The 62,881-nt window shown below is 57.8% G+C and overlaps 5 protein-coding genes across 19 annotated transcripts; all 5 read right to left on the reverse strand.

Moving 5' to 3' along the window:
• Positions 1-13,240: 13,240 nt before the first annotated feature.
• Positions 13,241-26,837, reverse strand: EPN1 (epsin 1). Of its 3 annotated transcripts, none has more exons than XM_060083735.1 (11): positions 26,578-26,837; positions 23,422-23,749; positions 19,287-19,536; positions 17,930-18,054; positions 17,487-17,561; positions 16,858-16,941; positions 15,926-16,226; positions 15,455-15,565; positions 15,270-15,356; positions 13,928-14,185; positions 13,241-13,844 (listed from the first exon to the last, which is right to left on the reverse strand). In XM_060083735.1, the coding sequence occupies exons 2-11, from the start codon at positions 23,647-23,649 to the stop codon at positions 13,636-13,638; spliced, it is 1,728 nt and encodes a 575-aa protein (XP_059939718.1). In that variant the 5' UTR covers positions 23,650-23,749; positions 26,578-26,837; the 3' UTR covers positions 13,241-13,635. The 3 variants fall into 3 exon arrangements, with proteins under 3 accessions (XP_059939718.1, XP_059939720.1, XP_059939717.1); XM_060083737.1 differs by lacking the exon at positions 26,578-26,837 and adding an exon at positions 24,997-25,050; XM_060083734.1 differs by lacking the exon at positions 26,578-26,837 and having other exon boundaries at positions 15,270-15,335; positions 23,422-23,689.
• Positions 26,838-27,431: 594 nt separating this feature from the next.
• U2AF2 (U2 small nuclear RNA auxiliary factor 2) lies at positions 27,432-43,842 on the reverse strand. 5 transcript variants are annotated; one of them, XM_060083803.1, is made up of 12 exons: positions 43,634-43,841; positions 39,711-39,846; positions 39,048-39,092; positions 38,653-38,756; positions 38,174-38,325; positions 36,735-36,851; positions 36,424-36,562; positions 32,096-32,175; positions 31,895-32,017; positions 31,499-31,597; positions 30,994-31,242; positions 27,432-28,177 (listed from the first exon to the last, which is right to left on the reverse strand). In XM_060083803.1, the coding sequence occupies exons 1-12, from the start codon at positions 43,680-43,682 to the stop codon at positions 28,043-28,045; spliced, it is 1,428 nt and encodes a 475-aa protein (XP_059939786.1). In that variant the 5' UTR covers positions 43,683-43,841; the 3' UTR covers positions 27,432-28,042. The 5 variants fall into 5 exon arrangements, with proteins under 5 accessions (XP_059939786.1, XP_059939787.1, XP_059939784.1 ...); XM_060083804.1 differs by having other exon boundaries at positions 31,511-31,597; positions 43,634-43,840; XM_060083801.1 differs by having other exon boundaries at positions 31,511-31,597; positions 31,895-32,175; positions 43,634-43,842.
• Positions 43,843-45,295: 1,453 nt separating this feature from the next.
• On the reverse strand, positions 45,296-49,508 carry CCDC106 (coiled-coil domain containing 106). Of its 3 annotated transcripts, XM_060083808.1 has the most exons (6): positions 49,246-49,508; positions 48,526-48,604; positions 48,274-48,381; positions 48,011-48,187; positions 46,691-46,903; positions 45,296-46,176 (listed from the first exon to the last, which is right to left on the reverse strand). In XM_060083808.1, the coding sequence occupies exons 2-6, from the start codon at positions 48,557-48,559 to the stop codon at positions 45,860-45,862; spliced, it is 849 nt and encodes a 282-aa protein (XP_059939791.1). In that variant the 5' UTR covers positions 48,560-48,604; positions 49,246-49,508; the 3' UTR covers positions 45,296-45,859. The 3 variants fall into 3 exon arrangements, with proteins under 3 accessions (XP_059939791.1, XP_059939789.1, XP_059939790.1); XM_060083806.1 differs by having other exon boundaries at positions 48,274-48,604; XM_060083807.1 differs by having other exon boundaries at positions 48,274-48,604; positions 49,242-49,508.
• A 753-nt stretch (positions 49,509-50,261) lies between these two features.
• On the reverse strand, positions 50,262-59,278 carry ZNF581 (zinc finger protein 581). 5 transcript variants are annotated; one of them, XM_060083815.1, is made up of 2 exons: positions 59,203-59,278; positions 50,262-51,962 (listed from the first exon to the last, which is right to left on the reverse strand). In XM_060083815.1, exon 2 carries the CDS (start codon positions 51,941-51,943, stop codon positions 51,350-51,352), a length of 594 nt encoding a protein of 197 aa, XP_059939798.1. In that variant the 5' UTR covers positions 51,944-51,962; positions 59,203-59,278; the 3' UTR covers positions 50,262-51,349. The 5 variants fall into 5 exon arrangements, with proteins under 5 accessions (XP_059939798.1, XP_059939797.1, XP_059939796.1 ...); XM_060083814.1 differs by lacking the exon at positions 59,203-59,278 and adding an exon at positions 58,887-58,941; XM_060083813.1 differs by lacking the exon at positions 59,203-59,278 and adding an exon at positions 52,671-52,752.
• Positions 53,004-59,268, reverse strand: ZNF580 (zinc finger protein 580). 3 transcript variants are annotated; one of them, XM_060083811.1, is made up of 2 exons: positions 59,203-59,268; positions 53,004-53,962 (listed from the first exon to the last, which is right to left on the reverse strand). In XM_060083811.1, the coding sequence occupies exons 1-2, from the start codon at positions 59,218-59,220 to the stop codon at positions 53,432-53,434; spliced, it is 549 nt and encodes a 182-aa protein (XP_059939794.1). In that variant the 5' UTR covers positions 59,221-59,268; the 3' UTR covers positions 53,004-53,431. The 3 variants fall into 3 exon arrangements, with proteins under 3 accessions (XP_059939794.1, XP_059939792.1, XP_059939795.1); XM_060083809.1 differs by lacking the exon at positions 59,203-59,268 and adding an exon at positions 58,887-59,045; XM_060083812.1 differs by lacking the exon at positions 59,203-59,268 and adding an exon at positions 55,182-55,430.
• Positions 59,279-62,881: the final 3,603 nt, after the last annotated feature.

Consider the following 62,881-nt stretch of genomic DNA (forward strand, 5'->3'; position numbering starts at 1 on the left):
CTTTTGATGGTATTGTAAATGGAATTCTTTTTTTTTTTAATTTTATTTATTTATGGCTGTGTGGGGTCTTCATTTCTGTGTGAGGGCTTTCTCTAGTTGTGGCAAGCAGGGGCCACTCTTCATTGCAGTGTGTGGGCCTCTCACTATCGCGGCCTCTCTTGTTGCGGAGCACAGGCTCCAGACGCACAGGCTCAGTAATTGTGGCTCATGGGCCTAGTTGCTCTGCGGCACGTGGGATCTTCCCAGACCAGGGCTCGAACCCGTGTCCCTTGCATTGGCAGGCAGATTCTTAACCACTGTGCCACCAGGGAATTCCCCCTGACTCTTTTTGAATTATGGTTTTCTCAGGGTATTTGCTCAGTAGTGGGATTGCTGGGTCGTATGGTAGTTCTACTTTTAGTTTTTTGAGGAACCTCCATACTGTTCTCCATAGTGGCTGTATCAGTTTACATTCCCACCAACAGTGCAAGAGGGTTCCCTTTTCTCCACACCCTCTCCAGCATTTATTGTTTGTAGATTTTTTGATGATGGCCATTCTGACTGGTGTGAGGTGATTCCTCATTGTAGTTTTGACTTGCATTTCTCTAATGATGAGTGATGTTGAGCGTCCTTTCACGTGTTTGTTGGCAACCTGTATATCTTCTTTGGAGAAAGGTCTATTTAGGTTTTCTGTCCATTTTTGGATTGGGTGGTTTGTTTTTTTGATATTGAGCTGCTTGTGCTACTTGTATATTTTGGAGATTAATCCTTTGTCAGTTGCTTCATTTGCAAGTATTTTCTCCCATTCTGAGGCTTGTCTTTTCATCCTGTTTATGGTTTCCTTTGCTGTGCAAAAGCTTTTAAGTTTCATTAGGTCCCATTTGTTTATTTTTGTTTTTATTTCCATTTCTCTAGGAGGTGGATCAAAAAGGATCTTGCTGTGATTTATGTCATAGAATGTTCTGCCTATGTTTTCCTCTAAGAGTTTTATAATGTCTGGCTTTACATTTAGGTCTTTTAACCATTTTGAGTTTATTTTTGTGTATGGCGTTAGGGAGTGTTCTCATTTCATTCTTTTACATGTAGTTGTCCAGTTTTCCCAGCACCACTTACTGAAGAGGCTGTCTTTTCTCCATTGTATATTCTTGCTTCCTTTATCAAAGATAAGGTGATCATATGTGTGGGGGTTTATCTCTGGGCGTTCTATCCTGTTCCATTGATCTATATTTCTGTTTTTGTGCCAGTACCATACTTTCTTTTCTTCCATTTTTCTTTCTCAAGACTGCTTTGGCTGTTTTGGGTCTTTTGTGTTTCCATACAAATTGTGAAATTTTTTGTCCTAGTTCTGTGAAAAAAGGCCATCGGTAGTTTGATAGGGATTGCATTGAATCTGTAGATTGCTTTGGGTAGTATAGTCGTTTTCACAATGTCGATTCTTCCAGTCCAAGAACATGGTATATCTCTCCATCTGTTTGTATTGTCTTTAATTTCTTTCATCAGTGTCTTATAGTTTTCTGCATACAGATCTTCTGTCTCCTTAGGTAGGTTTATTCCTAGGGTATTTTATTCTTTTTGTTGCAGTGGTAAATGGGAGTGTTTCCTTAATTTCTCTTTCAGATTTTTCATCATTAGTGTATAGGAATGCAAGAGATTTCTGTGCATTAATTTTGTATCCTGCTACTCTACCAAATTCATTGATTAGCTCTAGTAGTTTTCTGGTAGCATCCTTAGGATTCTCTATGTATAGTATCATGTCATCTGCAAACAGTGACAGTTTTACTACTTCTTTTCCAATTTGGATTCCTTTTATTTCTTGTTCTTCTCTGATTGCTGTGGCTAAAACTTCCAAAACTATGTTGAATAATAGTGGTGAGAATGGGCAACCTCGTCTTCTTCCTGGTCTTAGTTGAAATGGTTTCAGTTTTCACCATTCAGAATGATGTCGGCTGTGGGTTTGTCATATATGTCCTTTATTATGTTGAGGTAAGTTCCCTCTATGCCTACTTTCTGGAGGGTTTTTATCATAAATGGGTGTTGAATTTTGTCGAAAGCTTTTTCTGCATCTATTGAGATGATCATATGGTTTTTCTCCTTCAATTTGTTAACATGGTTTATCACATTGATTTGCATATATTGAAGAATCTTTGCATTCCTGTGATAAACCCCACTTGATCATGGTATATGATCCTTTAATGTGCTGTTGGATTCTGTTTGCTAGTATTTCGTTGAGGATTTTTGCATCTATGTTCATCAGTGATATTGGCCTGTAGTTTTCTTTTTTTGTGATATCTTTTTCTGCTTTTGGTGTCAGGGTGATGGTGGCCTCATAGAATGAGTTTGGGAGTGTTCCTCCCTCTGCTATATTTTGGAAGAGTTTGAGAAGGATAGGTGTTAGCTCTTCTCTAAATGTTTGATAGAATTCGCCTGTGAAGCCATCTGGTCCTGGGCTTTTGTTTGTTGGAAGATTTTTGATCACATTTTCAATTTCAGTGCTTGTGATTGATCTGTTTATATTTTCTATTTCTTCCAGCTTCAGTCTGGGAAGGTTGTGCTTTTCTAAGAATTTGTCCATTTCTTCCAGATTGTCTATTTTATTGGCATACAGTTGCTTGTTGTAATCTCTCATGATCCTTTGTATTTCTGCAGTGTCAGTTGTTACTTCTCCTTTTTCATTTCTAATTCTATTGACTTGAGTCTTCTCCCTTTTTTTTTTTTTTTGCAGTACGCGGGCCTCTCACTGCTGTGGCCTCTCCCGCCGCAGAGCACAGGCTCTGGACGCGCAGGCTCAGCGGCCATGGCTCACGGGCCCAGCCGCTCCGCGGCATGCAGGATCCTCCCGGACCGGGGCACGAACCCGTGTCCCCTGCATCGGCAGGCGGACTCACAACCACTGCGCCACCAGGGAAGCCCCCTTTTTTTCTTTTTGAGTCTGGCTAATGGTTTATCAATTTTGTTTATCTTCTCAAAGAACCAGCTTTTAGTTTTATTGATCTTTGTTATTGTTTCTTTCATTTCTTTTTCATTTATTTCTGATCTGATCTTTGTGATTTCTTTCCTTCTGTTAACTTTGGGGGTTTTTTGTTCTTCTTTCTCTAATTGCTTTAGGTGTAAGGTTAGGTTGTTTATTTGAGATGTTTCTTGTTTCCTGAGGTAGGATTGTATTGCTATAACTTCCCTCTTAGAACTGCTCTTGCTGCATCCCATAGGTTTTGGGTTGTCGTGTTTTCATTGTCATTTGTTTCTAGGTATTTTTTAATTTCCTCTTTGATTTCTTCAGTGATCTCTTGGTTATTTAGTAGTGTATTGTTTAGCCTCCATGTGTTTGTATTTTTTACAGACTTTTTCCTGTAATTGATATCTAGTCTCATAGCATTGTGGTCAGAAAAGACACTTGATACGATTTCAGTTTTCTTAAATTGACCAAGGCTTGATTTGTGACCCAAGTTATGATTTATCCTGGAGAATGTTCCATGAGCACTTGAGAAGAAAGTGTAATCTGCTGTTTCTGGATGGAATGTCCTATAAGTGTGAATTAAGTCCATGTTGTTTAATGTATCATCTAAAGCTTGTTTCCTTATTTATTTTCATTTTGGATGATCTGTCCATTGGTGAAAGTGGGGTGTTAAAGTCCCCTACTATGATTGTGTTACTGTCGATTTCCCCTTTTATGGCTGTTAGCATTTGCCTTATGTATTGAGGTGCTCCTATGTTGGGTGCATAAATATTTAAAATTGTTATATCTTCTTCTTGGATTGATACCTTGATCATTATGTAGTGTCCTTCTTTGTCTCTTGTAATAGTCTTTGTTTTAAAGTCTATTTTGTCTGATATGAGAATTTCTACTCCAGCTTTTTTTGATTTCCATTTGCATGGAATATCTTTTTCCATCCTCTCACTTTTAGTCTGTATGTGTCCCTAGGTCTGAAGTGGGTCTCTTGTAGACAGCATATGTACGGGTCTTGTTTTTGTATCCATTCAGCCAGTCTATGTCTTTTGGTTGGAGCATTTAATCCATTTACATTTAAGGTGGTTATCAATATGTATGTTCCTATTACCATTTTTTTATTGTTTTGGGTTTGTTATTGTAAGTCTTTTCCTTCTCTTGTGTTTTCTGCCTAGAGAAGTTCCTTTAGCCTTTGTTGTAGAGCTGGTTTGGTGGTACTGAATTCTCTTAGCTTTTGCTTGTCTGTAAGGTTTTTAATTTCTCCATTGAATCTGAATGAGATCCTTGCTGGCTAGAGTAATCTTGGTTGTAGGTTTTTCCCTTTCATCACTTTAAATATGTCCTGCCACTCCCTTCTGGCTTTCAGAGTTTCTGCTGAAATATTAGCTCTTAACCTTATGGGGATTCCCTTGTATATCATTTGTTGCTTTTCCCTTGCTGCTTTTAATATTTTTTCTTTGTAGTTAATTTTTGGTAGGTTGATTAATATGTATCTTGGCATGTTTCTCCTTGGATTTATCCTGTATGGTACTCTCTGTGCTTCCTGGAGTTGATTGACTATTCCCTTACCCATATTGGGGAAGTTTTCAACTGTAATCTCTTCAAATATTTTCTCAGTCCTTTTTTTTTTTTTTTCTCTTCTTCTTCTGGGACCTCTATAATTTGAATATTGGTGCATTTAATGTTGTCCCAGAGGTCTCTGAGATTGTCCTCAATTCTTTTCATTCTTTTTTCTTTATTCTGCTCTGTGGTAGTTATTTCCACTATTTTATCTTCCAGGTCACTTATCCATTCTTCTGCCTCAGTTTTTCTGCTATTGATTCCTTCTGGAGAATTTTTAATTTCATTTATTGTGTTGTTTATCATTGTTTGTTTGCTCTTTAGTTCTTCTAGGTCCTTGTTAAACATTTCTTGTATTTTCTCCACTCTAGTTTCAAGATTTTGGATCATCTTTACTATCATTACTCTGAATTCTTTTTCAGGTAGACTGCCTATTTCCTCTTCATTTCTTTGGTCTGGTGGGTTTTTACCTTGCTCCTTCATCTGCTGTGTATTTCTCTGGCTTCTCATTTTGCTTAACTTACTGTGTTTGGGGTCTCCATTTCACAGGCTGCAGGTTCGTAGTTCCCATTGTTTGTGGTGTCTGCCTCCAGTGGGTAAGCTTGGTTCAGTGGGTTGTGTAGGCTTCCTGGTGGAGGGGACTGGTGCCTGTGTTCTGGTGGATGAGGCTGGATCTTGTCTTGTGGGCAGGACCGTGTCTGGTGGTGTGTTTTGGGGTGTCTGTGACCTTATTATGATTTTAGGCAGCCTCTCTGCTAGTGGGTGGGGTTGTGTTCCTGTCTTGCTAGTTGTTCGGCATAGGGTTTCCAGCTCTGGAGCTTGCTGGTCGATGAGTGGAGCTGGGTCTTATCGCTGAGATGGAGATCTCTGGGAGCGCTCTCGCCAATTGATATTACGTGGGGCCAGGAGGTCTCAGGTGGACCAGTGTCTGGAAGTCGGCTCTCCCACCTCAGAGGCTCAGGCCTGACACCCAGCCAGAGCACCAAGACCTGTTCTTTAGGAATTCTGGGGAATTTTGTTCTTTGTTTTCTTTCTTTCAGGTATGTTTTTTTTTCTTACTTAGTTGCAGTGAAGTTTCCAGGAATGAAGCAATAGGCAGGTGAATGGTCTCCAATTGGAAGCCAGGCATTTTTTTTTTCTGTTTTTTACAACTTTATTGGAGTATAATTGCTTCACAATGGTGTGTTAGTTTCTGCTTTATAACACAGTGAATCAGTTACACATATACATCTGTTCCCATATCCCTTCCCTCTTGCATCTCCCTCCCTCCCACCCTCCCTATCCCATCCCTCCAGGGGGTCACAAAGCACGATCTGATCTCCCTGTGCTATGCGGCTGCTTCAACAAAGCGAGAGAGAGGCATGGACATATATACACTACCAAAGGTAAGGTAGATAGCTAGTGGGAAGCAGAAGCCAGGCGTTTGTCAAGCTCATGCTAGTTCTTGTTTTCCTGGTTTCCCTGGAGGGAGAAGCAGGAGGTGGTGCTGGGCTCTGTCCCTACTGCTTTCCCCATGCAGACTGGTGCGCACACGTCCTCTCGCTGCCTCTGCTCTTGGAGGGGCAGCCTGTGCACACACGTCCCAGTCCGGGGGCACAGAGGGCCACGGTACGGACCGTCTATGTAATTCTCACTCTGTCCCGTCTGCCATAGATCGGCCGCTCCACCCTCTTCTGACAGCCTCAAGTGCTTCCCTGCCAGTTATGAAGGGATCTTTATAGTCCTTTCTGGAGTCCAGGGTCTTCTGCTAGTTTTCAGCCAGTGTTCTCTGAGAACTGTTGCATCTATAGATGTATTCCTGCTGCACGTGTAGAGAGAGATGAATTCCATGTCCACCTACTCCTCTTGCATCTTGAATCCCGATACATTCTTGAAGTATTCAGGATGATCATGAATTCTAAAAGGGGTAGAGTACGTTCTCTGTCTCCTGTCAATTATTCATGGACTCAGTACATTTTATTTAACACCTATTATGTGTCAACAGTGTTGTTGAACAAGACAGACATGGTTCCTAAGTTCATGGACCTTACATGAAGGTGGAGAACAGGACATAGTGATACAGGTGAAGAGAAGTAAGTACAAAATAATAATGGTGAAAGTTATAACTGATGTCAGGTGTACGTTCTCCAGGCAAAGCCATTTCTCTGGAGTATGATGGTGTCTTTTTTCCTCAGGAGAAGTAAAGAGTGAGAATCCCTTCCCAATGTTGGTTAGGTAAGAAGGCTGCTGATGTCAACGCCAGCACACCCTCCTTTCTGCTTCAGGCCACTTTGAAGCCCTCTCCATGTCTTTTCAGAAAGATGTCCTAAGAACTGCAAACCAGGCAGCTCTGAAAAACCACGTATCTTATACAGATAGCAGTTGGGTCTCTGGCCAATGTCATCCTTTTCTTCCACAGCATCTCTCCAGTCTTGCTTGGCCCCAAGCAGAGGCCCACCCACATGGCTGTGGCTAATTTCCTGGTTCTTCTCTCCTCTGGGATTCCCCCACAAAGTGGCAGCTTTTGTTTCAAGGAACTCCCTGTCCAGTCTTGGGTGTAAATTTGTATATTATATAAAGAGAGTGGCTCGCAGCACCCCCCTGTGCTCCACCTGTGTCCTGAGCACCTATCAGTCCTTCACCCTCATCCCCTGGGGAGGGGAGTGGAGTGGAGTGGATGATGCTCAGAAGTAGAGCCCCCAAGGTCATTGGTCCTTCCTGTTGCACCTGCTGGATGCTTAGGGTCTTAATGAATATCTCTGTTTCTGTGACAGTCACTGGTCCACAGTACATGGGAAATGAAACTGACAACCAAGGCAAGTGGTTCTGTTCATCCTCAAGTCCCTTTGCAGACATTGTCATCCTGTGGTCCATCTCTCATGCCATGTTTACTGGCCTCATGATCTGGTCCAGTGGCTACATGGTACTTCTCCTGCACAGACACCACAAGAGAGTGCAGTATATTCACACCCCCACGGGCTACCACAAATGTCCCCCGGAGACCAGAGCTACCCACACCATCCTAATGCTGGTGGTCACCTTTGTCAACTTTTACATACTAAATTGCATTTTTGCTTTTTATACCACTACTTTTATAGATTCTCGTCTGTGGTTAATGCAGGCCACTCATATTTTGGCTTTATGTTTCCCCACTTTTACCCCCTTCCTGTTGATCCTTAAGGATCCTAGAACTCCTAGGGTCTGCTTGGGAGTTGTTGAAATCACGGTTGAAATGCTAAATGTATTATGTCAGCTTCTATAACATCACAATTACTACATTGAGTCATCATTTACCAGTTACCCATTGTTATAAACTTTGTTATAAAACATGAATAACTTCATACTTACGATTTTAACCATTCTTAAGTGTATAATGCAGTGACATTAACCACATTTACAGTGTGTACAGCCATCACCACTTCCTATACCCAAGACTTGGTATCATTAAAAGAATCACTCTCCCTTCTCTCAGCCCAAAGCGCCCTCTATTCTACTCAGTCTCTATGGATTGCCTGTTCCAGGTACTTCATATAAGTGAAGTCATATAGTATTTGTCCCTCTGCATCTGCCTTGTCTCTCTAACTGAAATGTTTTCAAGGTTGTCCCACCTTGTAGCAGATATCAAACTTTCGCTTTTATGGCTGAAATCTAGTCCATTCTATGTACATACAAGATTTCATTTATTCATTCAGTCGCTGATGGACACATTGTTTTCATCTTTTGGCTATTGTGAATAGTGCTGGTATGAACATGGGTGTACAAGTATCTGTCTAGTCCCTGCTTTCAGGTTTGTTGGATATATACCTAGGAGAAATTGCTGTGTCATATGGTATCTCTCTGTTTAACCTTTTGAGAAATCACCAAACTTTTCCACAGCTGCTGCAATATTTTATATTCCCACCAGCAATGCACAAGCATTCCAGTTTCTCCACATCTTCTGCAACACTTGTTATTTTCCATTTCTTGACTATATCCATCCTAGCAGGTGTGAGGTGGTACCTCACTGTTGTTTTTTTTAACATCTTTACTGGAGTATAATTGCTTTACATTGTTGTGTTAGTTTCTGCTGTATAACAAAGTGAATCAGCTATACATATACATATATCCCCATATCCCCGCCCTCTTGAGCCTCCCTCCCACCCTCCCTATCCCACCCCTCTAGGTGGTCACAAAGCACCGAGCTGATCTCCCTGTGCTATGCGGCTGCTTCCCACTAGCTATCTATTTTACAGTTGGTAGTGTAGATATGTCCGTGCTACTCTCACTTCATCCCAGCTTACCCTTCCCCCTCCCCATGTCCTCAAGTCCATTCTCTACGTCTGCGTCTTTATTCCTGTCCTGCCCCTAGGTTCAGAACCTTTTTTTTTTTTAGATTCCGTATATATGTGTTAGCACATAGTATTTTTTCTGACTTCCTTCACTCTATGACAGACTCTAGGTCCATCCACCTCACTACGAATAACTCAATTTTGGTTTTTTTATGGCTGAGTAATATTCCATTGTATATGTGTGCCACATCTTCTTTATCCATCATCTGTTGATGGACACTTGGGTTGCTTCCATGTCCTGGCTATTGTAAATAGTGGTGCAATGAACATTGTCTCACTGTGTTTTGATTTGCATTTCCCCAATGGCTAATGATGTTGAGAATCTTTTCAAGTATTTACTGGCAGTTTATCTTTGGAGAAATGTCTATTCAAGTCCTTGCACGTTTTTGTATGGGGTTGGTTTTTTTTTTTTTTTTTGCAGTACGCAGGCCTCTCACTGCTGTGGCCTCTCCCGTTGAGGAGCACAGGCTCTAGACATGCAGGCTCAGCAGCCATGGCTCATGGGCCCAGCCGCTCCGCGGCATGTGGGATCTTCCCGGACCGGGGCACGAACCCGTGTCCCCTGCATCGGCAGGCAGACTCGCAACCACTGCGCCACCAGGGAAGCCCGGGGTTGGTTTTTTAAATTTATTTATATTTTATTTTTGGCTGCGGTGGGTCTTTGCTACTGTGCGTGGGCTTTCTCTAGTTGCGGCGAGTGGGGGCTACTCTTTGTTGCAGTACGCAGACTTGTCATTGCGGTGGCTTCTCTTGTTGTGGAGCATGGGCTCTAAGCACCTGGGCTTCAGTAGTTGTGGCACGGGCTTAGTTGCTCCACGGTGTGTGGGATCTTCCCAGACCAGGGCTCAAACCTGTGTCCCCTACATTGGCAGGTGGATTCTTAACCACTGCACCACCAGGGAAGTCCCACCCCTGGAGTTGGTTTTGTTGTTAGTTTTTCAGAGTATTTTATATATTTTGGATATTGAATCCTTTTCAGTATAAGATTCACAAATATTTTCTACCAGTCTGTAGTTTGCTGCTATGGGCGGGATGGGGGCGGGGAGGCAGTTCTTTAGAGACTGGTGAGTCTGTCGCTGCAGGTGTGCCATCCAGGGAAAGGGGCTGTGAGTGGAGATTAAACCACATCCATCATGGTACCATTTTTAGTATTTGTCTTCTATTTAATTCACATTCTCAAATAATCGTTATTTGCCTTTATAATGATTGAAGTTAATGAGGCTTAATCAGGTTTGCCTGCATGATTGAAGTGAGGCGAGTTGAAGTCATCAGTTGGAACATTCCGAAAGGCAACACGAAAGCAATTCTGCCATAGTCCTATCGTGAACCTCTCCCCCATTGTTTATTCCCCTTTGAATGTGTCGGGTTAACTGCTACAGGGTCCCCCCCCCCCATATATACACTAACACCAAACTGTTCCTAGCCAGGGTACAATTACCATTTTAAAATTCTCCAGGGGAAGGGGATGCAAGGGGGCAGCTGAAATGAAACTAGATCTGTAGATGAAACTAGATTTCTTGGATGTAAACGATGGTTGAGGGTAGACAGGAGTTCCCCAGCTGTGTGTGTGTGGGGGGGGAGTGATGACCCTGTTATCTACAGTTTTGTGTGCTTGAAAACGTCCATTAAAATCGTATTTTAAGGAGCAAATGTTAAATAGTACTCTTGGAAATTATAAGTGTTCGAACAGAAGTAAACTGACGTGGATGAAACAAAGAATTCGCCCTAGAAGTAGAATAAGAGCAGGAAGACACACTCAGTAGGAAACGAAAGACAGCAAAAAGAACTTGCTGAAAAGCTCTCGGGAAACCTATGGTTGTCCCGGGGGTTGGGGACCCTGCGGGCTTTCAGCTGGTATGGTTGGCGGGCACTAAAATTCCCGCAAAGTACAAGGAGTTGCTGGGAGCAAGCTTTTTCTGAGTCAGGTAGTAAATACTTTAGGCCGGAGGGTCTCTATGACGCCTATTTAACGCTGCCTTTGTATGCAGAAGCTGCCCTAGACCACGGGTGTGGCTTCATGCCAGTAAAACTTTACTTACAGTGCGCGTCCCTTCCCACCCTCGACCACAGGGCGGTGACCCCTGAATTGGGGCATCAGCTGACGTGTGTGGGTTTCACTCCCGCACGGTAAAGGGCTGGTTACACCGACTGAAAGCAGGAATGAGGGCGTTGGTTCCAGTGTGGCAGGAGACTGACGGGCGTTCTGCAGAGAGCAGACCGTTCTGAAGAAAAGTATTTCTGCTTTAAAGGAAACATGGGGCAAAGGCAGAGTCTGGCTGAGGCCGAGTCTGGGCCTGGATTGGAGTTTCCGTGTGAGAAACATTAAGACGGGGTGAGACTGAAACCCTGTGAGCTGGTGCTGCGCAGGGCGGTCGGTCCGGACGTGCGCATGCGCGAGAAGGGGGCATCTGCAGGGGCAGGTGAGAGGGAGGGTGCAGGTGAGTGTGGGGACGTACTGAGGACGTACATGCAGGTGGACCAGGGGGCCTGGGAGAGAAAGCGTGTCCAGCGCTGGCGCCCAGCTGCCCAGCGTCGCCCCCGCCCCCGCGCCCGCCGCCCTCGGTCTCTGGCGCCACCTGCTGGCCACAGGCCCACAAGCCGCTCCCTGACCCTAAGCCAGAACAGCCCTGGGCGGGGGCTTGTCCCTTCAACCCCCTGGACAGAGACGCCCGGTCGGAGGCGCACGCACAACGGCCCGGGCAGCGGGCGTGAACCACCAGGAAGGGACGGGCCACTACAGACCAAGCGCTCGGGCCTTCGGGGCGGGCGCCCTCAGGCAGCAGCTCCCCCTGAGAGATGGTGGCCGGGACACTCTGGAAAGCGTGATACACGAGGAGACCCAAGGTTCTGGAGCTCCTGTGAGCTTCACGCTGTAAGGAATGGAAAGGACGTCCGGGAGGTGGTGATGCCTCACGGGCACGTGGCTGACGGGGTTGTGGTGGTTTCTCCTCTTGTTTTGACAAATAAGGAAACGGCCAGAAAGATTGCAGTCTCTAACCTTTAACCCTTCCACTAGCGTAAACTGAAGTCCCACATTCCCGTCATCGCCTTCCTCTGCATTTTTTAAGAGGTGGCGGGCAGGCTCTGCGGCAACACGTCCAGTGAAACAGAGGGTCTGGCTCGTGTCTGGAGGGGGAAGGTCCTCGGGGACCCCAGGGGCTGGAACAGGAGGGCTCAAGAGCCCGAGAGTCAGGAGCAGGGATCAGCCCCCAAGGATGGTACCCCTGCCCTTGGCAACTGCCCCACCGCCCCCCCAGGCCACCTCCCCACTCCCACAGTCCAGGTGGCCAGGAGCCCGCCCCCCACACCCCGTAAGCCCAGGAGACACAGCACCTTGAGTCCTGAACCAACCGACTGGACCGAGTTCCCTGGGCCCCGTCCTCCTTGGGGAAGGGTGGTGGTCCCCTCTTCCATCTATCTGGACCCCACAAAACTCCAATCGCCGCAAGTGTGCAGGAGGGAGCCTGGCCTGACCAGTCCAGGGCCACTGATCCTAACGCCCGCCTCTGCCCTGTACACTCGCTCCTGTTCTAGGACCCATCGGGGCCACCGTGCCACAGCCGTGTCTGAGGCTCCCCAGTCCCCCCCCACACCGTGGGAAGTGGGCACCACTAGAGGCAGGTCAGTGCAGGCCGGCCTGGGCGCACCCCCCGGCCACTGGTGGTCTGCATGCACCTGTGCCCTCGCACACCCCAGGCCAGAACACCTCCTGGGGAAGAACAAAGGCCAGTTGATCTCGGGGTGCCCAGCCCATGGGATGGAGCCCCCGCCCCGTGCCCCTGAGCCAGCTGTTAAAAGGAATCACTTTGGGAACAAACCGGGGCGGGGACCTGACCCCACGAGCGTGGAGGGAGCCCACGTGGAGCCCCCATCACCCAGCGGGGACTGCGGGGCTGCGGGGCCTGGAGCAGGCGACGCTCGCTGTTCCTGGGGGCGACAGTGGCTTCACCTTGCGGGCTGGCCTGCAGACCCCCTGGGGCCCAGCCTAGAGAACAGCAGGCAGGAAGCACCTGTGGTCTCCGAGCTCAGCCAGCAGCAGCCGATGCGCGTCTCCAGCGGAGCCACGCTGGGCACAGGACGGCTGGAGCGTGTCTGAGGTGTGTCAAGCGTGTGCCACCTCAGTAAGAACTCCCCGTCCTCACCGACAACTCATGAGCCCTGGACCCCAACCTCAACGTGCTGTCCGCTGGCACAGCCCAGGGCCCCGTCAGCTCTCCAGAGGGACTCCTGACCCTCTTAAGGGTGACTGGCCCTGAGTGGGCCACAGCTCCACCAGGACTCAGTGCCCCCTCCTACCCCCAGCATAGAACCCAGCGGCACCCAGAGGGTCAGGGAAATCAAGGCTTCCACGAGGCGCCGGCTCCCAACTGCCCCCAGGAGGCCAATGGGTTCGGAGCCCTGGGTGCCCCAGGTGAAGGGGTCAGAGGAGGCATGAATGAGAATGTGGGGGCACCGTGCCCATAAGAATTGCCGTTTATTCCCGGAGTTGCCAAAATCATCACCAAGGATTCACCGAGGGGTGCATGAGGGGACGAGGAGGCTCAAACACTGATTGAGGGGCCAGTCAGGAGTTGGGAGGGAGATGGGTGGGGGGACCCCCCCCGCTGTCCCTCCCCCTTCTAATGCCGTGGGCAGGGGTCCCCCTCTGGCCGCACCCCTCCCCATCCCCAGGTCCAGTTTCTCTCCGGGGAGGCAGGGTCGGGGATGGGGGGGATGGTGTAGTGTGAGTGGGCCCCAGGAGGGGGAAGGACACTGGGGTGGGGGCAGGGGTCCCCCGCTTCACATGCACTCAAAACACTGGTTGCCCAGGGAGCAGGAATGGGGGAAGCCCCCTCCCGCCCTGGATTATAGGAGGAAGGGATTAGTGTTGGGGGCCGGGGGTCCCTGGGGCATCATGGGGGGCAGGCCAGGGCCCCCGCCAAGGGGAGAGATGTACGTCGGTGGTGCTCCAGCGACCGGGGGCACGGGGCTGAGCCGGAGCTGGTTCAGGGTGAGTGTCGCGGGGGGCGCGGGCTGGAAGGGGTTGGTGATGGAGGGGCCGGTGGCCGGGCCTCCTGCAGGGGGAGAGGACAGGGAGCGGAGTTGAGTCAGGGGTCTGCCGGGTGGGCCAGCACCCCTGCTCCCGGGCCACACTCACCGCTCGGCAGGAAGGGGTTGGAGGCCTTGGCTCCTGGCGGCGTGGGGCCTGGCCGGCTCACCAGCGAGTCCAGGTCCACGAGGGCGGCATTGGGCCCCAGGAACGACTCAGGGGTCTTCCGCGTGGGCGGCGTGGGCGTCGGGGCGGCTGCAGGCGGGGGGCTCCCCACAGCCTCGGCCAGAGAGCCCCCGACCCCGCTCATGTCAAAGGCACCGGGACTGCGAGCGGGCACCTCTCCGGCGAGCAGCTCCAGCTCCCCTAAAAGGGGCCGCAGAGTGGGGCTCAGGGGGGAGGCCGCCATGGGGACCCTGAGGAGGCGGCCCCAGAGCCAAACCACGCGGGTGTGAGGCCAAGAGGCCAGGCAGGGAGGACCACCCTCTGACAGCCTCCAGGTCAGGGACCGACCCCGGCGGGCGACAGCAGAACAGCACCGCTTTCGGGAAGCTCACACGACGGGTCACGACCGCCCGGAGGGGACGCGTGGGGGGGCCGTGGCAGGCGCCCACCATCCCAAGAGACTGGGTAATGCGCCGTTAGCGTGAGGCCTGATTTGTTTGTTTCTTTAAGATTTAAGAACCCCGTCTGATACTGAAAGACATGCACACATGTCGCTGAAGAGAAGCCTGGAAGAGTGAGAGCTGCAGACTGGACGGCAACCTGCGGTCAGCCTGGGCGGGGAGAGGCCCTGGTGCCGGGCCGGCTCCCTCCAGAAAGCCTGCTGCCCTCAAAGACGCAGAGAAACCAGGGACCAGACAGAATGTTACCCAGGGCGGGGAGGCGGCCACCATGAAGAGAGCCCCCAACACCATACAGACTCGGGGTCTCACCTCAAGGACAAGCCCAGGGATAACCTGCAGACACAGGGCCAGCCCGGACTCTGGCCGGAAGACAGGCGCTCGGATCTCCAGGAAGAGGGGTGCACGAACGGCCGTGCCCCGGGCCCCAGGACACCAGTGGGCAGGTGAGGAAAGGCGTGCGGTCCCCAGAGTGAGGGGCGGCCATCAGGCCAGTCCAGGCGCCACGCCGCCCGGTAGCCCCCAGAGGCTGCACCGCACTCCAAGAAACATTCCAGGGGGCCAGAGGGCAGCGCTGGGGGAAACTGGAGAAAGGGAATTCTCTGTACGATTTCTGCACCTCTTCTCTAAGTCTGAAGTTATTTGAAAACAAAGTAAGAAGTTCCTCTTTACAGTGGGTGGACGACCAGCTCCACCTCAGTCACGCTGTTACAAGAGCCCTGGGGGCCGGGCCCACCTGGGGGCTGCAGCCATCCTGCTGCGTCTCAACGCTCAAGCGGCCGCCCAGCCTGGAGGACAGGCCTCCTGGGCTTGGGGGGAACACTCACCCGTGCTGCTCCCAGAGGCCGGCAGGGCTGTGCGCAGTCGCTCGAAGTCGGAGAACTCGTCGGGCTCCGTGTCAAACCCCCCGACCGCTGTGGGGTCAGGGTGTGCCCTCAGCTTCCCCAGGGGCCCAGGCGACGTGACTCCTCCCACACTCGAGGCCCAGCCCCCCCGGGCCACCCCCCAGTACCTGCGGTGCCATTGGCGCTGGGCTTGGTACGGGAACCCCCCCAGGGGTCTGAGAAGGCCGGGGCCGGGGCCCAGGGATCGGAGCCTGGGGGTCCGCCGACCGAGGCCCCGCCTGCGTGAGGAAGAAAGGTGAGGGGCTGGCAGCCTACCCCGCCCCCCAAAGCCAGGCAGCCCCGAGGCTTCAGGCCCCTCCCCAGCTGGCCCCTCCCCACGTCCCCACCCTCCAGCCCAGCGACTCACACTGCCAGACGCCCCTTTCTGGCAAAGCCCTCCTCAGCCTTGAGGCCTCCAGAAAACCCCCAGAGGCCCCTGGCCAGGGTGGGGTGAGGGGCCTCGTGCATGCCTCACCCAGCCTCCCACCCCGCCTCCTGCAGCCCCCGCAGCCGCTGGGCACCCACCCCCCAGGGCACCCCAGGACTGCATGCCACGACTGCACGCCACACCCAGGGCCAGGGAGGCAGTGGGCACTCACCGTCTGAGCTCCCCCACGGGTCGGGGGTAGGTCCTTCTCCAGCCGCAGGCGCCGCGGTCCCACCCCAAGGGTCAACCGGGGGCCCCGCGGGGGCAGGCCTCCAGGGGTCCCCGGAGGAGGGTGTAGGAGCCGGCCCACCCCAGGGGTCAGCAGCGGGAGGCACAGCGGGGCCCCCCCAAGGGTCCGAGGTGGGGGCCGCCGCGGGGAGGGCAGCAGCCATGGGCCCTGGGCCCCCCCAGGGATCCGCGGCCTGTGGAGCAGCCGGAGCCGTGAAAACGTCAGCAAGGTCCATGAGGGACGACTGCAGGGAAGAAAGAGACAGAGAGAAAAGGGGGAGTGGGGCCGACCCCGACCCAGAGCGAGGACGCCGGGGAGACAGGACAGCCACGCAGCAAGGAGGGGCAGTGGGAGCCGGGCGTCGAGGTGAGGCGGACCTACCGCCAGGGGACCTCCGAGTGCCCAGAGGACGGGAGCGGGGGCAGACGCCCAGCTGCTTGTTCATCTGCAACGCTCCACCCCGTCCACCTCCCCACCCACCCCGGCCCTCCTCACACCCTAGCCCCTCCGTCCACTCTCCGCACAGCAGTCGGCTGGCCCTGCAACACCACACACCCGCTTCCCACCCAGCCCAGGCCGCTGACCAGTCCACGACGGAGTGAGGACAAGGGCCGCCGCCGCCGCCCTGGGCCCCGCACCCACAGCTCCCCACGCGCGTCCCGGGGGTAGCCCAGCTCGCTCTGGATGGGAGGTGCCCCCACAGACCCTGCACACCCCTTCCCAGGGGCAGAGCAGGCAGGGCAAGGCCGAGACCCTCCTGGGCTGCATCGGACACTGATGAGGCCTCTGGCCAAGGCCGGCCTGGACACGCTCTCCCGCCAGCCCGCCCGTCCCCCCAGGCCCGGCGCCCCCCCAGGCCCGGCGTCCACACTCACCTCCTCCTGGCCCACGGTCTCCCTCTTGCTCTCCTCTATGGCCATCTGCAGCCGCAGGTCGTCCCCACGGCGGATCCGTTCCTCCTATTCCGGCCGGAAGCAGCAGGCAGGCGAGGGGTCAGACTCCGAGCAATGGGGCTGACACTGCACTTCCCACCCCCCCCACCCCCAAACGGACAGCCCCGAACCCTCCCACCCAGACAATGGCGACTGAAAATTAAAATGGGATGCGGACGATGTGTGGGATGGGGTGGGACACGGGGGTCTCAGGCTGGGGCGGGGGGCACGATGACGGGAGGGTGCCGTGCAGGGGACAGGACGGGCCGGGCCGGGCTGCTCTAACAGGCTGGGGAAGCACGGGGCGCCTGACTCCGGGTGTTTTCTGCAAGGAGTGAAGGTGGTGGAGCCCTGGGCTGTGACGGAGAGAGAGATGGGCACCCTCACCACCCCGAGCAGCCACAAGGCATCTGCTTCACGTGCCGGGTATCCTTCCGGGGACCCATTAGACACAAGGTCCCACCGAAAACGCTGCAGCACCAACGTGTGGGGGTGGGGCCCTTCAAGGTGAGAGGAGGCGGGGACCTGGGGAGGGTCTCGGGGGAGCCTCGGGGTGGGGAGGCTGCTCTGACCTTATCGTGCTCCTCGCGGCTCAAACTAAGGGCCAGCTGGAGCTGGACGTCATCCTCGGGGCCGCAGGACGGGGGCTGGGGGAGAGAGAGTGTGAGGGGCCGGGGGAGACGGGGGGGGGGGCCCAGAGGCGGGGAGGGAGAGACGTGCACACACAAGGATGGAGACAGAGAGCCAGGCTCGGACACAGCAAGAGACACACAGACACAGTCCCCGAACTGGTGAAGAACAGCAAAGAGACAAGCCTGGGGTGTTGGGGGGAGCCGGGCTGGGCAGGGCCAGGAAGGCCAAGCACCCGGAGAGGGAAGGGAGCGGGGAAAGACAGGGCCGACGGTGAGCAGAGCAGAGAGACCGGGAGAGGAGGGGCGGGCAGGGGCTGAGGGCGAGGCGTGGAGATGGACGGCAGGACGGAAGCCGGCCCCGCGCCCCCGCCGCCCGGCTGTACCTGGTCGGCCTCCTCCTTGCTCATGGCCAGCGCCAGCTGGAGCTGCAGCTCCTCCTCCCCGCTGCTCTGCGGCCAGGCCTGCTCCGCCTCGGGCGGGGGCCCAGGGCCCACGGCTGCGGAGGAGGCTGAGGGGACACAGGCGCTGAGACCCGGACGCAAGAGGGGACCCCACGGCCCAGGCAGCCAGGCTGGCAGAGTCTGAAACCCCCCAACTCCCCTCGGGCCTGGCCTCCCTCCCCCAAGATCCCTAGTGGGACCCAGACCCCAGGCTCCACGGTCCGGGACGGGGTGTGGTGTGCACGCAAACCCACGGAGGGGTGCGGCGGCCCCACCTGCAGGAAGGACGGGGTCAAGGAAGGACAGCCCTGGTGGCGCAGGACAAAAGCCTGCTGATAAAGAGGGCAGGCCCTGGGGAACCTCGGAGCACCGGGTCAGAGGTGCCTTGTGGCCTGTCTCGGGGCCCCATCTCAGGCCCCAGGGGGACGGAGGGCCTTCCTCCCTGGTCCCCAGGCGGGAAAGCTCCCAACAGCCCCCAGTGGGGAGCCTGGAGCCTCGGTCTCCAGGGCTGGGGCCCTCGGCTGGATGCTGGGGGAGGAGCGGCCTGCACACCTGGCCCCGGCCCCATCCCGAGACAAGGGGCGGATGAGGAAAGGAGGGAGAGAAGACATGGGCCCAGACGGGAGGGAGCGCCCAGCCTTCCCCAACGGGCCAGGGAGCGCTCACCAGCGCACATTGCCTCTCCATCCTGACCACCTACCAAGACGCCACCTCCATCACCTGGAAACTGCTCTGGCCTCCTACAAGGTCCCGCCTCCCCAGCCCCCCAGCCCCACCCCACCCCCGTCTGAGAGCTGCCGGGCCCACCTCTCGGCATTACTCCCATCTCTACCCTTCCCGCTTCAAACGCACAGACGGCTTCCACCTGCGCTCACGACACCACTTGGGGAATGTCTCTACCTTTGACACCCACCCGGTCCCAGCATAAAAGGTCTTTCCCAGGAGCACTCAGGATCTGCCCACCCATGTATAAAACTGAAAGCTTCCCGACACAGCTGGACCTCCCATCGTGGAGGACGCCCTTTCACCTCGTGCTCCTCGTCGCTGGTCGCCACCCAGCACCTACACTTCCTCCAACTCCAGCTGAGTCCCCCTCGCCACCGCTCTGGCCCTCCTCCGTCCTGTGCAGCCACCTAGGGCCTCAGCCCCCTGCCCTCTGCCTGAGCACAGCTCCCGTGGTGGCTGCAACCTCCTGCAGACCGCGCGCTCCCTCTCGGGCACGGGCTGCCCCCAGACAGACTGGAGGGAGCACGCAGGTGAAGGGCGCAGGCAGCGGACGGGCCCGGACACCCTGGCTCACCCGTGGCAGTCTGCGCCAGCTTCTCCTTGGTCTTGAGCGCGTGGGCACGCTCCTCCCGCAGCCGGTCCTCGTCGCGCAGCAGGGCCACCAGCTGCTTGGCCTTCTCGCGCACGTTCACACCCTGGTCCTTGCCGTCGCGGTCCACGTACTGGAAGTCCTTCAGCGTCTGCACGGCGTACATGTTCTCCTTGCACTGCTGCGACACGCGCTCCGAGCCCGTCTTGATGAGGTACTCCATCAGCGTCATGGCCTGCAGGGGGGACGACGCACCGTCACCCGAGGCCCAGCCCACCCACGCCCTCCGCGGCACGAGCTGCCACCGGGATGGGCCTTGAAAACACCACGTGGGGTGGCCGAAGCCAGGCCCCAAAGAGCAGAGTGTGTGAGGGTCCACTCACAGGAGATGTACGGGCGGGCAAACCCACAAACTGGGCCCGGGGACTTGGGGGGGACTCTCAGTGGGATCGGGAGATCCCCCCTTCTGTCTGGGGGCACGAAAACATTCTGGAACTAGGTGGGGTGATGGCTGCACAACATCGTGAATGTGCTTAACGCCACCAAGCTGTGCACTTTAAAAGGGTGAACTGTGTGTCACGTGACCTACGCATATCTCAATAAACACCCGGAAAGGGGAGACGGCCAGTGCATCACCGCAGCCCGCGTGGGGATCACCAAGCGAGCGGTGCAGACGCTGCTCTGTTCATTAAAACGAAGATCTAAGGTCCCATGGCTGGAAGGCAGCTTGTTAGGTCCCGCTCAGGATGCCCAGTGCACGACGCACCCACCCGCTTTCTCTAGCACCCTGTGAGTCTGCAAAGTGTCATCCCAAGCATAAAGTTTCACAACGCCCCGGCCAATCTGAAGACAATGGCGGAGGAGGGAGACCCCGTGCCATGCCGGCAGGGCCCGTCCAGGCCTGGGCGCTCTGAGGGAGGGCCACGCCGGCAGGGAGGAAGGAACACCCTTTGGGATCTTCTGCATTTTATGACATGGGAACAAATTCCCTTTTCAGCAAGGTTTAATGGAAAATACCCCCCTACTCCCCACCCCAGGCAAGGCCTTTGTGGTCTGCAGAGCCTGGACTCCAGGCGGTCTGGGGAGTGAGGCGAGGGGTCCTGGCCCGTTTCAGGCTCTGTGGGAGGCCATGGCCACTGTCCTCAGGAAAGGGGCACACCTTAGATTTTGCAGGTGACACCAGGGGCCTCCCAGGATTCCCAGACCCACCCAGGGCTCCTAGGTCTAGAGCAGAACAAAACAGAGAGGGAGGGGCAGGCCACCCCGGGAAGCTGTCTGAACCGCAGCGGAATCCGCCAGGGTCACATCTCCTCAGCCTCCCCAGGGAGCTTGACCTGTATCTGGCATGGGTCCTGAAGGTGTGTTGACACTATTCACCTCTGTAATTAGAGATTAGTCTTTAACTGACCGAGAGATGTTTACGCCTTAGAGGAGAATGGAAAGAAGTAAAACCACCTCCGCGTGTGGAAGGCTCCAGAACTCCTGGGCCAACGGTGCTTGGGAATTCAGAATTTTCCCGGGTTCACGCCATAAAGACTGCACCCACCACTTGTAACAGAAGTCCCCCAGAGGAGGGTGACCCCAACGGCTGCACTCTGGGGGACCCTCAAATGCCGGATAAACAACCTCACCCCAGTCCAGACGGGGCCTTGGTGCCAAATGACTTGAAAACTTTCGTTTTCAGAGCTCTGGGGACTTCGGAACTGCAGTTTAAAGACTATGAACATGGAAATAACCCAAACACCCCACAGGGGGGAAAAGCACACGTACGAGCCGGGGCGTGTTCATATGACAGGAGCCCCCCCCCACAGCCACGTACACGAACGAGTGACTGCTCCACACGTCAACCCCCCAGACGTGACGGCGAACAAAGACAAAAGACAGCAGGCACCAAGGATCACAGGCCACAGGACTCCACGCCTGGAACAATCTCGGCAGACGGAAGGCCGGGCACGGTGCCTCCTGGGGACACATACTCTATCTCCACCTGGGCAGTGGCTACAAAGGGGTGCACAAACCTAAGAGCCAGCTGGGCTGTGAACTCAGAACATGCGCCTCGATGGAAGACATCACAGGTTTCCAAAACGGCCTGGTCCAGGATGTCCCGGGCCACCAGAACACGAGCATCAGCTTAAACAGGGGTCAGCAAGCTTTCTCTGTAAAGGGCTGGGTGATAAACCCGCCAGCATTTCAGGCATGCACTCCCGGTCCTGAGAGCTCAGCCCTGCACCAGGCCACGTGTGAGAAAGCTTTACTTACAAACATAGGCGGAGGACCAGGTGTGACACGTGGGCTGTAGTTTACTGAGCCCTATTTTCAAAAATAAAGACTGAGACCCTGCACTCCTCAGCGAAGTCAGGTGACACAACCCGGAGTCAGGAGGGTGGGCTCGGGGACGCCCCTCTCAGCCCCACCACGGCGAGGGCGGCCCTGAACCTCTGCGCCTCAGTTCCCTCACTTGGAAGAATTACCACTGCTGCTCTCTGCCCACAGGCACCGGTCACAAAAAACCTGCCACCTGTGGCCTCTCAGGACTCAACTCCCCTCACACACCGGCCCGGCCCCCTCCCCCCGACCTCACACAAAGGCTCCCCAGCTCCCCCACCCTTTCCCTTCACAAGAAATGACTCAATTGAATCCAAGACCCAAGCGTGGCTTGTAGGGAGGAGCGTGGAAAGGAGCCAGAGCAAACGGGCCTCAGATCCCGGCTGGAACGTAAGCGGCGCCACCTCTCCAGGCCTCAGGCTCCTCGTCCTGGAACCCCCGGGGACCCACCCCAGACTCCAGAGGACAGACATGCTCCAGTCTGCATCCACGAGGCCAGGGGCCTCACCCATCTTGCCCACCGCCACATACAGAGCAGGCCCTCAACTGCCATTTTACCGAAGGAACAGCGACAAATGGACTCACCAACACCCCTGGACCCCAAGAGTCGGACTCTCCCACAGAGGGAGGTCCCGGGACTGGCCTGAGGCCGCAGTGCTGGGGGTGGGTCCTCGCCACCTGCCCTAGCCCAGGCCCTTTACCACTTCTTCTTTTTTTTTTTTTTTTTTTGCGATACGCGGGCCTCCCACTGTTGTGGCCTCTCCCGTTGTGGAGCACAGGCTCCGGACGCGCAGGCTCCGCGGCATGTGGGATCTTCCTGGACCGGGGCACGAACCCGTGTCCCCTGCATCGGCAGGCAGACTCTCAACCACTGCGCCACCAGGGAAGCTCCCTTTACCACTTCTTGACCTACCTTGGGACGCCAGGCCCCAGGTCCCCAGAACAGCAGTCAAACGAGAAACCCACCCACTGAGCGCTGCCTGCAGCTGAGTTCCCTTTACCCAAAGCCTGTGGGCTGTCCTTCCGTCTGTTCACTGGATCAGGGCGTGTGCGTGTATCACTGGGGGCACTTTAGCCACATTTATCAAAATAGCACAGGCACATGCCCAGAAATTCCAGTTCTGGAAAATGGCAAACGCACACGGACATTCATGGCTGTCTTGTTTGTAAAAGCAGAACATTGCAAACAACTTAAAAATCCAGCACCAGGTAGCTGACTACATTAATTATGACCAACCCAGACAGGAGACAGGAAATTGTTTAAAAAAAAAGAAAGAGTGACAAATCTTTGTTGTCCTGATGAGAAATGATCCCTGACACGTATGCTTGTTTTCCTTTTTAAAAGTAGGGTGTGACTTACACACGGTAAAATTCACTGTTCCTTACACGTTGCTTTGCGTTCTGGTAACTGCATACGGCCACGGGACCACCGCTGCAACAAGGATACAGAGCCAGTCCGTGGCCCCCAAAACTCCCCGGAGCTGCCCACCTGCCTGGACCTCCACGCACAGATTACCACAGAGGACAGAAGCTGGGGACACGGCCGCCTCTAAGGGAGGGGCGGACACTGGGCACCCACTTAGGCCTTCTAAGCGGATCAGTCTTGAGAATGTGCCGCTTTTTCAAAAACCACAAGGCCCAAAATTCTTTGCTGCCTTCACTGAACAAGAAAAAGATTTACATAACTTACGTAAAGACACAGAACTCCAGCTCCTCATGGAAACCAGGAAGGCGGCGCGACTCTGGGCGCCCCTTGGTGGGCACGCCCCCACCCAGCTCTGCGCCCCGCACTGACCTTGTAGACGTGCCGCCAGTTCTTGCCGTGGTCGTTGAGCCGCTTCCAGATCATGCTCATGATCTCCGAGAAGGCGACGACGTTGTAGGTGAGGTCGGCAATCTCAGACATGAGGGAGCTGGACGGGCCCCAGGGGTCGTTGCTCGTGGCCTCTCGAACCTTGATCTCGGCCTCCGAGTAGTTGTGGACGATGTTCTTCATCTGGCGCCGCAGTGAGGAGGTCGACATGGTGGCTGGCGGTGGGGAGGGGGGCGGGCCCCCCCGGAGCGTGCAGAGACGGGGCGGCGGGAGGAGGGAGGCCGCGGCAGGCACTGGCAGGTCACCGCATCTGGGGAAAGGAGAGGACCTTTGGGAACACAAGCGGGATCTGCGGCCACCCGGCTCCCCGCTGCCCGCGGGGTGAGGCCCAGGTCCCCACTGCGGCCTGCGAGGCCCTGGCCCTGGTTCACCTCTGCCTTCGTCAGCCCAGCCACCTTTCAGCTCCTCAGTCGAGCCCAGCTCCTTCCTGCCAGGCTCAGCGACGCAGAGCGTGCCGTGGCAGGCCACAGGCCTGAAGGAGGCACGCCCCAGTCCACACTTGCCCGCCTGGCACTTCCCGCACCGCAGTTCTCTCCTCTGTGAGATGGGGCTTCATTCGGAGTCCAGAAAACTGGAATGAGGCTGCGGCGCAGGAAGCGCGCTATCCACGTGGGTGGTGTCACGAGACAGTCACCCTGCTCTTCCTCCCCTCACGAGGTCCTCGCAGTCAGCCGCGGGCGCCGCTGGAACACCCCACCCCAACACCACAGCCACCATTCCCCAAGGGGCCTCGTCGGTAGGCTCACTCGCCCTGGTGATTTTCTACTCGTTTGTCTGACTCTGTGGCTGAGGCCGCCCTGAGAGCCCCATGGGGGCAGAGACCACGTTTGTCTGGACGTGGCTTTTCCCATCAGAGGAGCTGACCCGGAAGAGCCATTCAATAAGCCGTGCAGGAAGGAAGGGAAGGAGGGAGGGCAGGAAAGACCTCTGGAGCCGGGGTGAGGGGGGCAGAACCCCCTGCAGGAACAAGGACACACAGGGAGGAGGCCGACAGAGGGAGCAGAGACAGACAGGAGGGGGTATGCCAGGGGGGGCGAGGTGTCCCAACGGGGAGGCTCGGGAGGAGAGATAAGGAACAAGCCCGCTGGCTAGGCCCCAGCTTCGTGCCAGGCACTCCTGGAGCACGAGACATCCATTATCTCACTTAACACTGCGGGCGGGGTTCTAACAGCTGAGGAAGCAGGGGCTCACAGTAGGTGAAACAACCCAGCCAAGGTCACACGCTACGCATGGCGGCGCAGACTCCACCCCAGGCCACCTTGGGCTCCAGAACATTCTCTTTTAAGTTAACCTGTGCCCAGAGGAGAGTGATGGGAAAGAAACAGAAAAGAGGAGAAGGGGATCAGGCCAGTGAGGCCCGTCACAGCAAGCACTCACACAGCCCTTGCCCGGTGCCAGGCGTGCTCGAGTGCCTTACACACGGTAACTCCGTTCATCCCCATGGCGCCGTGATTCACAAACACCTCACAGGGGAGGAACCCAAGGCACAGGCCTCACCTCCGGAGCAGCCCGGCTGCAGAGCAGGCTCTGACCACACCGTCCACAACCTTTCCAGCATGCTAGCCACAGGCAGAGACCTACGGAGATCGCCTACAACCTGAGTCCCAGGGGAGGCGGCTGGCCCCTGCCTTGAACACAGGAGAGCAGGCACTTGGAGACAGATGTGAACAGCTGAAAAGGGATGGCCAGGGTGCCAAGACAGACCCAGCCAGACACACTAAGACGAAGAGCTGATCTGATACCTAACAGCAGGAGACTGAAAGGAAAGGGAAAGAGAGAGAAGAAAAAGAGGCACAAAGAAAGCTCGGCAGACAAAGACGCGAGAAACAGATAAAGAAACGTGGGAAGAGGGTGAGGCAGGCTGGCAACGAGAAAAGACGGAGACCCTGAAATGAAACGCGGCAGTAACCTGGGGCAGGGAAGTAAGCGACAAGAAAAATGGAGAAGAACACGAACTCTGGGTCCAAAGTCTGGCCTCCCTGAGATTCAGTTTGCTCAACTCTGAAATGAAGGAAAAGATTCCACCCGGCAGAACCGTTGATTAAATACAATGGATACATAAAGTTTTTGGCACTGCGCCCCGTGGGTAGTAGTTCAATAACGCTGGCTACTATTATTGTCAGAGAAAGAAACAGATCTATTTCCAAAAGGGTGGCCATCAGAAAATGTGCTATCTTAACATCGTGTGTTTATATTAACGGGCATTAGAAAATATATTCAATCTTCACAGCAAAACTAAAACTTCACAGATACTGCTTAAAACAAGCCTACATTTTTCAAAATTGCTTAGCCCAAAGAGAATTACTAGATCGAATAAAAGACAAATCATACGGCAAAATTCTCCAAAGGGTAATCAGATATCAAACGATATCAAACGTCACCTGTGTGGAACAAAAAAATCTACAAATAATAATGGAAATCAGAGCTCCCAGCAGTTAACTACACACTTACTACACGCCAGGATTAGGCACTTAAAAGCATCACCTCCGTTATTAGGCAAAGCTGCCCTATTACGCAGGACACATAAACACACTAATTTTAAAGACTAGGAAACTAAGGTTTGGTGATAAATCACCTGACAAATCTTACAGGCTCGCAAAAAGTGGGCCTCTGATTCCAGAGCCGGGTTCTTCACCAAAACTAACTCAAGAACCTGGGGGAAGGGGCAGGCCCTAGACCAAGCGACAGACCCGCGGAGAGGGACTCGGGCTTGGAGGACACAGGTACCAGGACAAAAATGAGATGGGAAGACGGTGGGGAGAGATGCACAGAGACTAGAGACACCTGGCGAACGGAGACACCAACATTAATCCTGACCCTCAGACGCCAAAACGTGACAGAAAGGCAGAACGAGACCGGGACAGACACACGGAGACAAATGCTTTGCAAAAACGCCGAAACAGACACGGACACGAGCACAAGCGAGGCCCGCGGGAGGCAGCGGCGCTGACACACAGACACAGGCAGACGCGGGAGAGACGGAAAGCCGCGGGCGGCGCAGGCCGGCCGGGTGCAGACACACAAAGGCCGCGGAGACGCCCGAGCGCGCCCGCCCCCCGCGCCCCGGCCCGCGCTCACCTCGGCCCCCTCACGCCGCGCTCCAGGGGGTCATGGCGGGCAGCCCCCTGCCCCCGCTCGGCCTCGGTGTCGCGGGGCGCGCGCCGAGCCGCGAACGGCGGACGCGGAGCCGCGCTCGGGCGCACGCGCGGACGCACGGAGGGCCACGCCGACGGCCCCGCCGCCCCGGCGCCCAGGAGGGGCGCGGAGAGCCGGGCGGGGGAGGGGAGCCGCCGAGCGGACGGGAAGCAACCAAAGGAGGCGACGGACCGGAAGCGGAAATGGCCGCGCGACCCGCCCAGCCGCCCCGTCTGCGGCGAGCCTGCGCAGTGGCTACTTCCGAGGACACGCTCTCCCGTGTGCCGTCACTTCCGGCGCGCGGGAGGCGTCGCCAGGAGCCACTTGCCTCATCTCCGCCCGCCTCCGCGAAGCCCCGGGGACGCGCACGGAGAGGCGGGGCGCAGCGAGGGGTCGGGCAGCGAGGTCGGCCGAAGGTGAAGAGACCACGTCGTCGTCCCCAGACCGCCCCCCGCGCGGTAGCCCCAGGCCCGCTAGCCCATGCCCCACCGCGGTGCCTTAGGACGATCTGAACTCCTGCGCCCACAAGGCCAGCCGGATGCCCCCCTCCCTTCATGCGGGGGCCCGTCCACTGCACCCTCCTCCCCGGGGCCACGCCCTACACCCGTCCTAGAGCAGCAGGCCACGCAGGCGGGGTGTGCCACCTCGGGTGTGCCAAGGGCACGGGTGCCCATGCCAGATCGACAGTGCGGACAGCTGGGCCTCCCAAGGCCGAGCCTCGGCCTGGGGCCAAGGGAACCCCTGAGAACTGGAGGGGAGGGGGTTACACACACCGGACACAGAGCAGCTCCATAAAGTAAAATACAACAAAATGTTTAATGAGCAAATTCGTCTTAGCAAATATGAAACTGCCACAGAGAGTAGGAGAGGGACAGGGGCCACGGGGTGGGGGGCAGGTCTGGGGAGACTAAAGAGAGAATCAACTATGTAAGAAACCAGGGAGGACACGGTGGAGAGGACCAGAGGCCAAAAGGACAGGAGCTGTGGTCCTGAAAGGGGAGAGGGCAGGGTATCGGGGCCGGACAACAAAATTCAAAATAGTTTGGCCATAAAATATAAACACGCTATGTTTCTACGGTGGGGAAGGGGAGAGAAAGGGGGCATAAGGGAAGAGAGACTTCCGGGGAGGGGCCGTGAGGGTCCGACCCCGCCCTGCTGTGCACCCCCTCCCCACCCCTTCCCTCTGTGTCTGTGGGTGCATGTGTCTGTGTGGGTCTGTGTGCGCACTTCCCCTGTCCCCTCCCCGCCCCAAACCCCCACCCCCAACCCTTAATCGCTGCCATTCCAGTTGCTGCCGGCTGTCATTCGGCTGTCACTCCTCTGCCCATCGTCTTCAGAGGGGGAAAAGAGGGGGAGCTGGAGGGGGAGAAGCCCCAGCCAGCCCTGCCCCTGCCCTCCCCCACCGCCTCTACCAGAAGTCCCGGCGGTGGTAAGAGTCGGGGTCACAGTATTTTGTGACAACCACTCTGTTCGCGAACTTGCGACCCGTCAGGCCCTGCATGGCTTTCTGGCAGTCAAACACAGAGGTGAACTCCACGAAGATCTGTGGGAACAAGACGCAGGTTGTGAAGACCAAGGCCTCCCGGCCTCCAAGGATGCGCCGGTTCACTCACAGCAACCAGCCAGCGTCTACCCAAACCCAGAACTCCGCGGGAGGGAGAGGGAGGGAGGTTAGGGAGATAGGAGCGAGAGAGGTTTACCAAACACCCTCCAGCACCCCAGGATCAAAGAATGACAGAGACATGCAGAGGCATGGAGAATGAGAGCAGAGGAAGCTCAAGTCAAGAGCCCCAGAGGTCAGGGGACAGGGGTGAGCTCAAGGAGACCAGTCGCTTATGCTGAGTGTCTCCCCTGTACCAGGCACCATGCTGGGTGCTCCCCCAGACAAGGGGTGAAGTAAGGACAGCTGACAAATTAGTATTCAAACCCAGGTTGATTAAAAAAAAAAAAAAAGTGAACCTTGATCTGCTCAAGCTTCTCATCTTGCTTGAACCACCAGTTACAGAAGTGGAGGGAGGGGTGGCTATAACCAGTCTAATTCAGAACATGGGGAGTTCTATAAAACATGCCCCCTAATGCCTCAACAAGCAAAACGAAACAAAAGAAGTGACAAAATTGATAAATTTTAAGGAAGTTTGAAACCAAACTGCAGGGTTCCTTATTTTGATCAAAGCAACTGTAAAAAGACATTTTTGAGACAGTAAGGGAAATCGGAACATGGCTTGGGTAGACAGATACTAACGGTAATTTTGTTAACGTACTAATGGTACTGTATGGTTTCAATAATGTTTTAAAGTCATCTGTTTATAGCAACAGTTCTCAACCAAGGTGAATGTGTCCCCAGGGGACATTTGGCAATGTCTAGAGATGATTTTCATCGTCACAAAGGCATGAGTAACACTACTGGCATCTAGTAGGTGGAGGCTGGGATGGGGCTAAACATCCTACAGCACACAGCACAGGCCCCAAAGCAAGAGTGACCAGGCCCAAAACATCAGGAGTTCAGATAGAGAACTGTACTTAAGTGATACATGAGATATATCTTGTTTCAGGGGGAAAAAAAGGGGGGGGGATGGGAAGCTGAATATACAGAAATCAAGAATGGTAAGATATTGGTAACCTGAAGCTGGGCGACGGGCCACCAAGACACTGCTACACATACTAGAATATGACTTTAAAAACATTATACTATAATCTTAACTCCATTGCTATGACGGTTTCTCTCTACTCTTATGTTTGAAAAGAACGATAATAAAGTTTAAAAACAAATCACATAGACTGATCCCTGAGACCAGTCCGGGTCTTTCAATTAGTCCCCCACAAACACGTCCTCAGCCCCCAGGCAGCCCCAGGCAGCCTCCAGGCAGCCTCCAGGCTCTCCTCTCTCGAGCCACGACCGCACTAAGGAGACTGACCTGTCATGGACGGGGTGTCTCCAGTGCAGCAGTTAGGGGCAGGTAGGAGCACAGGCCAAACCCAGTGCAGCCCACCCTCCCCTCCTGCCCCCGCCCCACCCTCCTCTGCCCCAACCCGCGATGCTTTTCCACTGCTCCCTGGCAAGTCTGTCCAGCCTGACACCTGAGCAGGGACCAGGGTGCCTACCAGACCTCAAACTTGGAAGCAGCTCTGTCCAGCCCACTGCTCCCCGCAACATCTCTGCTGGGGTCTCAGGACCCCAAAGGCAGCCCCCAACACTGATCATCGTCCCCTCCCCCCAGACCTGCTCATGTCCCCTGCTTCTCACCTGCCACCTCTGCCAGGTCACCAAAGCCAGAAGGCTGGGCATCTCACTGGCTCCTCCCCCTCCCCGGGCACACCCAGATCAGCCACCAGGGTCCCGGCATTCACAGGCCGCTGACTTCTCTCCATCCTCCTGCCTGCTCTAAATCAGGTCACCGTCTTCCACCCAGATGACCACAAGCTGTTAGTTCCCAAAGCTCCAAACATCACACGGCTGTCACCCCCCACCCCTCCAAATTCCCAGCTCTGCTTTGCACTCCAAGCCCACCCATCCCCCCACACTATAAGGGGCCACCTCTATGTGCCAGGTGTTTCCCACGTTTAAGACCTCGTGAAGGCTCCCCCCAACCTCACTCGGAAGAACAGCCAGCATGCTTCCTAGCACCCACGTGGCCCCACTGCTCTCCGCTTCACCCCCTCCGGCTACACCAGCCACCTCGCTGCCTCTTGCCAGGACCCCACCTGCCTGCCGCGAGAACTGGGTGTCGCTCGGGCTTCACCAGCTCCCGACTTTCCTACCTGAACACAGGGCCCAGCGCGACGCTGCTCCCCTCCCAGCCGCCACTGGAGGTGGCAGTCGCGCTGTCTCTTAACGTGGGCGTCCCGCTGACCCACGGGGCGAGCAGCCACGCACACGCCAGGCATCCCGAGGGGGGTGCGAGATGCTGGCACCTGGCACAGTGCCAGAGACAACGTGACTCAGTGAGCTCAGAATCAGACCCCAGAAATCAGAAACCTAACTGTGGGGAAGGGCTCGGAGCTGCTGCGAGAGCTCAGGATTGACACAGGTGAGCTCAGCAGAGTCCTTGGCAGCCAGAAGACACAGGTGGGTTTGCTGCTTTGGGGACTATTTTTAGCACTTTTCTCCCCCCTCCATAGACAACGCCAAACCACTTACCCAAGGTCACATGAAACCCAGGTTCTGAACCAAAGCTGCTTCGATACAGAAGCAAGAGGCAAGTCCTCAGCCACAGCAGCACAGCACGCACGCTGCCTCTCGCCGCAGGCCTGGGCCCCCAGAGGCCCTGCTCTCTCTGGGTCAGAGCAGGGGTGGGTGTGCGTGTGTGCCCGCACACATGTAGGGACAGGGGACGCTCACGAGAGCGCGCTCCCACGCACCTTTCCACAGCCGGGCACCTCCACGCCGTCCACGGGCCGGGGGATCTCAATGGACTTGACGAGCCCGTACTTGCTGCATTCGTCACGCACGTCCTCCACGATCTCCTCGTACTCCTCGTCGTCCAGCAGCTCCTCAGGCAGGACCATGTTCATGAGGCACAGGACCTCAGTCGGGTGACCACCCATCTGCACCTGGGAGCTCATCAGGCCAGGCACTTGCAAGGTCACGGGGGTCTGGTTGATGGTACTCTGTGGGGCAGCAGGGGCAGGGGCGTCACGGGGCAGCTCCGCCCTCGCCCCCTCCATGCCCGCTTCCCCCGAGCCCTCCCCGCCAGACGCCATCCCAGGGAAAGACCCTGCTCTGCCCTTGAAGACCCAGGCACCCACTCCCAGCACTGGCCAGGAAGGCCAGGGGCAGAGCTTAGGACGGCCCACCCAGCACGCCCCCCGGCCCCTTCCCACCCCCCACCCCCAGATGTCCCCTAGCCAATGGAAGATGACGTGCCGGGGGGCTCACCAGCGTGGCATTCTTGGCTCCCACGCTTGCCCTCTGGACAAGCAGCTTCTTATCCCCCAGCTGCATCCCGTTCAGCCCTGCGATGGCCTGCGTTTGGAGAACGCGGGATGGGGGCACGCAGAGGAGAGGTACAGGTCAGAGGCCAGTAGCCTGACACCTCCCCGCAAGCCCCACTACCCCAGAGCCGGACACTGGTAGGGGAGAGGGCAAGGCAAAGGGGTGAGAGCTCGGCAAGAGCTAGAACCGAGGGAAAGGGGCCCCCACGCCTGGCCCTGCTTTGGGCTGGCCTCCTCCCACCCATCCTAAATAAGGGAGACCTCAGCGTGGATACAGAGCAGGATAAGGGCAAGGACAGACAGGCCAGTGCAGGGTCCCAGGGCTCACCTGATCTGTGACGTTGATGTCCACGTACTCACAGAAGGCGTAGCCCTTGGAGAGCCCTGTGGCACTGTCCTTAACCAGGTTGAAGGCCTTGAGAGGCCCAAACGATGTCAGCAGCTCTTTTACCTGTGGCAGGCCAAGACGCCATGAGAGTCTGGACGAAGGCTGTGACGGGGGAGGGGCGGGAGGAGACGAAGGGTCTACCTGGTCGTCATTCAGGTAGTTGGGTAAGCCCCCGATGAACAGCTTGTGGGCAGAGTCCGGGACCACGGTGGACACGACTCCTAAGGGGGAGAAGGGAGCAGACGGACTGTTGAGTCCCAGCACCAGGTCGTTTCACAGACCCTGGCGGACGTCTGCAGGAGAGGCCCGGCAGCCCCGGTCAGGCCACGTCCCTCCCAGCCATGCACCCGCCCCAGCCCCGCCTCGGAGGCGCATCCCGGCAGCACTCTTCGGGACACAGAGCGACCCCAGCACAGCGGCACATCGGGGCCCTGGGGTCAGAGACACGAGCTCACACCCCAACCTGCCACCTGCTGCTGTGTCACCTGGGCAGGTTCCCTTGGCTCTCAGCCTGCTGGAGAGGCATCGTGGGGATACACAACTTCTCCTTCATCCTCAAGCCTCCACTCAGAGCCCTCCCCCAACCTGCCTCTGCTGAGACCACGTCTCCCCAGGAAGCCTCCACGACCTTTCCCTGCGGGCCTGCGCTATGCACAGCTACAGGTGTCCCTAGCTGCTCTCTGGCCTCAGTCACAGGTGACCTCGGAGGAGTCTGCTGTTCGGTGTCCATGAGGGCTGGGACGTGCCCGGCTCACTCAGGGCCCTGGCAAGGCGGGGGCCACATCAGCCAAGCGGGCTTAACGACCACCGTGCGTCCACCCCAATCCTGCCCTCTCCGCTGAGCTTTTGACTCGGGTGCCTGCCAGGACTCAGCCCAACGTCTTGCAGGCTTCCGAAACGTTGTCCTTCAATTCCTGGAGCCTCCCCACAGGGTGTAAGCTACACAGAGCTCCAAAACGCCGGCTGGACACAAAGAAGATAGAAACGTGGACCGCCACCCACACGGCTGGACCTGCTGCTGACTTTGAGTTCAAGGCCCACTGCTGCCAGACGTACCACCTTGCCTTCCTCTGCAATCCGGCACCAGGTGGCCCCGCTCCACCTCCTCCTGACCTTGGGGAGGAGCAGGCGACATGGGGGATGGGAAAGAGCCTCAGACACTGCCACTGCGCCTGCAGAAGGGCTCCCTCTCCCACCACCACCCAGCAGTCCAGCCCCTGCGGCCCTGCTGCTCCAACCACCAGAGCCCAGCCCCATCGGGGTGGGGCATGCAATCCTCTGAGACCCAGCCTGGGCAAGGAGGGATGAACAGGAGCGTCTGGGAGCCAGGGCCACGGCTCGAACACTCCACACCGGGCACCCCCAGCCGAACTCCTTCCAGCTATTCGTTTCACGTTCTCCCACCCCTATCCAGAGCACGACAGGAGGAGACTGAGGCACAGGGAACAGGTACCACCTGAGGTCACAGGCTCCAGGGCCCCCAACTTCACAGGCAGCTCTCAGGGAGCGAAGGGCTCTGCAAGGGTGCCGTCACAGGACACGGGCTGCGGATACAAGGCTGCAGAGTGGCAGAGCCGGGGCTGGAACCTGCCCCACCACACACCTCAGGGAAGCACACGGCACCGAGGGCACCAGAGTTGGGCTCCCTGGGCTCCAATCTGGGGTACGGCACTGAGTGAGGCTCCTCTGGGCCTCAGTGACCTCATCTGTGGAACGGGGAGAAGCTCGCACCCCCCACCCCGAGCGTGTGGATGAGCACGACGGAGCCACACGAGCACTGGACGCGGGCTGGTGGCCGGGCTTGCCACCCCACGAAGGCCAGGCCGCGCCAGCACGAGGGAGCAGCAGGGCGGCGCCTCAGCAACCACAGCCCCTCCGTGCTCACTCGGTCCTGCCAGGGGAGAAGGGCCTGTTCAAGGTCGCACGACCAGGAAAGAAGGATATAAATGGGGAACCCAGGCCAGCGCTGATGCCCACAGTCAAAGCCCCGGGCAGCTCACCTCCTGACGGCACGCTCTGGGCGCCGCCCTGCTTCACATACCTGTTCTCTTCCAGAGGGGCTACCTCTCACCTTCAGCTCTAAAACCTCACCACCCCCCACAAGGCTGCCCTGGACCCCCAGGGGCCAAGCAATCCTTTCTCATACCTGCAGCCTCACCTGCCCCTCGGCAGGAGGACTGTAACCGCCTCGTGCACTGCTGTGCCCCTGACACCCCCAGCGCTGCTTCGTAGGATCCTCCTGGGGGAGGAGGAAGCCCCACAGGTAGGGGCCTCCTGAGGCAGAATCAGGTTCGCCCCTGAACTGAGGGGTGAGGCTGATCCAGGGCGGGCACTCAGGTGAAGCTAAATTCACACATTCAAAGATGCTGTGCCTTCCAGCTCCCAGTTTCCATCTCGTCTTTAGGGCCCCACTGCACAGTCAGGCCTGAGGTCAGGGAGCACAGTAAAGGTCTCACCGCTGCAGATGATGAACGTTTACAGTTTCAGGTCAGTCCCCTTTTACCAAGATAAGGAAGTTACCTTCCAGGTTCCTACACTGTTTCTTCTCCAACCAAGCGTGTCTCCAATTTTATCAAATGCTTCTCCCCTTTAATCCTAAAGTTGACTGTTTTGCTGGAGTGGAAAGGGAAATCGAGATAGGACCTTTATGACAGAGGACGTTTAACCTGCAGCCACCATCACTTTTCCTGCCACCCCCGGCACCCAAGGAAGGAACAGACTCGCCCAGTCACTGGTGGCTGGATTCCCGGCCTCCCTGGGGAGGTAAATCCCAGAGAGGAGGTCAGCCGTAGTAACAGAGCCTGCGACCGAGCACTGTCCCTGCCTCTGCGATGCCTCCGGTTCCACAGGAGAGAGGTGACGGGTGGGGCAGCACGGGAGACGGCGAGGCAGACTCTGCGGTCAAGCTGCGCCCCCCCGGGGTCCCAGCAATCACGCCTCTGAGCACGTCACTGCTCGCCCCCTGCCTCACTCCCCTCCGCGGTGAGAGGGCGCCCCAGCACCTACCGCAGGACTCAAGGGCCACTGCAGCACAAAAGCAACTCAAACCACGCGCCAGTGCGAGTGGCTACGTGCCGACACATCTTAAACATCTGGCCCCTAGTTGTCACTTGCCGACCCTGTACTACAGGACAGTCACGATGACGAACACCTGATCCACGGGGCACACTTTGGACTGTGCTGGCCCAGGAAGCAGGAGCAGCAGTGGGCTCCTGTGTAAACAGAAATGAGTGAAAACGCAGGGAATTCACTGGAAAGAGACACAAAGGAACGTTCCGTGACTTGATCTGGGAGGTGGCTCCACAAACATACGTGCATGTAAAGCATCAGAAAGTCAGCAACTTCTCAAGTTTTTTTGTAAGTTAGAGAGATGTGCTGAATTTACCCAAACTGGTACGGTGGAAAACACCGGGGATGAGCCAGGGACCCAGCCCTGAGTCCCAAGGTGCCACCCTCTCTGGACGCCACCCTCTCTTGACTCGACATCCCCCATTTCACAAAGTGAAGAGCCGATTTCTAAAAGGTGTCCTTCAGCGTGAAGCCTCAGCCAGCAGAACCCCACGTTCTCAGCCCCCAAGGGTGTGGCTCACGGCTCCCACACCCAGAGCACCCGGTGCTCACCCCGCCTTTGCCTGAGAGCCGGGCCCCCAGCTCGGCTACCGCAGCACTGGCCCCTCCAGCCCCACAGCGTTCCCCGCCCCCAACAGGGCCCCGCACAGGCCCAAATTCTCACTTCCACCCGGCAGTCAACCACAGGGGTCAGCAAACAGCCTGCAGGCCAAGTCCAGCCCGCTTCCTGTTTCTGTACAGCCTGCAGGCTTTCTGAAAGGTTGTTTTTACAACATGTGAACGTTACACGGCACCCAAACATCAGGGTCCACACACGTTAAGGCATACGGGACACACCCACACCCACTCGCTTAGGGAGCACGCGTGGCTGCTTTCCTGCTACAACTGCAGGGCAGTTTCAAGAGACCACGCGGCCTGCCGAGCAAACAACAGTCACTCCCTGGCCCTTTACAGAGGAAAGTCCTGCTGACCCCAGGTCTGCTACGTCACCTACCAACCTGAGATGGTATAGAACACGGCTGCGGAGGCGGGCCCGGAGCATGGGGGTCGACGGGAAATCCACATCAGGCCCCGCACCAGGAGCTCTACTGACCACCTGCCCGTCCACACAGGCTCACCCACGCTCATACTGACCCCGCGGTCCAGGGCAGGGGCCTCTCACTGCCCACAACACCTTCAGTCTGGCCCTGGCTCCGCCAGTTACAAGCTATGAGTCCTCAAGCAGACCACAGCTCACCCTCTCTGGGCGCTGGGCGCCACCTCTGCAAACAGGGAGACGCCCAACTCCCAAACATTCGAGGGCCGGATGAGACGACGCATCCCCTCTGAAGCACTCGCGCTGCTTCCCCGCTAGCTCCGGCTGGCCTACGGAGGGAAAGGTGGGCAAGATCCCCACTCACCAGGCACATAGACAGAGGGGTTCTCTGACATGCCAGGCAGGGGCTGGTAGTCGTGAGGCCTGCGGATCTTCAGCGACTGGCCCTGGAAGATGATGCCATCAAAGGCCATGGCCTGTGTGGTCTCGTCCACTGAGCGGAACTGAAGGAAAGAAAAGGAGGTGGTGAGGGACAGGGTGAGGGGCCAGCCAGCCCCCCAAGCCCCGAGGGTTCTGGGACAGCAACCTGGTAGAGAACGGACTGCAGAAGGGCCCAGTGGGGACAAGGGCTGCTGCAGACGGGCTGGGCCTGACCCCACCACATGCCCGGCTCACCTCTAAGAAGGCAAAGTTCTTGTCCTGGTTAATCTGCACTGCCAAGACGGGATTGCCGGGGGCCTGCGTCAGCCCCCCCAGGCGCATCTGGGCGTTGAAGAAATCCATCATGGCCTCCTGCACAGGGAAGAGGAGACAGGGGGGGGCGGGGGAAGGGAGGTGGAGAGAGGAGGGGAAGGGTGAGAGAGGGAGACACAGAGGGGTTTGGGGGTAAGGGGAGAGGGATGGGGGGTGGGGGGGAGGGAAGGGAACAGTGGAATATGGGTGTGGGCATAGAGATCAACAGTAAGAACAAAAGCAGGAGAAAGATCAGAGAACGGGGGGCGGGGGGGGAAGGCAGCAGCAGGAAACAGCCGGGGGCCAGGAGGCGGGCCAGGAGGTGTGGAGAGAGCCACGGGGCCCCGACCAGGGGGAAAGAGAAAGATTGCTCAAGAAAGACGCGGCAAATGACAGGCAGAGGCAGAAAGAACAGAAAACAGGACGTGTGAGAAAAAGAAACATCCGATGGCGACAGCAAGACAGAAATGGCCGGAAAATGGACAAGCAGCAGCAGGCAGGACACACAGGAAACCCGAGTGAGTGAGTTGAGAGAGAGAGAGACAGAGAGAGACAGAGAGAGAGGAGCAAAGGGATGGAGGAGAGAGGCCGGGAGGCGGGGAGCGCAGGGCAGAGGGTCGGGGAGGAAGGGCGGGCGGGAGGGGAGGAGAAAAGAGTGATGTGGAGGAATCTGGCCCTGGAGTCCGGGGGCTGGTTTATCAAATGTAGCAAAGTGCAGGTTGAGAAAGTCAGAATGGACCTTACTTGCCTTCGACGACGGTAGCAAACTTTTTGTTGCTACGAGGGATCTCAGCCCCACAATATTTCACTTTAAAGAGAAATGGAAACAACTCTTTGATCTCGGGATTCTCAGGGGGTGCCACGGGAAGGGGTGGGGGAGAGGGGAAGGGGAGAGGAGCGGTGGGGAAGGTGGGGGGAGGTCGGGGCGATCAAAAATAAAAGAACAGCGACCATGGGAGGGTTGTGGCGAGAGGATGGGGGACACAGGCGGCAGAGAACAAGAGGCGTGTCAGAAACACTGAGGGGGAGCGTGCGTGTGCGTGTGCATGTGCGTGTGTGCGTGTCCGAGTCTCCCTCTCTGTCTCTCTCCACACGGATTCGGATTCGTGGATTCGTAGGTACGTTACGTGTGTGCCTGCTCTCTGGGTTGCTGGAGGAGGTTGGGAAAGGGAGACGGGAGAGGGAAAGGAGGGAGGGGAGGGCCACCCCCAGCCCGGCCCCTGGCTGGCTCAACTCCATCGGTCCATCTGGGAGGGGGCCGGGGGGTCTTGCAGGAGCAGAGTCTCACCCGTGCAGGTTGGGGGACGGAATGGAGGGAAGGGAAGGAACAGGTGGGGGGACAGGGAGAGGCAGGGGCGGGGGGGGCAGGGGGAGGGCAGTACCTCAGTGATGCCGAAGGGGATGTTGCCCACGTAGAGGCGCCGGGCCTGTCTGGTCATCTGGCTACCGACCACGGGCACCGGCGTCGGGGTCACAGCCAGACCGTCGGGGGTCATGGTGGGGAGAAGGGCAGTGGCTGGAATCTGACCGGCAGCTTCAAAAGGAAGAGACGGGCATTAGAAGACGTCAGGGGCCCGTGGAGCAGCTCAGCAGCAGCGCCCTCCCAGACATGGGCAACCACCGCCTCTGCGAAACCAGGTCTGTTGACAGCTTCATCCCTGCTGTCAACTTCAACAGTACGGGCTGTTGTCAAGGGGCTTCAAAAGGCAGAGGCCAGAAAACCCAGGGTGCAAACCCCATCCGCCACCCCCCCAAAACCGAGGCTGTGCTTCCTGACCACCCCAGTATACAACCACTCCAGCTCATGAGAGGGTGAGGGGGCCAGAGGACCAGCGGGTGCGGGGCGGCGGCTGGAACCTACCTTGCATGGCCTTGTACTGCATGGGGGTGATGTGCTCGAAGCCGGGCGGTGGCACGTCCCAATATTTACGGACCTTCTTCTTCTTCTCGTGGCGGGGGGAACGACTGGGGGAGGGGGGAGGGGAGAGCGGGGCAGGGCGACCTCAGTCTGACCAAAGGTGGGCCTGCAAGTCCCCCCAGGTTCCCCTCGGCTCCCCCACCCAGCTCGGCTCTCTCCAGGAGGGAGAGGATCCGGGTCAGGGCCGTGCCCAGGCCCGGGGAGGGTGCTATTGCAAGGCAGGCGGGCTCTCCCCAGTGCTCAGGCTGGGGCTGGACGAGGACAGGGCAGGGTGCACAGCGGGGAGGGAGGCGGAGGGAACGGACGTCGGGGCGGAAGGGGCAGGAAGAGAAGCTCACATCAGTCCACCGTGCTCCTCTTTAGCGCCTCTGGTCAAAGGTTTGCTGGGGGGTGGGAGGGAAAGGTGTGGGGAGGGGTGACTGGGGACCCTCGTCTTCCCCACACACCACACCCCCCAAGGCCGCTGAGCCCAGGGCTGGGGCAGGGCCGAGGTGAACAAGCAGCGGGCAAACGCCCTCGGCCCTGCCGTTTCCCCCGCGCCCCCCACCCCCAAGCAAGAGGAAGGGAGGAGGGGCCAGACAGACCACTTTCTGGCTGGAGAGACTGAGGTGGGAGGCGGCAGGACTTGCACCTGTCCCGCCCTTCCTCACCCAGGGGGCAGAGAGGACAGGGGGTGCCTGGGGAGGGAAGAGGCGTTAGAGCGGAAACCGCCGGCCCCCTCCCAGGGCGGCACCCCGCAGACCCGCACAGTGGGCACCAGAGGGCCGGCAAGAGGAGGGAGCCCCTCACCGAGGGACAGACACAGCGGCTCCCTGTCACCAGACTCGCCTTGGAGATAAAGAACCTGCCGCACCAGCGACCCACCAGAAACTGAAGGAAACCCCAGGAACAGGGAAGAAACTGACTCAGACAGATAAGCAGCAGCGCCTCCCCCAGGTGCACGCGGAGAGGAGCCAGCCCCGGAGCCCCTGGACGCAGCCGCCCGCTCCCCGCCCTGGTACCTTCGGCGCCGCCTGTCCCGGGAAGCGCTGCGCTGGTCCCGGTTGCGCCGGTCCCGGCTGCGGCTGCGGCGCTTGCGGTCCCGGCTTCGAGACCGGCTGTGGCTGCGCTTCCGGTGCCGGTTCTCCTTGTCACGCTCTGGGCAAGGCGGGGGAGAGGATGAGCTGAGGGAGGCCACGGCCCAGCCCACCCGCGCACTGGTGGCTTCGCCCCAGCCCCAGGGAGGCCACCCCCAAGGGGAAGGGGCTTGATGGAGGAAGGGAGAGCAGGCTTCCTGGGTCCACACGTGAGTCCAAAGACCCTCGGGACCGGGATGGGAGCTGGTTACCTGAGGGGACAGGGCCTGGAAGTGCCCCCGGGGTGTAAGGTACCTGAGGATGCTCAGGAGGAGCTGGGGAGCCAGAGAAGACAGAGGAGGCTGGCTCCTGGTCCCCCTCGAGGGCTGAGGGGCCTGACCCCAGGGTCGTCCCTGAGAGGGGCAGGGCTAGAGGCTGGGGAATCAAGAGACCCAATGATGTTTTCCTGAAGGGACCCAGCAACCCCTCAGGAGACCTCCTCAACCAGCTGGCCCCCACAGCCCCACCATCAGGCCCCGGGTCAGGTGCCAGGCAGGACCCGCTTCGCAGAGAAGCAGGGAAACCCAACCCATCCCCACCCCACCAGCTGAACAATGCAGGACACCCACCTCCAGGAAGGCGTGTCTTTCAGAATCTGGGGGGGGGGAGGCGCCCGCCCACTACCCCCCATCCCCACACTCCCTCAGAGCCAAGGACAGCAGGAGCTGGGGCGGGGGCTTTCTCCAGAGCTCCCCTTGGTGCCTTCAACCTCCCCCCACTCGCCTTGGGGGCGGCGCCTAGGAACAAGAGCACAGCCTTCCCAGCAAAGCACAGAAACCTCGGCTCCCAGCAGACCTCTCCCCCTCTGAAGGAGGTACAGCTCCTGCACCACGCTGTTTGTACTCTATTTCCTCGGTTCAAAGACGCCACTGATTCCTCAACTATCCTCGACTACCCCTCAAACACGTGTTAACTTTACCATGTGTCTGGGGACAGGGCGGCGGGTGAGGGTGATGGAAATAATAAGAGAATGCCATGGACTTCACTACAACAGAATAAACCTGCATCCACCTTAAAAAGGAAAAAACGTTGTAGCAAACGTTGGAATGCCGCCTAAAACCATATTCTGTGCTAGTTTTACTTGCACTCAATCCTTACTGTTACTTTGGGAAAACACTGGGGAGGAGGCCTTGCTCACTTAAGAGATGAGAAACCTAAGGCGCAAGGAGACCACGTGACTTACCCATGGCCAAAAAGCATGGAAATGGTGAACCCTGAAATGACAGCTAAGGCAGCTAAGCAGCGGAAAACACTCCGAAAACACCCTAGGGCCCGGAACCACTAACGACAGTGGGATTGCCCCCTTGAAGATGAAAAGACTAAACACAAAAAATAAATTGAAAGCTGGCAGCTGAAGGGGACAGGAGGGAACGGGCAGACAGTGTGAAGCCAGAGGTAAGCACAGAGCCATGGCACAGGGCCCGGGGAGGAGCCCTGGCCTGAGGCTTTGGGCCTCTGGCTCCACACTTGTGAGATGGGCAGGCTGTGAGCAGGAGACCCTTTCCTGTGGCTTAGGCTCTAAAACAGACAAGCAGGGAGAGAGCGACGAACACAGAGGAAGCAGTGGCACCTGCTGGGTGCCTGGGACACAGAAAAGGAAATTAATTCCCCGGAGATGCAGACTGACACTTGGAGGAAGCGGGACCGCAGAGACAAAGACCCACAGGCACAAAGACCCATGGGCAGAGCAACACATGGGCAAAGCTTCCCCTTGAGGCAAGAGTAACACCCGCCCCCAACACACCCACCGATACAGCACAGATCAGATCAGAAGAGGGAGCTACGGTTGCTCAAAATGCTGTGGCCACCTTGTGGTGGGAACAACTCCACCAACCCAAGGGACATGCCCCGGCTGAGGGCCTGGCCCCCCAGTACCAGTGGGAACACCCAGGGAGAAAGCAGGCAGCACACCTGCAAGTGCCCCCAAGGAAGGCTCCATCAGTTCCACTTGGCTGTCCAGCTTAGTGGAACATGGCTTTGCAGCCAGGCAGACTCAGGATCGGTTTCAGCTTTTCTGCATAAAACCATGCAACAGCAACCAAACCTTTAAACCTCATTTTCCTCTTCTTTAAACGAGACTCACGCTTACCCCCAGGTGTGGGACCTGGCGGAAGGACGTCTGGAAAGCAACGTTCCCTGCCCTTCCCCGTCTCTAACACCACCTCTGAGTGAGCTGAAAACCTGCCTCCGGACTTCCTCCCTAAGTGAGAAATTTCACTAGGAATTCTTTCACAATAAAACATATCACTAATCGGGCACTTAACGTAGGCCAACCCCCACACCACACACTTTACGTATGTTGCCCCATTTAATCTCAGCTCTGCCTCTGATCAGCTGAAACGTGGGAAAGTTTTTACTTTCTGAGCCTGTTTCCTCCTCTGCAAAGGGCAGGAAATCACTTCAGCCTCATAGGGCTGTTACAAGATCCACTTAGAAAAACTGTGCAGAAGAGTTTAACAAAGTGCCTGACACATGCTCAAAGTTTACCTGCAACTATCATTCCTATCATCCCTGTTTATTCCAACATCCCAACGACAAAAACAAACAAAAAAGTCACCCTACACACACAAAATAAGCACACAGCTAGTGAGCAACGAAGTAGGTACTAGAACCCAGGTCTGCTCACCTCCAAAGCCTGTGCTAGTAAGTGGTACATCATGGACGTACAGACACCCCGTGGGCACCCCGAAACGTGACTTCTTGTCTCCTAATCCAGCCACCCACCCCCTACCCCACTCTAGGCTGGGCCGAAAGGGGAATCCCAGCGCCCCATGGGTCCCTTCGAACACAGGTAGCTTAAGCCTCAAGCCTACCACCTTCCCTCGGCCTAAGCTTCCTCACTCTCAAATAGGAATAAGAAGACAAGAGAAACCTGTTAACTATCTAACGCCCCTCTCAGTGCTAACATTCTTGGGGCCCCCAAAGTAATCAGCATTATCACGGCCCCGTGCTTGGACTCGGCGTCACCCGAGGAGGACGTGCCTCCCACCCTCCCGACTGAACCAGGTCTCCCTACTCGCTCAGCCTCAGTCTCCTCCCCTCCACACTGAGATTTACGAGGCTGAGTCTAGGTGTCCCGAGCTGCGATCCTACAGAACGTGGGGTGTGCCTCTCTGCCTAGGGAGCGATGGGACGCAAACATTCCGCACTGTGATCGCCGGGAGAGCCAGAGCCCCGAGGAAGGGGTACAGGCGTGCGGGAGGAACACAGAGCACGCACAATGCGGCCTCTTCCACAAGCGCCGACCCTGGCGCCCCACGGCAGCGGCCCGGCGTGACACTGGCGGCCGGTCCGCAGGACTAGGCGCAAAGGGCGGCGGTGCTACAAGCGCCCCCCCGCGCGTCCCGGCCCGCGCGCACGTGAAGGGGGGCCCACAACGGCCATTTTGGAACAAAGGGGGCGTGGAGACCCGGGCCGCGGGCCCGGCCGGAAGCGGAAGTGCCAAGGCAGCGGGAGAAAAGGAGGAGTTGCGACACCGAATCTATATAATCTATATAATCTCCTTTCCAGATTAAAAAAACCTAAATCCTCGAGGGGACACCCGGCGAGCCCGCCGCGCGTGCCGGAGACCACGTGGGGCGCGGAAAAAGGAGCGCATGCGTCCGGACCTGAGCCCGCCGCTCCCTCCCCTCCCCTCCTGCGCGGCTGCACGCCGGAAGGTCACGTGAGCGAGGCGCGCGCCGCGGGACTTGGTGGGGGGGCGCCGCGCGGCCCTGAGAGGAGGGGGAAGCAAAGAGGAAAATGGCGGGGGACACGGAGAGAAGCCAAGAATCACCCCGCCCGCCGTCCCGCGCCCCCGGTGCCCTCACCTTGCTTATTCTCGTTGAGCTGCCGCTCGAACTCGTCGAAGTCCGACATGCTGAAGCGGCCGCGTAGGGCCCTGTGGAGCTCTCGCCTCGCCTTGCCGCGCGCCCGCTCCGGCCGCTTCGGCTACTTCCGCCGCTTGCTTCGGCTACTTCCGGCCGCCGCCGGCGCTCCACCGCCCCCTACCTAATCAAGCCCGGGCCGCCCGCCCCGCCCCGGCTCCGCCCCTCTCCCCGCCTGCGCGCCCGCGAGGTGCCCCTCCCCCCTGGGCCTGGCTCCGAAACGCGTCGGCTATTTCCGGACCGTAGAGGAAAGCCTCGGGAGCAGCAGCTACGGCTGCTTCCGAAAACACCCGAAGCGAGGGTTTCGCCGCCTTCCCAGGTTTTCGTAACTTCTCGGATATTAGCTCTTCAACGTTCAGATGTTTCCGTAGATCCTCGCGTTCTTCTGCACCCAGCCCCCTCTGAGAATTCGGCTTCTTCCGAAAATTCAAATTGTCTCAGTCTTTGACTGCTTGCGCAGATTCTCCCCGCTCTTCTCCGCCGGCCCTGTCCAAGCAATCGGCTACTTCCGACAATCCCAACCGTCCCAGACTTCGTCACTTTCCGAAGGTTTCCGGAGCTCGCCCTCAGACCCAGCCAGGGATTAATCGCGTTTCTAAACTTCGGCTCTTTCCGGAGATTCCAGGAGCACCCTCCTCCCCTCTCGGAGAACTTCGGCTCCTTCCGCCACCGCTTCGGGAAGGCTTCACTCACGAGAGATAGCTTCGACTTTTTCCGTCGGCACTTCGGCTCCTTCCGGCTCCGGGAACCGAAAAGGGAGGGAGGACAGAGGAGAGGTGGGTCAGGGGAAGGGAAACGGAGAAGGGGCAGGGTCCCGGCTCTCGGAACCTGGCTCTCCGGGTGGGGAAAGGGGAGGAAAAGAAGGGCTGATCTTGCGGAGGGCCTAAGAAGGTTGCGCGAGACAAAATCAGCCAGCGGGGTGAAGGGTGCGAGCGGCCGCTGCGGAGGTTGCCAGAGCGGCTTTGTGCGCCTGCGCAAGGGGGAAGAGGCGGGGCGCGAGGTGGGCTTCTGCGCCTGCGTAGAAGCCGGTCTGAGGCGAGGTTTCTCAGCTGTTCCGGAAGGGTGCCCGCTTCCCGAGCCCCCGGAGCGCGTGCGCGAGTCTTTCCCTTCCTCCAGGGAAGGTATTGCATTCCCGACCGTTAAGCAAGGCCGCCCTCTCCTGGTTGCCGTGGCAACCGCACAAGCGCGCCCGCCCCCACCCGCTGCCGCGCAGGCGCAGCAGGTGACGTAGCGGACACTTCCGGGAGGCAGGTAATTTCGCTTTTCCGCCTCCTGGCGGAAGCCTATGCTCAGAGATTCTCCGTTCCCTTCGTTGACCGCCTCCGCCAGAGGTTTCTTTGAGTCCCACCTCCTGCCGCCGTGCCTCTAGTCCAAGTAGCCCAGCGGGTAGTGCTCACGCCTTTTTTCCGGAGCTCTGCCCCTCCGAGTTCCCCAGGGCACAGCTCCTTCTCCCCTCCCACCCCTGCCTCCGGAGAGCTAATTACACCCTGTCTCCCCAACCTCCCCGTTTCCCGCCTGACCATCCGTGCCCCGGAACCCCTCAGAGCCTCCGTCACCGTCTTCGCGGCAACGGCCACCCCCTCCCAGGAAAAGGCCGGGTCCTAGTTTATTCCAAATTTTATCATCTTTTTAATTTAAATTCTCTTAATAATTATCTGTCTCACGTGGACTCGGGGCGGTCCCGGAACGCGGTTGGGGAGCTCCTTGCAGGGCGGGCAGGTGGGCCAGCCTCTCCTCGGGGTTGGGGGAGGCAACGGGGTATGTACAGTGCCCTCGCCCCGCAGTCCCGGCAGTTTTCCCAGGAGCAAGGGCCGGGTGACAGCAGGACGGTGCCGCTCAGGTGGGAGGGGGTGCCAGTGTCTAGGAAAGGGCAGAAACCGGCCCCTGGACAGTAGTTCTTCGACCGCCCCCACCCCAGGGAATGCGGAGGACGGGGAGGATGCTAGGAATGAGAGAGGCAAAGGGGCAGATCTATATACAGGGGACCCGGGAAGGGGGTGGCGGTCCGCAGGAGGGGAAGGAGAGAGGCACGCGCAGAAACAGGCCACCCACCCGCCCCCATGCCCTCGTGAGGGTCCACCACTCCTACACACGCTTGACCAGTGCCGGGAGGGCGGAGGGGGAGGGAAAGAGGGGCCGGGGGCGTGTCCCGGGCCAGGTGGGGCGGGATCACCGCTTGAAGCGGTAAGTGATGGGAAGCAGCAGCTTGCTCTTCTTGAGGGCCTGCACCTTCTTGAGGGTCTCATCGTCCAGGGCCAGGAAGCAGCGGCGCGAGTACTCGAGCAGACGCTCCTTGGAGGGGTCGAACTCGCCCACCTCCGCCAGCTTCTCGGGGGCCACGATGAGCAACTCCGCGATGGGCGTGGTGAGCGCCACCGTGTTGCGGTCCACTCGGTGGTGCTCGAAGGCCCGAGACATGCTCTTCAGCTTCTGGAAGGTGCCCAGGATCTTCTTGTAGCGGCAGAGCACGCCGTCGGCGTCCTTCACTGCACGGCCGAGGGGAGAGAGCGAGAGAGAGGCATGGGGGGGGGGGGGGCGGGCAGAGAGAGGAAGTGGGAAGGGGAAGCCGGAAGATCAGGGGAACAAAACAGAACGAGGAGAAGCAGTGAGAGTTACAAGAGGCGGAAGAAATGGAGACAGAAGTCGGACCAGAGGAAGATCAGAGAAGGCAAGCCCAGGGAGGGGGATGAGGAGGAAAAATGAAGGAGGGAGTGGGCTCAAGGGTGGAGTTCCCAGCCCACCTGGGCCATCGCCCCCTCCCCTGTTCCTGACAGGAGCCCAAGGCTCAGGAAGGCCAAGCCCCAGGCGGCAGTGAGGGTGGACACAGATTTCAGGATTGTAAACCAGGACCACACGTGGAGGCCGGGACACACAACCAGGTCTGGTCTGTTTGCTGTGGGGAGACCAAGGCTTGGGAGGACAAAGGGGAGCTCCTTGGAGGTCACACATTAAGTCCCCGGCCCAGAGCCCCCGAACCCCTACCCCCTGCGCCTCGCTTACCCCGCTGCCTCTCCCGGGCCTTGGGCTTCCCGAAGCGCCTCCGGCCGGTGCCCCCTTTCTGTTGCTGCCGCTTCCTCTCCCCGTTACTGCCTCGTGCAGACGCTCCGCTGAGTGACGAGGCAGCCGACTCGGGGTCTGAGGCCTCGCCCCCAGCCCCGCCTCTGCCGTCCCCCTCAGCCCGCCGGGGCCCAGGCTTCAGCCGGCAGTGGTCCTCTGGAGAGGTGAGAGGAGACACGCGCATGCGTGAACTTCACGACCAGGAGGGAGGGAGGAGGAGTCGGCCAGGTGGGGTCGGACAGCACGTCACACAGGTCCCCAGGAAGGGGTCCCCAAGGAGGGGACAGGCAGGAAGTGCACTATAGATGCTGGAGTTCCACAAGCAGCTGGGATTTGGGGACAGAGATCCCAAATCTCTGTGGGGTGGGGCACGGGCTGAGGACGCCCACTCCTCAACTTGGTGGCAAGAGGTCTGGGGGAGGGGCCCAGTGGACCAAGACAGTCCCGGGAACCTCGGGAGAGTCTGTGACTTTGTGGGGTTCCCACGGTGGAGGAGGGGTGTTCTGGGGACCCAGTGAGGCCTGTATAAGCGGGGGGGGGCAGGCAAAGCCTGGGTGGGGGTGGGAGTGCAGACCCAGAGGGAAACCTTAGTCTCTGGGTCTAGTGCGCTGGGAAAGGCAGGTGCCCACCCTCACCCAGACAGAGGAAGCAGCGGGGGTTCTGATGCAGGGCCCTCCGAAGGGTGGGTTTGGAGGTCCAGTGTTGGGGTTCCCACCGAGTAAATCCAGAAGCCCCTAGGCCTGACCATCCTTGGTAGGTTCCCGTCAGCGTGGGTGGATGGTGGGAGGCCCAGCAACCCAGGCTATCAAGAGCAGAGGGGTCCTCAGTAAAGTAGGTGTGGAAAAAAACACAGGCCCCTTGCCCAGACTTTCAGCTGACTTCACAGAGAGGGAAGTGGAAGCTTTTGAGGGAGCCACAGCCAGGGGCTGAACGGCAGGAAGGGGAGAGGACAGGCTGGACCCACCAACACAGCTAAAGGTTTGGCAGAGAAAAGCCCTATAAGGGAAGGGGAGGGGTCAGTGTTCAGAATACATGGACAAGCAGGGCACAGTGTCCTCTCCATCAGCAGAAGGACTCAAGCAGGAAGGAAGCTGGGCTTGGAGCCCCAGAGATGGCCACAGGTGCAAGGAGAGGGCAAAAACGACAGGTCCCCCTGAGCCACCAGAGGATGAGTGTGGGTAAGAAGGGTCCTGTGTCCCTGAGGAGGGCCGCGCTGGGTGCCGGGGCCCAGGAGTGAGATGGGGAGGGGACTGGCGGCCTCACCTGCATCCATGCGGGCAGAGGAGATGAACTTGTCCAGCTGACACCGCAAGAAGTCCCTCTCCTCCTCCAGGTCCTCAATGCGCTTCTGCAGCCATGAGTTCCTCTCCAGGGCCATGTGCAGCTGGGCCCTGACACCGTTCATCAGGGCCACAGTCGGGGACGCAGCCTCCGGAGGCTCTAGGGACAGCAGAGGACCCTGGTCGACCCCAGGCCTCAGGGCCCTGCACCCCCGCCTGACTCAAGTCCCCCTTCAACCAACTCACCCTCGAAGTTTCCCTGAGAGGGGCTCAGACTGTAAAAGATCTGTGGGTCTAGGTGGGGCGTCTCGTCGAAGGGGATGGAAATCTCGAAGGCCTCGTTGTCCTTCTTCACTGGAAAAGAGAGGCCGGGGTCACCCCAGGGAAGTCCCAAGGAGCCATGGACCAGCCCCCAACCACGCAGCCCTGGAGAGGAAAGGGCAGGGACAACGGGCAGCAGCTGTGGGACCAAGGGTGGAGCAAGGTCCAGTTCCTCACCTGTCCTCCTCCGGCTAATGTTGCGCTCATTCATGGTGCGGCCTCCTGCGGACCCCAGCAGCTGAGAGCCTCAGGGGCACTGGACAGAAACAGCAGCCACAGATGAAGGAACACAGACGGACTCCTCGGGGACATCCCGGGGGAGCTGGGGCTCACGACTGCGGGAGGGCGTGCTGAGGGCCAGGACTCCTGGGTCTGATGGAGGAGGGGACCCAGACCCCTCAGGACTGAGGGAGGACCCCTGGGGTTACAAACTCCTCGACTCTAGAGAACGCGGGTGCTGGAAGAAGGAGGACCGGTGGGGTCGACAGAGCAGGCGCATCCTGGCCGAAATAGGACAGACCCTCATCACGGGTCGCCTCGGGGCCAAAGAAGTGAGAGGTGCGGGGGAGGGAGAGTGCACCCCAACTTCCAGGCGCAGGGTGGGGGCCCAAGCCACGAGCCGCGCCTCGCCACCCCCGGGCACCCCACGCACTCGCGTGGGCGATCAAGGCCTAGCACCCGTTGGGGAGCTGGGCGCGTGCGCAGTGCGGGGGAAGGTCGTGAGTGGGGATGCGCCCCCGCCCCCGCCCTTTGTCCCGCGGGTGGGAGGGGGAGCGACGGTGGCAAGTGGTCTCAGCGGGGGATGCACCTGGCCGCAGGTGCCGACACGGCCACCACCCCCCCCCACGGCCCGCAGGTGCCCGGGGTCGGACTGGCCTGGGCCCCACGCTCACCCACCCGCGCGCGGAATGCGGCCCGAGGACCGGCGGCAGCGGCGGCGGCGGCGCCCATGCCCGGCGCCGGGGAGCGTCTGCAAAGAATAACGGGGAGCGGAGGGAAGCGACCGCACACCCGCGGGCAGGGCGGCAGAGGCGGCGAGTCTCGGAGCCGGGCAATGGGAGAGGTAGGGACGCCAGGACCGCCCGGTGCGCCAGTTGGCGTGCCTCCTCCTGGAGTCCCCGGCCCCAGAAGAGGCCGGCCGTTTGCGGCGGAGGCCGGGGCCGCACTTGCGCGATGGCCCCTTGCAGCACTCCCCCGCCCTTGGCGAAGCTTGGGCAGGGAACGTCACGAATTTCCCAATTCCTAGAGAGCTGGCAGCTCCGGGGGTCCCCAGGGGTGGGGGAGTGGAGGGTGACGATGCGCCGAGTCCGGCCCGGGAGAGGCGGGGAAATGTAGGAAACAGCCGGGAAAGTTGAAGCACAGGGAAGATCCCCTTAAGAGGTACCCTGGGAACTGGCCAGTGTGGACCCCTGCAACCCGCTCGGCTCCTTTGCTCCTTCATCTCTCACTGGGCTTCAGCACAGACAGACCCCAGGGTTCTCAGGGTCATGGGGTAGGGAGAGTTACTCCTCCCCGAAAATAAAGGCCTAGAAACCACTCCCCACCCCCGCACCATCACCCCCGTGTTGTTAAGAGCTGGCTTTGGAACATCCAGACCTAGATCCCAGTCCTGGCCGCTCCTTCACGGCCTCAGTCTACCTGTAAAGTGGGGAGATTATAATCCCTTTTAGGTTTGTTGTGGGTATATAGGATGATAGGACACGCAGAACGCACAACTCAGCGCCTGACCGCAGTGAGAGCTCAAGACAGGGCACTGTTACTGTTATCTGAAGTCAGATGGTGGGAAGCTCTTTCCCTCTCTGGGAAGTAGAGACAGATGATTTTTTTCCTCCACCCAAAAAGAGGTCGGAAGAAGAAATGAGGCCCAGCACAGTGCCTGGCACAAATCCGACACGCAAGGAAAATTCATTGAGAAGGCAGATGTTTATTCAGCTTCTGGCCCAGCTCCACCTGCCTCTCCTCCCATTCTCAGGTAGCTTCCATGCTCTGGAATTTCTGCCAGCCCTTATGAGAGCAGTGCTTTAACCCTGCAGCGGGAGAACCTAAATGTCTGCGCCACCTAGAAAGTGTCACTCTCCCCTCCTACCCACTTCACACTACGGATAAATTGCAGCCTCAGTCAAAACGTCCAGGGGGAGGCACCTGCCCTAGATCGTGTTTTTCAAACTACAGGTTCACGCGCAGATAATATGGTAGAATGAAATCTGGAATTGGCAGTCAAAAAAAAAAAGTAGATGGAAAAAAACAGAGATCTGCACGTGGCAGAGGTAACTACTGTTAAACCTTTGTTTTGCATATATTGTGTATCTATACGGGGTTGCCATACAAAATGTTTCTTACAATGGATCGTGGTTTAAAAAAAAAAGAAGTATCTAGAAACACTCGGCCTATAGGGCACAGGTGGTCAGGAGCCAAGCTAGGACAAACCCCAGTGCAGGCCAACCTTCCCAGGCAAGCCAAGGCCCAAGCGGGCCAGGCACTTGCTCAGTCTCTGTGCTAGGCCGTCGGCAGAGACACGGTCCCCCAAAACCTCACACGCTCAAAGTGGAACCCGTGTTTAGTGAGTGTCCAGTCTCAGGCCCTGGCTGGGGAGTGGGAAGCAGGTCTGGGGTCCCTTCCCCCAGCATCGCAGGGGGGCCTCAGCAAGATGCTGCAGATTCCTGATGGCCCCCAACCACGGGTTTTCAGGCCCGAGAACTTCCACACACAGCACTCTGCTCCCTGCCCCTCCAGTCAGGGCTCGGCCGTGGACTCGCTGATGTCTCTGAGGTTAGAGGACTCCACTCTGTACATGGGAGGTCTTCTTCCCATCCTTATCTCCAAAACACTGAGGACCCGAAGATTACTCCTCAAGGCAGGGCTCAGCCTCCCCACGGCGGGGTCCTGTGTTTGTGTCCAGGGCCCCCGCAGCCCAGCCTCTGGCGCTCCCGGCTGTCTGAGGGCGACGGGAGTCCACGCTCCCCCCAGAATCCCATGGTACCTGAGGTACCCGCAGCCTGGCTCAGGGATGCTTCCACCGAGCGTGCTTCTGCAGCGTGTTCTGCTCCATAAATCGGCGTGGGCAGTGCGGGCACTGGTAGGGGCGCTCGCCGGAGTGGACCCGGCTGTGCTGGGCCAGCTCGCCCGCCTCTCGGAAGCGGCGCGGGCAGAGCGGGCAGCCGTGGGGCCGCCCGCCACCCGCCCGGTGAATGGAATGGTGCCGCGCCAGGTGGCTGGCCCGCTTGAATGCCTTCCCGCAGGTGTCACACTCAAAGGGCTTGACCTCCGAGTGGGTGATGCTGTGTCGCTGAAGGTAAGACATGTACTCGAAGACCCGGGAGCACACTGGGCAGCTGTAGCACTTTTTCTGAGCCGAAGCCCCATCGGGCCCGGACTCTCTCTGAGACTCTTCGTCCACCAGCACAGTGTACGGGACGCCCTGGGTGTCTATGAGCAGGTAGTGGCTGGGCCTCGAAGGGGACGAAGTCTGGGGACATCCTGTGGAAGAGGAAGGTCCGGGTTCTGGGGACCCGCCTGTCCGAGGGGGAGGCGCCTCCATGGCCTCAGCGGAGGGAAGCGCCAGGGGCTGGGGGCAGGGGGACGGCAGCACCAGCATCCGGAGGGGTGACTGAGGCCTGGTGGAGGGGCGAGAGGATGAGAAGGTTACAGTAGAGGAGGGAAGCTCAGACCCACGGGCTCTGTTCTCCCCTCTCTATGTAACCTACTCAGGAAGTCTGCAACCCCCATCCCCCATCTCCTCTCCAGTCCTTTGGCCCTGAACTCTGTGACCCTCTGTAAGGCTCCTACGCACCCCCTCCTTGAAAAACCTCTCCGACTCTGTTCCACCACCGACTGTACGCACAGGCTCTCTTTATCTTTCCGCGTTGTGCCCCCCTCAGGTCACAGGTTGCCCGCAGGCCCCACCTAATAGACCTCCAGGCCTCTCCCTTGTCTACGCCACTGATCCCAGTCTGGGTGTCAGTCCATCCTACATTTTCCACTAAGAAGCATTTCCTACCCCCTCTATATGCGCTCAGATCTTCTCAAATGGGCTGTCACTTTGGCAACCCCATGTCCTAACCCGCCCACCTCCCCTCGCCCGGCTACCTGCTGGTTCTCTCCAGTCCGCGCCCATCCACCCCCCAGTCCTGGCAGTGTCCCAGCGCTCTCTAGGGTTCCACCCGCGGCCCGGGCCTTCAAGCTTCTCTACGCAAGTTCTCGGCAGCGACCCCTCCGAGCCGTCGGAACACCCCCTCCCCGCCCAGCGCACAGGTACCCGCTCACCCGGCCCCGCCCCTCCCTACGGCCCGCTCCGGCTCCCTCCCGCCTCCCGGCCCCCGTACCCGGTGCAGCAGCCTCTCGGGTCCGGGCGACCCCGGAACGGCCCCGGGCTACTCCCGTGGTTGAGGATGGCGGCGGGTCGGTGACCTCAGGGTGTCCCCCCCAGAGCTGGCGGCGCCGGGTAAGGGGAGAGAAGACCAGGGTAAAGAGAAAAGGGTCCCGGGGAGGGCGGTGGGGGCGGGGCGCCTGGGCCTTCGGGAAACGGCTCCGGCCAGAAACACAGGCCGAGATGAAGGTTCCCAGGTGCTTATGGTCCGGTTTCCATCCCCGACCCCCGCTGCCTGCTTCACCCTGTCCGCCCCCACCGCCCCCACACGCAAATAAGAGCCCTAAAACGGAGTGCGGAATGTTTATTGAGTAAAGGGTGAGGGTGGTGGGTGGAAATGGGGCGACACAGAAATAAGCCAGACCGTGCCCGTGCTTTTGTCAAATCTTCCACGCAGACAACCGTTCACCACTTCGGAGCAGACAACCAGGGCTCAGAGAGGTTACGCCGCTTGCAAAGGCTCACACAGCACAGCTGGGCGGAAACTGGGCTCCGACTGGCTCCCAGGCACTGGGAGGGGCAACGACTTGGTCTACATCACACAGCTAGAGAGGGAGGGAAGAAGGAATGTTTCTCCCTTTAGATAGTTGGGGAAACTGAGGCCCAGGGTAAGGCAGTAACCTCAGCGGAGTAAGGGAATGTGTGTGGGAGTGACGCTGTGTGGGTCAGACGTGGTGGCCCAGAGAGGGGCCGGGCAGCACAGGCCGGGTCTGTAACTTAGTGGAGGCGCACGTGCTGCGCCAGCTCCGCTGCGTCCTGGAAGCGGCGTGGGCAGAGCGGGCAGGTGTGCGGTGGGCCGGCGCGGGCACGGTGCGTGGCACGGTGCCGCGACAGGTGGCTGGAACGCTTGAAGGCCTTGCCGCAGGCGCCGCACGTGAAGGGCTTGAGGTCCGAGTGCGACACGCGGTGGCTCTGCAGCCGCAAAGGGCTGGCAAAGACCCGGGCGCACTCAGGGCAGCTGTAGCCCTTGCGAGGGCCTGGCTCTCCAGGCGGTGCCTCGCGCTGTGGCGGGCCCCGGGGCTCCTCCTCCAACTGCACCGTGTATGTGTAGGGGACCCCGTTGGCATCGATGAGCAGGTGACGGCCCAGCCGCGGGGGTCGGGGCCCCGCCGCCGAGGAAGGAGTGGAGGAAGGGCCTTCCGTCTTGGGGAAAGGGGGAGCCTTGGGGGGCGGCGGGTCCATGGTCTCCGGAGAGGAGGACCGAGGGTGGGGTGGCCGCGGCGGCAGCAGCAGCATCTGGAGCGGCAGCTGGGAGCGGCGGAGGGGAGAGAAGTTAAAATCGCCACTTCCTGGGGAGAGTGTACCAATTCTCACTGCTTGTTACCCTCTCTGTACCACTGACCTACCTTCCCTACAAAAAAAAAGAAACTGCTTCTAGGCCAGATCGCTCTACTTGCATCAAGCAGCTTCAGGGGCTTCTACAACTAAGCTCAGCATCTCAGGGCCCCGACCTGCCTTTCCTCCCGGGTCCTCCTCTCATCCCCCAGCTGGACCAGAGGGCTTCACCCAGCCACTTCCCTCCTCCTCCACCCCAAAAGCCAATCAATTTCCAACCCTATTTTCCCCTTTACATCTTCATAGCCTCTTTCATGTCACGCCAGGGCTCTTGCCTCCAGAATTTCTCTAATGGGTCGCTTCCTCTTCTTCCCAGCCCCAGCTCAGGTTGCATCCTCTCCCCCCAGGACCACCGCAGCAGCCTTTCCTTGGCCTCCAGACCCTCCTAGATCTCCATCCCCACTAGGTTCCCTGGAAGGCCTCCCATCTCTGGATACGGCTGTAGCCTCTCTTAATTTCCTCTCTAGGTACATCCCCGGAGCCCCACTAACCCAGTTCCCCACTCTTCACCCAGGGCTCCTCTATCCTGTTCCTACATTTAGCACCTTAAGGTTTCAACATCCTCTCCCATTACCTAACCTGTCCTCGAAATTTCAGGTATGCCTACCTAGGACGTCTCAACTGCTGGCCTTCTACGTAGCCCACGGTCCATGAACTTTGCCACCTGCTACATCTCCACCCAAGGGTCCCTCTCTCTCCCCAGCCCCCAGGTATAAGCCACTGACATCTTTGCTGTTCCTCTCTATATCCCTCGGGGCCTCCTCTCACTCCCCGTGACACACACCAGGGCCCCGGAGTCCCTCTCCCAAGCCCCCTTCTCCCTCTCTTCTGCATGTATCTGGCATCTTTATGTCCCCATTCCTATCCCTGCTGTACCCAGCACAGCGCCTCCACCCCGCGTCTCTGCTCCGCTTCCTTCTGTAACCCCAGGGCCTCTGTGTCCCCCTTTCCGCTACGCCCCCAGGAACCCCTCGCTCCCGCACTCCCTCCTGCCTGTCCCCCGAGCCCCGGCTCCTTCCCCGCCGTGCCCCAGCCCCACCCCCATCCCCGTTATCACCAGCCCCTCCCCCAGCCCTGCCCGGCCTCACGCCGTCCCGGAGCCAGGCTCCTCCCTCCATCCCGGCCCCCGTACCCGGTGCAGTGGCTTCTCGGGTCCGGAGGAGCAAGCCGAGGTCCCGAGCGGCCCGGGCTTCCCCTCGCGAGTGCCGGCGGCGGCGGGACCGAGGCTTGGGGGAGCTCCGGGCCGGCGGCGCCGGGGACGCGGGCGCGGGGGGCGCGGGGGCGCGAGGGGCGGCGGCGTCCCTGGGAAAGGGCGCCGGCTGGAAACGCGCGCGCCGCAAAGAAGGTTCCGCCGCCCCAGAGCCCGCCGCTCTGACGGCCCGCTTTTTTTGAGTATCTAGGGATCGCGAGAAAGGAGAGGGGCCGAGCGCGCGGGAACCACACAGCCCGCCCCCTGCCCCCCGCTCCCTTCCCATCCGCTATGGGAACAGTTCGTTCTCTGAGACAGAGATTGATTAGGAGACGGGGCTACGCGAGGATGACTTTGCCCTAAGTCCCACAAGCAACGGGCGCGCCCAATCCGTCCTTTTCGCACTGGCCGACCCGCCTGCATCCCCTTCCAAACGAGGAACAGAGCGGGAAGAGGGAAGTTTCTGTCGGCTGGGCAAATGGGGAGCCCGAGAGCCCGAGAGGGCCAAACCTTGCCAGATGCAGAGGTGGGCAAGAGTGGCTCTTCCCATCGAGGAAGGGGGAGACTGAGGCGCAAGGAGCAGCACCGACAGTGTCTGGGTGGTGTCGGCACAAAGCGCGGTGGGCCCGACGCTCCCGCGCGCAGAGAGGAAACCGAGGTCCGGCGGCCGCGTCCTGGTGCAGGAGCGCGTTGACCAGAGAGGGTCAGGGCAGCCAGGCCAGATCCGGAACCTAGTGCGGCGGTCGGCGCCGGACCGCGCCAGGTGGCCAGAGCGCTGGAAGGCCTGGGGCAGGCGGCGCACGTGGAAGGTTGGAACGTCGAGTGCAGCGCCGGGGGTCGCCCGCAGCTCGTCCTCCAGCTGCGCGGTGAACTAGGAGCGAATGCTGCGCGTGTCCACGAGCAGGTCGTGGCGTGGGGGGAACCAGAGGGGGGGCGGCCGCTGCAGCTGGGGAGGGGAGGCAGCTGGGGTCACTGAAGGCAGAGAACCGGCGTTAAGGTCGCGCCCAGACCAATGACTCCGGCTTGGCCAGAGGTGCGTCCGAGAAAGCTGCCGAAAAGAACTTTCTAGGATGATGAAAAAGTTCTATGATCTGCGCGTTGTCCACTGGGACAGCCACTAGCCGCGTGAGGCTATTGCTCATTAGAAATGTGGCTAGGGCTTGAGGACCTGAATTTTAAATGGCATTTAATTTCTCTTAATTTAAATCTAAATCTAACCGCTGCCCACCTTACGGTACAGCTCCTAAACCACCCTCAACCAGTTGCAAACTGGAGACCCGCGGGCCAGAGAGGGCACAGTTATATTTGGTTTGGATCACAGATATGTCTTAATGTTTTACTGGGCAATATTTAAAAAGCCAGAAAATGCACACATAAATTGCCAGCCATGCAAAAAAGTCTCTAGATGGGGCAACAGTAAACTGAAACTGATTAAGCATTCTTAGAAAACCTTCAAGGAACCTCCAAGTGACCCAACAACTGTGATCTTAAGGCTTCAATTAAAGGTCCTCCAGAACTGTACTGTCCTAAAGGGCAGCCACTGGCCACAGATAGCTCTTAAGCGTTTGGCATGTGTCCGGTCTGAACTGAGATGTGTCGTAAATGCAAGACACCTAAAAGATTCTGAAGACTGAGTATGAAAAGAGTGTAAAGTATCTCATGAATGACTTTTATGTTGATAACATTTAGAAATGACACTCGGTATACTGACTGGGTTAAGTATGTTATTAAATTAATTTCAGCTGTTCCCCTGCACTTTTTAAAGCATGGCTCACTCCTGGAAACTGTTGTCCCAGAGGTTCTTCCTCTTTTGTAATTTTATGGGGTGGGGGGCAGTAGGGAGAGTGGAAACTGGTGAACTAACTGAGAGGGTGTGCACAGTTTAGAGGGGTAACTACACCTTCTGTCTACACCAGGCTTCTCAACTTTGGCACTACTGACATTTTGGGGCTGGATCACTCTTTGTTATGGGGGGCTGTCCTGTACGTTGTAGGATGTGGAGCAGCATCCCTGGCCTCCAGGCTTCGGATGCCAGAAGCACCGTCTCCCACCCCTCAATCCCACTCCCACCCAGCTGTGACAAGAGACTTGGCCAAATGTCCCCCAGGGGGCAACACAGATCCTGGGCTACACAGACAACTACCACAGGAGTCTCCCACCCAGATCCCTTTCTTGAGTTTCAGACCCATGAAACTTGCTTTGTCCATGAGAGCCACGCCCACCCCACCCCACCCCACCCCGAACTCTGGAAATAATGACAAGGACCAACTTTTATTGGGCCCTTCCTATGGTGCCAGCCATCGCTAAATGCACTGAACCCTCAGAGCAGACCCAGGAGGGAGGTGCCATGCAGATACCTATTTTATAGATGAGGAAACAGAAGCTCCGAGAGGTCATGTGATTGAGACTGAGGTCATACATCCGCTGGACAGCACGTGCTTCTAACTGACCCGAGTCAGAGCTCATGGCCACTGTCTGCAAACACCTCATGTTTCTCCCCAACCCACTGCCGCCACCGCCCCAGCTCACCATGACAGCCTCCCCACCCGGCCAGTCCCTTCTCTCTATGGCAACACTGCAGCAGTATAATTACGCTAACCCGCAGAATCACGTCATCACCTGACCTAAAACCCTCCTTGCTGCACTTGGAATAAAACTCAGAAGCTGCCGTCACATTGCCGCCCAGCCCACCTGGCCCACTTCCAGGGCCTTGTTTTGCTGTTCTGCCCTCTGGAATATTCCTCCCAGCCCCTCACAAGGACACACCCCTTTCTGGCCATTCAGGCCTCAACTCGAGTGATCCTTCATCACTGAAGCGGCTGCTGCTTGTATCAGAGCTCAAGTTGGTGAGCAGGTGAGGCCATCCCCTCCGCCTCTCGTACTGCCGTCCGTAGTGGTCTCTCTCGTTTCTGGATTTGCTACTTTACCGCCTGCTTTTCCCGCTCCGTCCTAGGCAACATTCTACCCTCAGAACCTAGCAAAGGTCTGGGGAGAGGGTCGGGGCTCGGTTCAATATTGGTTGAATGAATGAATTCAGTCACCCCGTCCAAAGGTAAAGCATTACCTCCCCCCCCACCAAAACAAAAAGCCTTGCTTCTCTCTTGGGACAGGATCATGATGAAGCCCCGCAGCCACACCAGTCTGGAACCTCTAACGTCCTCATCCCCCCCCACTTCTACACGCCCCAAAGCCAGAGGCGCCAGGTTCCGTCCCGCCCCCACCCTCAACGTCCCCCTCTGCTCCCCAAGCCCCAGCTCTGGCCCCTCCTTCCTGCCCAGGGCCCCTGCACCAGCCTTCTCCCTGCTATCTTGGTCCCCAGTACTGCCCCCGCCCTCCTTGACACTCTTCTCACAGCTGTCTCGTATGTAACCTCTGCACAAAATCTTGTCACGGCCCCCGTGACCCTCAGGACCAAGTACCCAGGTTCCTCACCCTGGGATTTGAAGCCCTTCATGAGGTGGCCCAGCCAATCCACCTCATCCCAGCCCCACATAGCATCTCACAGCCCCCTAATGGGACCTAGGGACGTGGCCCTAGGAAAGCACTCCAGCCAATAACTCACACCCGCAAAGGAAAGGCTCCCACCTCGTGTTCCAGCCCTACCCCCGCAATTAAAAAAGAATCAAAACTAACGAACGTTATCTGCACCTGTCTCAGCAGGCACCACCAGTTGCTATAAAGAAGTGATGGAGGGCTTCCCTGGTGGCGCAGTGGTTGGGAGTCCGCCTGCCGATGCAGGGGACGCGGGTTCGTGCCCCGGTCTGGGAAGATCCCACATGCCGCGGAGCGTCTGGGCCCGTGAGCCATGGCCGCTGAGCCTGCGCGTCCGGAGCCTGTGCTCCGCAGCGGGAGAGGCCACAACAGTGAGAGGCCCGCGTACCGGAAAAAAAAAAAAAAAAAAAAAAAAAAAAGAAGTGATGGAGTGGTAGGCGCTACCTTCGTATTAGGCGAGTTTGCAGCTCACCTGATAAGGATGTTTCATTCTATCCCATCTTACAGATTGGGAAACTGAGTTCCAGAATGGTATGGTGATCTATCTCAGGCTATAAACAGAGGCTGTGGCAGAGTCAGGGATTCAGCAAGAGACTCCTGTTTCTCACCCCTGGCCAGGATGGCTGGGAACCACAAGCCATTCCCTATTTCAGGATGAGGAAACTGAGGCCCAGAGTGGCAGCCTCAGGTCACACAGCAAGTAAACAGTGAGGCCAAACCCCCAGCCTCTACCTTCTGTACCAGAAACAAGAGATTCTATGGAGCCCCTGCAGTCTCTCCATGGTCCAGGAAATTCCTTCCAGCCAAGTGGTCCAGAACGTGCTGCGCCTGCTGCCCGGCATCCTGAAAACGCCGGAACACAGCGGGCAGGTGTGAGCCCGACCCAACGGGAGCTGGCGTATGAAGCGATACCTCGCCGGGGCGCTTGAAGGCCTTGCCACAGACGAAGGGCCGTAGTTCTGAGTGGGAAATGCTGTAGCTCCTGCGGTGCGGGCAGCTCTTGAAGACCTGAAAACACTGGGGACAACTGAAGCCTTGCGGGGTGGGGTGGGGGTTGGGCTCCAGCCAGGGGCCTCCTCCGTGTGCACGCATAGGGAACACCATTCCCGTCAGTGAGCAGGTGACGGTCCCTGAGAAGCGGGCTGAGGCCGCGGGATGGGGATGGCGGGGGTGGAGGAAGAGGAGGGGGCCGGCTTAGGGGCGGGGACCACCCTAGGGAGAGAGGGGCCCATGGCCTCCAGAGAGATTCAAGGTCAAGGTACAGGTTGGGAGGCTGAGGGGAGGACAGACGGGCGAGTAGATGAAGTTCTTTCTCCGGAATTCTCCAGCTCAAAGCCTCTCCACCCCGCGCCCGCGAGTCTAAGCGAGTGACCCAGCGGACGCACCGCTCGGGCCTCTCCGGTAGCCCGGAGCTCAGCGCCTACCTCCCGGCGCCGGCGCCGGAGGTCTCTCGGGTCCGAGTGCGGTGGGAAGCGGCTCGACGGGCGGCCGCAGGAAGTCCGCCGCGCGGGGTGATGGACTCCGAGAGCCCGGAAACGGCTCCCACTCCTGCCTCCGTCTCGGCCAGACGCGGCACCCAGAAATCAGCCCCGGCCGGAAACAAACACCCGCGAACAATGGTTCCGGGTGTCTGCCCGCCTCACTTCTCTGCAATAAGGGGAGAAAAGCCAATATAAAGTCATTGGCGACGTGGTAGATAAAGAGGGAGGGAAGACAAAAGGGATGTCTTTTTGTCCGAAAAGTTGTGACTTTTCTTTAAAAGTCACTTTATCTATGGTTTCCCTGGCAGTTCAGTGGTTAAGACTCTGCCTTCCAATGGAGGGGGTGCGGGTTCGAGTTGGATCCCTGGTCTGGGAGCTAGGATCCCACATGCCCGGCAGCCAAAAAAACAAAACATAAACAACAGAAGCAATATTGTAACAAACTCAATAAAGACTTTTAAAAAAATGTTCCACACTTAAAAAAAAGGTCACTTTATCCTTCTGGGCTGGAGAAGGAACTAGTCGTTCTAAAATAAGAAAGACTCTCTTCAATAGGAGAGAAAATAGACCGTCTACCTACAAATAGGAACTGAAACCAGAAAGGGCTAGTGACTGGTCGGCTGCTACACAGCAAAGACAAAGAGCCAGAATTATTCAGCCGGTGGGACAACTGAGGAAACCCAGGCCTTGTGATTTAATGTGTTACATGGCAAGAAAATGGAGTCAGGTATCATTCTCCGTGTTGGTGGTAAAACCAAGGCCAGAGAGGGGTAGTCACTGGCCCTGGGTCACACAGCTAGTCGGGGCTGGCTTGTATGATGCCAGTCCCTCCACAGGGCTGGAGTGGTGGAGGGAAGTGACATCCGGGTCTAGAGTACACCTGAACTCCAGGCCTCAGGCTCCACAGCCAGCCAGGAAGTCCTGCCCTGATGAATACACCGGGATGCATTGGGCCACCCCCTGGAAAGTGGTCATCCCACCCAACGTGGGTTAGCCGGTGCTGGCTGCGGTGGCTGGAGCACTTGAATGCCTTCCCACAGGGGCCACACACTTAGGGGCAGAGTTCCGAGTGCAGGACACGATGCTACCTGAGGTAAAACAGGCTCTTACACGTTTGTAAGCACACGGGGCAGAAGTGTGAGGCGAACTGGCCCATCTCTTTTTGCATCACCCTGAGCTGCTTCCTCAAGCCCCAGTAGGATGTGTGTGGTGATCAATAAGTGACCACTTGAGCTTGGGGGCACAGGTGAGGACAAAATAGGTGACTGAGTTTGAGATGCATCCCGGGACATTCCCAGTTTTAAAACTGAGAGGAAGAAACAAAGAAGAACCAGACAAGAACACAGATGTCTCAGCAGATTTGGCAAATTGCTACCATCTGGCCGCTGACAGGGATGAGAGAATTCATCCCTAGTTTCAAATGGGTTATTGAGGCCAGAGAGTGAGCCCACCAGTCACAAAGCCCACACGGTGCAGTTAAAACCCAGGGTCCCTGCCTCCTGGGTAAGGCTAAAGGGGAAAAGTAATGGCCCTGGGAGGTGAGGGCATCTTTCTTGCTACTTTCTCCTGCTTCCCCTGACACCCAGAGACTTGCAGCACACCCCAAGGCTGGAGATCATTCAGTCTTAACAAGAACAGCCCAGAAAAGGGTGTTGCCTTGTCCACTAGAGATGCCAGTGTCTAGCTCCGCAACCATCATCTCTCAAGCTGGACGCTGGCAACTTGGGAAAGATTCCCAGCACGTGGCTCCCCAAAGGCATCAGTTTTGTGCCCATATTAGGAGCAGACTCAGTCTGCCCTAATATATCAGGACGTGCTGAGCCAGCTCCCTGGCAAGCCTGACCCGCCGGGGGCAGAAGGAGCAGGTACAGGGAGTCCGGTGGATGAGCGGAGGCTGGCAAAGACTGCTGGGGCATTTGAAGGCCTTGCCACAAGTCTCAGAGATGAAGCCCCAGATGACCAGATGTGAGAGGCCATAGGCCTTGAGACAGACAGCATTCTGGAAGCCCTGCAGGCGCTCGGGACAGCTGTACGCTGGGCAAAACTTCCTGCTTGTCACTGGGCTTCTCCACTCGCACTGTGTATGCGTAGGTGTATTGTATGCCCGTCCAGTCAGAGGCTGAAGGCCCAGAGAAAGAGGAGGAGGAGAAACGGCCAACTTGTGGGAGGAGCACTTGACTGGGGCGGGGGAACCACAGTTGATGAGAATAAAGTCATGGTCGTCCTTTTTTTGGGGGGGGCACGTTGTGCAGCATGTGGGATCTTAGTTTCCTGACCAGGGATCGAACCTGCGCCCCCTGCAGTGGAAGCGCGGAGTCTTAACCACTGGACCGCCAGGGAAGTCCCAGTCATGGTCATCCTTGAATGAGAGAAGCAGCTAAAGGAAGGAAAAACTGCATTGACTGAAGGTGCAGAGAGGTAAGCTAAGGGTTGAGATGACCAGAGGACCTCTCTGCATCCTCCAATCTTTGCTTACCTACGTCATCCTCCACCCCCTACTCCTTAAACCCCTCATCTTTCCAAGGGGCTGGGGGACTTTTCATGGGCCTCTCTCCATGTGCTCAAACCCTAGACTTTCTAACTTTACCACATCTCCATGCTCCCGGGATTTGCACAGGCCTCTTGCATCTATCAATCGATTCCTATGATGTGCACTCAGAGTCGTCTTAC

This window comes from Mesoplodon densirostris, chromosome 19, assembly GCF_025265405.1.
Source record: "Mesoplodon densirostris isolate mMesDen1 chromosome 19, mMesDen1 primary haplotype, whole genome shotgun sequence".
In the NCBI taxonomy this organism is placed as follows: domain Eukaryota; kingdom Metazoa; phylum Chordata; class Mammalia; order Artiodactyla; family Ziphiidae; genus Mesoplodon; species Mesoplodon densirostris.

Coding starts and splice junctions, on each gene's coding strand:
- EPN1 (XM_060083735.1), bottom strand. CDS start 23,649: ATGTCGACCTCCTCACTGCGGCGCCAGATGAAGAACATCGTCCACAAC. Junction 19,537..23,421: donor ACTGGCGGCACGTCTACAAG/GTCAGTGCGGGG, acceptor TCCCCCCTGCAG/GCCATGACGCTGATGGAGTA. Junction 14,186..15,269: donor GGCCTCTGGGAGCAGCACGG/GTGAGTGTTCCC, acceptor GGCCCCTTTTAG/GGGAGCTGGAGCTGCTCGCC.
- U2AF2 (XM_060083801.1), bottom strand. CDS start 43,682: ATGTCGGACTTCGACGAGTTCGAGCGGCAGCTCAACGAGAATAAGCAA. Junction 36,563..36,734: donor AGAACTTTGCCTTCTTAGAG/GTGAGCCGGGCA, acceptor TCTTTCCTTCAG/TTCCGCTCAGTGGACGAGAC. Junction 31,243..31,510: donor GAGCCAAGAATGCCACGCTG/GTGAGCCCCCCG, acceptor GCTGCCCCACAG/AGTACCATCAACCAGACCCC.
- CCDC106 (XM_060083806.1), bottom strand. CDS start 48,559: ATGAATGAGCGCAACATTAGCCGGAGGAGGACAGGTGAGGAACTGGAC. Junction 46,904..48,010: donor CTCTGCCCGCATGGATGCAG/GTGAGGCCGCCA, acceptor TCACCTCTCCAG/AGGACCACTGCCGGCTGAAG. Junction 46,177..46,690: donor GGCCCGGGAGAGGCAGCGGG/GTAAGCGAGGCG, acceptor TCGGCCGTGCAG/TGAAGGACGCCGACGGCGTG.
- ZNF581 (XM_060083815.1), bottom strand. CDS start 51,943: ATGCTGGTGCTGCCGTCCCCCTGCCCCCAGCCCCTGGCGCTTCCCTCC.
- ZNF580 (XM_060083809.1), bottom strand. CDS start 59,045: ATGGCTCACGGGCCCAGACGCTCCGCGGCATGTGGGATCTTCCCAGAC. Junction 53,963..58,886: donor GGTGGTGCCTGCTGAGACAG/GTGCAGATAACG, acceptor CGCCGCTCCCAG/CTGCCGCTCCAGATGCTGCT.